We start from the raw sequence: 72,089 nt of genomic DNA, 5'->3' as shown, positions 1-72,089 counted from the left end.
ATTCAAATTCCAACACGATAATGGCTCGAAAACTGTACTTCTATTTATTATTATTATTATCATTTATTATTTATCCAAGATGTCCGATTTCGGCGGAAAGAAAGCCATTTGCGTTACATCCATAACAAAAATCTGTCACAAGTTCAAATTCGAATAATTGATCACACATACGAAATAGTCCACAGCCTGCAAACTTCGACACTTATCTTTATTCACTGCTACCCTATCAAATACGCATCAAATTATAAACTGCACTTGTACTATCATATTCACATCCTCTGATTTTGCCAATGAAAAAGGACTGAGGTCTTTATTTCAAGCAGGACCATCATCACTTGTTCTCCAACAGACTTAGTACACATCTTCGAGATGGCGACACCCAGTACACTCGCCACTAGGCCCAGACTCCAACTGACTTAGTTCAAATCGTCACCAGCAGAGGAGGCTACCCCTGGGTGCCACCAGTCAGTGGAAGCCCAGCACACGCCAAAGATCCAGCGGCTGCTCGGACCACGTGGGTCCAGTTGCGTAAACATGTTTTGCTAGTTTGAACCTGCCGATTCTGATGTCACAATGGTAGGTTGTCCGTTCACCACGTGTATTCATCCCTCCCACACGTTTCGCTCCAAAATTGCTCGCCCGAGAGTGGAATCTTCCCCAACTTCACAACGGTCAGTTAGCGATCCACCATGTGGTTTCATGGCAGGCAAAGAACACGCTTGGTGCCAAAGTTGTTTGCTGGAGAGTGGAATCTGCCCTGACATCACACAACCGCCGGTCCACTGCGTGGCATGCTTGACAAAGAACGCTCTCGCTAACTTAACTGACTGAAGATCGTCTGCTCTCTAAATGGTTCAAATGGCTCTGAGCACTATGGGACTTAACATCTATGGTCATCAGTCCCCTAGAACTTAGAACTACTTAAACCTAACTAACCTAAGGACATCACACAACACCCAGCCATCACGAGGCAGAGAAAAACCCTGACCCCGCCGGGAATCGAACCCGGGAACCCGGGCGTGGGAAGCGAGAACGCTACCGCACGACCACGAGATGCGGGCCCGTCTGCTCTCTCTCTCTCTCTCTCTCTCTCTCTCTCTCTCTCTCTCTCTCTCTCTCTCTCTCTTTTTTGTGCGTGTGTTATAACCGGACACGTGCCGCCACAAGTGTTAACTATTTCTGGGACACTTCCTGAGAGGTCGACTTGGCTCTTATTTTTTGCAAAGAGGTGTGACATAAGAATAATGTTGAGAACATTTTAGATGGCGAGTTATCACGCAGACGTTTCGCAGTGAGGCGAGAACTGTGCTGGGTAGTTAAGTTTGGTATCAACACGCCCTGCCTTCAACAGCAGAGACAAGCGGCACCTGAAGATGCTTTGAATATGAGACTGATGTGAGCCCTGCTTGGAATGCAACTTTCACCAGTTGCGTCCTGGAGGCTTAGGTTAGTGGTGATGAGAGTCGTTTGCAACAATTTTCTTAGGTTGGTGGCGGAAGCGCGAAAGACCTTTCCTTATTGGCGGAATTCAAACTTGGCTCTGGTTCCTAGGAGGAAGTGACGGTCAGGTGGCTGAGGTTAGTACAAGTGTCCTTTCTTTCCAACAATTTGCTTAGGTTGGAAGAGAAAGGGCAAGTGACCTTTCTTTACTGCCAGAATTCATACTAGGTGCTGGTTTCCTAGGAAAAGGTGGCGGTCTGGGCCTTGAAAGTAGTTTAAATTGGATAGTTGAACAGCTTTTCATACTTATTTGAAATTCTAAATTGAATTATTTAATATGATTAAAATTGAAATGCAATTAAGTACTTAGGCAACTGATAGCTTAGATGCATGATGTGGGTGTTAGCATATTTACAGATGACTACGTCCATCCCGTGTATGGACGTGTTAATCGAGGGTGTGTGACGTAAGTGGTCGGAAGCTTGCAGGGCAGCGGCACGTGTCCGGTTATAACACACGCATAAGAGAGAGAGAGAGAGAGAGAGAGCAGACGACCTTCAGTCAGTTAAGTTAGCGAGAGCGTTCTTTGTCAAGCATGCGACGTAGTGGACCGGCGGTTGTGTGATGTCAGGGCAGATTCCACTCTCCAGCAAACAACTTTGGCACTAAGCGTGTTCTTTGTCCGCCATGAAACCACATGGTGGATCGCTAACCGACCGTTGTGACGTAGGTGAAGATTCCACTCTCGGGTGAACAATTTTGGATTGTTCAAATGGTTCAAATGGCTCTGAGCACTATGGGACTTAACAGCTATGGTCATCAGTCCCCTAGAACTTAGAACTACTTAAACCTAACTAACCTAAGGACAGCACACAACACCCAGTCATCACGAGGCAGAGAAAATCCCTGACCCCGCCGGGAATCGAACCCGGGAACCCGCGCGAACAATTTTGGAGCGAAACGTGTTGGAGGGATGAATAAACGAGGTGAATGGACAGCCTACCGTTGTGACGTCAGAATCGGCAGGTTCAAACTAGCAAAACATGTTTACGACACTGCACCCGTGTGGTCCGAGCGGCCGCTGTATCATTGGCTGCCGCGGGCTTCCACTGACCGGTGGCACCAGGGGTACCCTCCTCTGCTGGCGACGATTTGCACTAAGTCACTTGGAGTCTGGACCTAGTGGTGAGTGCACTGGGTGTCACCATCTCGAAGATGTGTACTAAGTCTGTTGGAGAACAAGTGATGATGGTACTGCTTGAATAAAGACTTCAGTCCTTTTTCTTTGCAAAATCAGAGTATGTGAATTACGTTTGTACAAGTGCAGTTTATTATTTGACGCGATTTTGATAGGTTAGCAGTGAAAAAAAATAACTGACAGTCAAAGTTAGTAGGATGTGGACTATTTCATATGTGTGATCGATTATTGTGTTCGAATTTGAACTTGTGACAGATTTTTGTTATCGATGTAACGCAAATGGCTTTCTTCCCACCGAATCTGTACATCTTGAATAAATGATAAATAATAATAATAAATAGTACTTTTCGATGGATTATCATGTTTGAATTTGAATTTGGCACAATTTTTAGTGGAGGTAGGCCAATAATAATAAATAATAATAATAATAATAAATAATGATTGATAATGAATAATAATAAATGATAATCAATAATAATGAATAATAATAAAGAAAAGTATGGTTTTGCAGCCATTATCCTGTTGGAATTGGAATTTGGTGCCAATTTTTTCTGGAGGGTTAGCTTAGTGGACATAGTACAATTGATTTATTTTCCCTGTGCTCCATCCCCCACATGCACCTCAATGATCGAACACATGGCGATAGTTTGACAATGACAGCTCAGTAAAGACTGAATGTGCAGGAGCATTTAAGGTCATAGTGGTATTTGAGTGGATGTGGCCCATTTCGCTTTCTTCCCACCAAAATCCGCCATCTTGAATGATGTCACAGCGGCACTCCCTGGTGGCTGCGATAATGAACTGTGTACACACATGCATGATATAAATAATGATAATAAATGGTAATTAACGATAATAAATGATAATGAATAATAATAAAGATAAGTACGGTTTTGCATCCATTATCCTGTTGGAATATGAATTTCGCTCAATTTTTTCTGGTGGGTCAGGTTAGTGGAAATAGCCTAATTGACCAATTTCCCCGCCAATATTCGAATTTCCCCCCATTTTTATAGGGATTAGGTTAGTGGACATAGCCCAGTTGACCTATTTTCCCACCAAAATCCTCCATCGTGAATGACATCTTCCACTGTTGCCAAGTCTACACGCCATCATCTTGGATGGCGTTTTCGCCGACATCTTGAATAAATATGGCAACAATTCAGAATGAGCGAGTACACAGGTAGTACTGCTACTCACACAGTTAATACTTGATACAGGATCCACGACTAATTTAATGTCTGAAGAATTTTTCACTGAATTAAGAAGATAGAATAAATTTCCTGTTCTGCCACTACAAAATTGCAAAGTACAAACCGCTACTGGCAGCAAAACCAAGTTAGAAAAACACTAAGCTCTTGTCACCGTGCACATTGTACAATTTTCTGTACAGTGCAATTTTTTAATACGAGACAAACTTATAGTCAACTGCTTGATAGGTATGGAGACATTTAGAACCTACAAAACTCAAATACACACAGGTAATGGTAAGTGCCATCTCTTTGTGAAAGACCAAAAATTTTCTATCAGCCTGATTACCACACCGGAGAAGTATGACACAGTAAACCCAGAACCCCATGTCACTGTACAGTATTCATATCCCAGCGTGTATTTGTTGAACAAATGTGATAATGAACACGAGACCAACACAGAAGTTAACCACGATTTAGTAGAACAAAAACTGAATGAATCAAATATTCTAGATGCTACACAACGACAAGAACTTTCTGACTTACTTTTTAAATATGCAAATGTTTTTAATAAGAATCTAGGAGTAATCAAAGATTATGAACATAAACTTAATTTCTATCCTCACGAAACATTTTGTGATATGTCTTACCTTATACTGTGGGCAAAGTATTAAGCAGTTAAGCAGGAAATCAATAGAATGTGTGAATGAGGAATCATACAGCCATCATTTTCACCATATTGCAGCCCAATAATACCAGCTAGCAAACCTGATGGATCAGTACGACTAGTTTTAAACGCTAGGGGCATAAACATAATCCTAGTACCAGTAAGAACAAAACCAGATAATTTAGATGAACAGTTGCTAAAATTTCATAACACCAAATATTTCAGCACCCTCGACCTTCAAAAATCCTACTGGCAAATAAAGTTACATAAGCAGAGCAGATAATACACAGCATTTGTCTGCAATGGCAGGAGTTATGAAATTCAAGTTCTACCCTTTGGCTTAAACATTAGTGCAGGCGTATTTATATCAGCTTTGGACAGGGTCATATGACCAGAATTGCTCAGTAAAGTTACCATTTATGTTGACGATATGTTAATAGCCACATGAACTTGGGCAGAACACATCAGTATAATGGAAAAGGTATTTCAGAGATTTACAGAGTACAAAGTAACAGCAAATCTTAAAAAGTCTAACTCTGGCAAAGAGCAAGTAAACTTTTTAGGACATATCAAATCAGAACTGGGTATATTACCAAACCCAAAGAAACTAGATGCCATACGTAATTTCCCACTCCCAAGGAACAAAAAACCATTGAAAGCGTATCTAGGACTAACCTCCTTTTTTCGAAAATTTATGCCACAACAGCTTATCAATAGCGATGCCCTACTTAACCAGTTGAGAAAGAATAAACCTTGGCTATGGGATGAGAGATGCCAGGAGGACTTTACCAAAATTAAAAATGCATTAATATCGGCAAACATTTTGAGTCATCCTGACATGTCTAAGGACTTTTGTTTAAGCACGGACGCCTCGTCTCAGGGGCTGGGGCATGTTTGTTCCAGACACCAGAAGAAGAAAGACAAACAGTACCCAAAGTCATCAGCTTTGGTTCAAATGGCTCTGAGCACAATGGGACTTAACATCTGTGGTCATCAGTCCCCTAGAACGTAGAACTACTTAAACCTAACTAACCTAAGGACATCACACACCTCCATGCCCGAGGCAGGATTCGAACCTGCGACCGTAGCAGTCGCGCGGTTCCGGACTGAGCGCCTAGAACCGCTCGGCCACCACGGCCGGCCATCAGCTTTGACATCAGAACTTTATCAGAAGCAGAAAGATCATATTCTGTATCAGAACTGGAAAGTTTTGCAGTAAATTGGGCGTTTAAGAAATTCGAGTATTTTCCTTGGGGTAAAAACACTACGGTCTACTGTGATCACCAATCATTATCTTTTCTCTTAACATGTAAACTGTTATATCGAAGACTAGCGAGGTGGTGTTTGTACCAGCAGGAATTCAATTTTGAAACAATATACATAAAAGGCAGTAAGAATATTATCGCAGATGCACTATCCAGATTACCGCAGGGATTAGAGGAGTTTAGTGAACTGTCTGAACACGATTCAGAAATTCGAACATTATTGATGCAAAGTAATGCACAAAAATCAGACTACAAAAAATTTTGTGAACAGATGGGAATGATATAATACCAAGACAATAGGTGCAAAAAGGTAATATAAAATGTCAACTAGAATACAAACCATAAGGTAAGTAAATGGTATCAGTTATACAAAGGCGTTTTGTTTCACCGGAAGCACGGAAGCTCTAACCATTGGTGTGTATACCTTCCAGAGGAATACATCGACGAATTTATCAAACACACACACGAAGTATGGGGACATTACGAAGCAATAAAATGTGCAGACAAGATTTCCAAACTTTGTTACTTTCCTCATTTACGACGACGTATTTCGCAAATATTAAAAACGTGTGCTATTTGCCAAAGAACAAAACTATCCAATATGTCAAACTTTACAGAACTACACCCCATACTAACCAAAGCTCCACTGGAAATGGTTTTTCTGGATATCGCAGGACCATATCCCAGAGAAAAAGATAGTGTCAGATACATAATAGCTCTTTGTGATAGTTTCACAAAATACATCAAACTTTATGCTGTCAAAACCACTACAGCCAGCAGCATCATAAGGAGACTTGAAGAGAATTATTTACGAAGAGTAGGGAAACCCAAAGTAATATTAACAGAGAATGCAGCCTATTTCGTAGGAAGAAAATGGAAACAGTTCATGAATACACAGGGCATTAAATACTTGGTAAGTTTTTTCCACCCAGAAACAAGTCCCGTGGAGAGGGTGTTTAAAGAATTCAGTAGATTTATAAGGAAATGCGCTCATAATAAGCATTCACGATGGATTAAATAACTCACTCCATTTATGCAAATAACAAACAATCTCCCCCACTCTTCCACAGGTTTCATTCCTAATGAACTTACGTTTAACACAAAGCAAACTGACGAATGGGAATCACCCATACCAAAATTACTTACCGTACTAAAGAGTTAACGTTACAGGATATAATCAAACAAGCAGTAATTAAGCTGGAAAATAGAGCAAAATACAGAAATAGAATACAGGGTGTTACGAAAAGGTACGGCCAAACTTTCAGGAAACATTCCTCCCACACAAAGAAAGAAAATATGTTATGTGGACATGTGTCCGGAAACGCTTACTTTCCATGTTAGAGCTCATGTTATTACTTCTCTTCAAATCACATTAATCATGGAATGGAAACACACAGCAACAGAACGTAACAGAGTGACTTCAAACACTTTGTTACAGGAAATGTTCAAAATGTCCTCCGTTAGCGAGGATACATGCATCCACCTTCCGTCGCATGGAATCCCTGATGCGCTGATGCAGCCCTGGAGAATGGCGTATTGTATCACAGCCGTCCACAATACGAGCACGAAGGGTCTCTACATTTGGTACCGGGGTTGCATAGACAAGATCTTTCAAATGCCCCCATAAATGAAAGTCAACAGGGTTGAGGTCTGGATAGCGTGGAGGCCATGGAATTGGTCCGCCTCTACCAATCCATCGCTCACCGAATCTGTTGTTGAGAAGCGTACGAACGCTTCGACTGAAATGTGCAGGAGCTCCACCGTGCATGAACCACATGTTGTGTCGTACTTCTAAAGGCACATGTTGTAGCAGCACAGGTAGAGTATCCCGTATGAAATCATGGCGGTGAATCGAGGAAGTACAGTACATACTGACGAAACTAAAATGAGCTCTAACATGGAAATTAAGCGTTTCCGGACACATGTCCACATAACATTTTTTCTTTATTTGTGTGTGAGGAATATTTACTGAAAGTTTGGCCGTACCTTTTTGTAACATCCTGTATACAAAAAAAAATTAAAACGAGTTACACATTTTTTCGAAGGGCAACGAGTCCTCTTGAGAACACATCCCAGATCGACAAAGGTCGGTAAGTTGAATAAAAAATGGCAGTTACTATACTCAGGGCCCTATATTATTGCAAAAATACCTTATCCCGGAACTTATAGGTTGGTATATGAAAGAACGAGGAGAGACAAAGGTATTCACCCTCACAGAGACTTAAAGGCTTCTCACGAGTAGTAAATAAATAAATGTCGGGTGACTAGGGCCTCCCGGTGGGTAGACCGTGCGCCTGGTGCAAGCCTTTCGATTTGACGCCACTTCGGCGAATTGCGCGTCGATGGGGATGAAATGATGATGATTAGGACAACACAACACCCAGTCCCTGAACGGAAAAAATCTCCGACCCGGCCGGGAATCGAACCCGGGCCCGCAGGATTGACATTCTGTCACGCTGACCACTTTTTTTTTGTATAAGAAAGGTTACTGTTGATAGAATTTCTACGTGTCACGACTCTTGACGTTATTGTGGTTTAACCTAACGTCTACTTTTTTTTTATCGGGTCTCCTTCCTCCCCTTCAACCCGTCCTTTACGCTCGCCAAGTGTTGCCTTCTCGGCCTTGCTTCTCCGCCTTTAAAGAATGAATGTAACTTGATGATGTGGAAACACGCTTCTTCTGAACGACAAACGAAGTGTGCCCCTTCTGTTGCCTTTGTTTGCAACATGGCTTGAATAAAAATAAATGTAAATTCCATTGAGAAAGCAGTCACATAATTGTCATGGAAATGTAACTGCATCTGCAAATTTCGTTCTCCGTGCGTGGAAAAACGGAAAGAAGCAAACTCATTATTGCTGATAAGTAAAATTTCCTTTTTCAGAAGGTAATAAAGTAAACTAGGCTTCTTCTGCTTGATTTTACACATAATAAACATAAATGTATCTTCTTGTGAAAAGAAAAGGAAGAAAGACAGAAACTAAATAAAGGGTTTATACCAGTTTCATCACTGTGCTTCCCCGAAAACAGAGTAGTAGATACACATAAGCTTAACTGGTCTATACTGATGATCTTCTCTGATTACTTTCTGTTGGAAATCCTCCTCCTGCTACGTGAAGTACAAACTTTAACCAAAAATCATTCGTCTAATATACGAAATGCTTGGATGTGTAATGTAAATTACGCATTTCTATTGGTTACAGGATTGTTTTAGTTAAAAAATTTGCGTAATTTTCTTTGTATTTTTTAGTACACATCAACTTGTGGTGCTCAGTAGTAAGGTATACCCAGAAGTCCTCCCTATTGATTGATTCTTTTGTTAGGATGTAATGCATCGTTTGGCCTTTCAACCAGTTAATTGCATTTCGTTTTGTTTTAGGGTAAGGTATACCGTCAGGGTTCAAAAATTCAGCAGTCGTAACGGCATTGGGCGTAGTTCTGCTGACGCTAGCTATCTTTTGTCTTATGTAGAGCCACATTTCTTTTACCCTGTCACACAGCAATCTATGCTCTTCGGTATCTGGTATATTACATAATGAACACAGCGGTGACTCGGCCAATCGAATATAGTGAAGTTTAGAGTTCGTCGTAATTTTTCTGTTTACAGCAAAGTACCAGGTCGATTTGACATACGTTGGCAGGTTCCGGCAGTGAATATTTTCCCATATTGTTTCCCAGTTATAACAAGGATACTTTTGTTCTACGTCGTTTCTGGGTTTGTCTTTCATCAAGTTATTGTAAAGTTCTTTTACTTTCATGATGACTTTTTCAGGAATCCTTGCCTGTATGTAGCTGTATTCTAGGAAAAAGTATTTCAAGTGGTATAGTCCGTTGGGTATGTGTTGGACATTTATAGGTGCACTGACGTCAGCAGGAGCTATTTCGTTCAACAAATGTGCAGCAAGGGTACCACTTGGCTCTTTCCATTGTTTGTATGTGGTAGCAAGGTATAATGCTTGCGCTTTTTTGCTGATATCGGTGAGATTTAACCCACCACATTTCGTAGGGAGCATCAGAATGTCACATTTGACTTTGAAAATACGTCCGCGGCTCACAAAGTGTCCTAGTGCAGATGCGATGATTTTCAACAAAGTCGCAGGTGGTGGCAGAACTTGTGCTACATAATTAACTTTGGATGTGATGTATACATTTGCCACTGTTACTTTTTGAAGTTCATCGAGTTTCCTAATACTATGTGCTTGTACAGAGGCGCGTATGCTGTTAAGTGATTTTCGATAATTCGCAGCAATAGTGTGCTCGATATTGCTTTTAAAAACTATGCCGAGACATTTCATGGTTACAAGCTCGGGTAACAGATCCTGCGTTTGCGTCCCAATTCCACGGCCGATGTTGAAAATCCCCGACTTTGTTCTATTAAGTTTTGCACCAGATGCCTGTTCATATTTTGTTACTATTCGTAGTGCGCTCTGTGCTTCAGCGCCATTCACGACTAGGAAGCCAACATCATCAGCGTATGCCTTGCACACGATCTTTTCTCCATGTATTTGTAGTCCTTGTGGATGTTTCATAAGGGAGGCAAGCAGGGGCTCGATGGCGATGGCGAAGAGTGCCATTGACATTGGACACCCTTGCCTAATGGAGCTGGTGACGTCAATCGGGCGGCTAATGTGTCCATTGACGACAAATCCGGCTGAGTTGTTTGTTAATGTGTTTCTTACTACCGCAATGAATCTAGGTGGGAAGCCCATTGCGCCCATAGTGCGAAGGAGAAAACTATGATTAACTCTGTCGAAGGCTTTATCAAAGTCGAGTGAGATAAGTGCACATTTTATTTTGCAGACGTCGGCCGTTGAGATTAGGTCCCTGTAATCACAGAGGGTCTGGAGAATTCTTCTGTCTTTGCCCACACTTGTTTGATAAGGGCCAGTGACGCTGGTCATTGTGGTTTTCAGCCTGCGAGCGAGGATGCGGCCAAAGATTTTGTAATCGCTGTTTAAAAGCGTAATTGGCCTCAGAGCGCTTACAGATTTCGTATTGGTAGTTTTTGGCACTAACACTACGAGTCCCTCAGGAAATTCATTCGGGATGTCATTTTCAGGGTTTATCAGTTCGTTGCAGATGAGAGTAAACTTGCCTTTTACGAGGCCACTGAATCTGCGACAAAATTCTGCCGGAATTCCATCTGCCCCTGGAGCCTTATTTTTCGTGCTGCCATATATAGCTTCTTCGGCGTCTTCTTCAGTCACTTCCGAGATGAGAGTTTGTGCTTCCGCGTGGCATACTTTGCCCTGGAGGTTGATCATTAACTCGTCTTGAAGCTGTTCGTCAACCGGTTGACTAGACATTAAGGATTCAAAATGCTGTACGATTCCCTCTTTAATCTCTCTTTGCTTCGTCAGCTTCCTTCCGTCATCAGTTGTTATTTCAGATAATATCTTGCGAGACGCTCTTTTGCTTTCACGAATGACATGATAAATGGAAGTGACCTCGTGCTGTGCTACATTCTGGGCATGCGACCTTATTTGGAAGCCTTCCAGTTGTTTACGCCGTAGTGCTAAAATTTTTGCTTTAATTTTGTTAATTCTTTCGTAGTTGTCCACAACTGTTGCATCGGACTTGTACAAATCCCTTAGACATTGAAAGTAAAATTCTATAGTTGATTTGTACCAAAAGTTTTTGTCTTTGGATTAGTTTATGAAAAACCTCCGTATTTTAGGTTTGGCATGTTTCAGCCACCAGTCAGTGCCAGAGTTGTACGAGCTAAATTTGCTTTCACACTCTCTCCATACCTTGTAAAATGCCTCCTGACAAGCATGGTCTTCCAGATGTGACACGTTGAGCTTCCATGTGCCTCTACCTCGGAAGGTCCCTTGTTTTATCAGATTGATTGTGCATATGTATGCAGCATGGTCCGAAAAAACGGTAGGCCATACTTCGGACTGCAAAATGAGGTGTTTCAAATTGTGCGTTACATATATCCTGTCGAGATGGCTCGCCGAGTGACTTGTGGCGTGGGTGAAGCCAGAGGCTGCACCGTGCATATGTTCCCATGAGTCTATTAGTCTTAAGTCATTAACTATACGTTCCAGTTCAGTACACTTGTTGAAATTGGGAGTTTGATCTTTGGCATGCAAAACACAGTTAAGATCTCCTCCCAGGATAAGGTGTTCACATCGAGTTCCAAATAGTGGGACAATTTCTTCTTTAAAGAACTCCGTTCTGCGGTGCCTGTTACTGGATCCTGAAGGTGCATACACGTTAATGAGTCGTATTTTGTTTATTGTGGCCGCTATGCCTTTACTGTTTGGTAGTTTTACTACATCTTGGACTACTATGCCCTCCTTTGTGAGCAGAGCCGTGCCCATTTCCGTTCCATGGCCTGGGTTTGTAATGGCGTTGAAGCCAGGTACGTTACCGAGCTCAATGTCTGTCACTTCTTGTAAAAGTATAATGTCACTGTCAGAAGCATATATAAAATCTTTTAAGTTCCGTTGTTTAAAGGAACTATGAATCTTATTAAGGTTTACTGTCGCGATTTTGTATGCTTGTATGTCAGACATTCTTCGTTGTACTTGATCTAACTTTAAAAAACATTCTTCTGTTTTGTCTCGCAAGCGTCAGCCTTAAAACGCATTTCAATAATATTCACCGGTAGCAAATGTTCCAGGGGTGTGTCCTTGTTCTTTAGAATGTTTGTTCGCGGAGACGTCTTCGTTGAAGAAATCAGCCACCTGTGGGGCTAGCTTACAGTCTGTCTTAGTTTCTGAAACTTCTGTCATTTCTTCGTCGGCATTGTTATGGTCGCTTTCGTCTGCCCAGCTGGTTGAGGTTGTCGTCGTTGGTGGGACGAGTGAAGCTTCACGAGAGTGACTCGTTTCTTGGGGGTGGTTGGATGCTTTCTTTGTTGACTTTCCTTGGACGTCTCGTTTTTCCAGCGCAGAAGGGGAACGCTCTTCAGAAACTGGTGTCGCTTTCGTGTTGCTATAGATCTGTTGGCTTAAGGTACTACCTATTTCCTTCGCTTTTTGTCGGAGTGTGGGAGCTGTCTCCTCTGCACCTTCTTATTTTTCTTTGGAGAATCGCCTCTCGACGGACTTTCTTCAGTATCCAAGTTAGTGTCGCTTTCCTGCAAGGTGTGTCGGTCTTCAACTTCCGGCGGATCTGCTGCCTTTACAGTTGCAGGTGCCTGCTTCGATGGAACTTCAACTGTTTCCGTAGATTGGCGGGACTTTTGTAGGTCGTCAGCTATGACGGCACTGACGTCCATCGGAATTTCAGTGTCTGAAGAATTTGTATTTGCACACGATTCAGGGGCTGAGGAAGCAGTCGGCCGATCGCGTGCCGCGGCGGCGTTAAGTTCCCGGCAGTGTTGTCATCGCCGGTGGCCTGGCGGCCTCGCCGGCCGGCAGCTGTGCAACGCGCCGCTGTATGCATTCTGCGCCAACGTGCCCAGGCTTGTTACAGGCGGCAGAGGTTCGCGGTTGGTCGTCATAAATTACAGTCCCTCTATATCCGCAGACATTGATGAACGACGGGATGTGCTTTTGTAACTCTACTCGAAGTTGCCGTACGCCGTTTAGTACTGGGAATTTATGGGCGCTTGACCATTTCTCGGCAATGTTGCTGAGCACTTTCCCGAAGGGTGAAATTACGGCATTAATTTGGTCTGTTGTAATCTCCAAGGGCAACTCGAAGATTCTAATTGTGCGAATGCCAAAACCAGCATGTGCAACGGTGACTTCACCAACGTTTCCATCTGAGTGCTTAAATTTCATGACACCTCCGGAAGGCTCAACTATTTTCTCGCACAACTCGGAACTAGGCATTTTAATAAACACTACACAAGCTACAATCGACAGGTGGATCCCAATTACATAATTAAAGGAGAGCTTCACATCTTCTTCTAACCAATTTTCTACTTCAACCTACTTGGGTCTGGCATATCGAGGATCAAAGGTAAGTTTCAACGTATCTTTTCGACTCGGTTGAGCCATCACTGCATGCTACTCATTACTTCTCGAAGTGTTCTATAAACAGAGTTTTTAGCCGCAGCAGGCGCAAGACTTACCACGCGGAAGCACAGACGGCGCAGCGCACACCACACTACGTCCTACCTCCACGCCGTCCGCCGGCGAACTGACCACTCAGCTACTGGGGACGGACCTCACGAGTAGAGGAGACACAGTATCACAGCAGTTTTGTTTTGGTCATAAAATATAAGTAATGTCATAGTTTTTATTATTATTATAACGATTGTTCCCCTTTAGGAGAGCGACTCAACTGGAATTCATAATTTCATCTCTAGGCGTTTTTCTTCTTTGCTTCACAAAAGCGCTCCATCATCTCAGAATGTTTCTTCTTCCGTTCTTCTGTCCATTTATTTTACCAGGTGAGCGCGATGTTTTTTCCTCAAATTTCACATTTGCGATCTTATTACGGCACTCAGTGCAGTATTCGAGATTTTTATGTTGATCTGCTGCAGATCCCTCTGGACCTCTCTTAGCCATTCTATGCCGTATTTACTCTTTGTTATAATATTGAAAAGTTTCCTTGCTCGTTTTGGGGCCTTCCATCCTGTAGAGATTGTATAAAATAGTCTTACAAGTAGATGTTATAGTTTTATATGTAAAAATGTTTATTATGTGAATTTTTTAATGAAACGTGTATAAAATCAAGTAATTTTCTTGCTTTGTAAGCAAAGACAAACATTTCACTAGAAGGATGTGTAAAAACACAGCTTTACACGAAGCGAAATGCAAACTGGAGCAGCATACAACTCAGCTGTGCGCGCTCAACACTGCATTGTTCCGTTAGTACTAGGGAAGAGACATTGACCTTGCGCAAGCGCAACAGGCTAACTCACGGCACAACCAAACAGAAAGGCGAAGCTACACAAGTATCAAACTCAATTTCAAAATAAATAATAACACGTAACAACTATATTTACCATCAGGGAACGAAACAATATAATATTACAACAGCACGCGAAGTTGCATCAATACTAGGATATATACATTCTAAAGAAAGTTATAAGAACGTGTTAGCTAGCAAAAAGTTACCGTAGGAGATGACAAAGTAACTTTCTTTGCAGGGTAAATGAATAAAAGGAATTCAAATGCAAGTAAATAAGTATATATACAAATAAGAATGAAATATGAATAACGTTTGCGAACAAATGTGATGACCGAGTACATATATGCGTGGCCTATGAGCTACGAAACACAATTAGTTTTTAAGTTAGTTATAAGTTTCTTTATATTGCAGCGACCAGTGCATCGACACGGCGCAAAATAAGAGATTTTCGACGGGTGTTATAGGTACCAAAAGAAAAAAACCGGCCGTTCCTCAAATAAATGATTTAGTTATTAGTATGTCTGTGTGTATATTTTAGTTATCAGACAAATGAAGAATAAGCATGTACATCATCGCAGTGCACCTACAAAACATTTACCCATATCTACTGACTACAAAGTGCACACAAACATGGAGGCGTGTGACCTCAAATAAAACTAATCAATTCATATCGTGTCACATGCGAATATAAACGATGGCATTTGCACATAATCGTAAGGAGGTAAGCACGAGGTAATGGAAAACTTTTGCGTGACGAACACAACCTACACGTAAGCAATTATCAGCAACACAATGGTATACAGTACACGAGTCGTTAATACGTTTCGGTTCCATGAAAAATGAGTTCCCTGATAAGTGATTTAAGAAATGACGAATAGCATTTCCTTAGTAATCGATAAACCAGTAGAATAGTATTCCTTATTCCCTCCCCAAAGCAGGAGGCGGCGCCAAAGCGTAGTTAGGTCAGCAACGCGTAATGTGGATTCCTGATGTAAACGTTTTTCTCTGTTTCTCCCTAGGAAAATATTAAACTCTCATAAGTGATGTATGCATAACTGGAAAGTAAAATGTTCATGTATAAATGCATATATGGTAACATGATGTAATGGAATGTAAGTAAGCTATTTGGATTTATGTATAAAGGAATTTCTTTTTGAAGCTAACAAACAAACTATACTAACCAGCAATTGTTATTGAAAAAGGAACTTTGTAATGTTTTAGTACTTGAGAATTTTCTACGTATGATACAAATAATTGGTGCAATGTCAACCTTAAATGTAAGCCATTGTAATATGCATTGCTATTTCAAAATGTTTATGTGAACTTTAAGTATATATCGAGCCATATGTAAAAGATGAATTTGAAAAACTAACAAAAAAACCTCACGGACTAAAAACGATTCTGACGCCAAAGTGAATGACGAAATAGATGGTGGTATCCAAACGATCCAAACGCTCCAAACGCGTGTGCAATTGTGCAACGAATAAATTGTGGTAATGTCGTGCTATGCAACGTCTGATATCTTAATCAGTAAACTACAAGAATCACTTACCTTAACGTTGGGTGTTGATGTGCAGTTTTCACCCCACTGAAAATGTGGATACGACAGAGAAGATCCTTTACAGGCCGTATCAAAGGTGAATTATCTGCCGAAGAGTAAACGCACATGCACCGCACTCACAATGAACACCACGCCAGAGCAAAGTAGTCGATGGATAGTACGGCACTCAGTGTGAAAGTGACACTAAAGCGGGAGTGGAAGCGCGAACGACTGTACACAATTATGCGTGGAGTATTATCGGCTCTTGCACAGCCAACAAACATATTTCGTGCACATGCGCACAAACACGCAATGTTGCCAAAAGAACAAGTACGCGCTCTCGCAGTGCTCTCATGTAAATACTTAGTGAATTAACATTCCGTATGTAAGTTGTGTATTTCCTGTAAGATAATGTGTAAGCAAGACAAACTGACGTCTCCAACCCAAAATACAAAGAAAAATACGCCGACAAATAAAGGTCATTGTACCCCTTTCGGCAAAAATTTAGATTTAAGCTGTACGGTTGTTTACAAAACAATGTGCCCCTCCATTGCATTTCACCACACAGTCTGGGGGCAATTGTATAGGTAAATAAAGGTAAGGCCCCGAGATGCTACGATAAAAGTTATTACCAGTGACAATAAACACTAGCTCTGCCACTGTAAGCGTCGGCAAAGAGATATTTTGCTACGCCAGAAGGCGAAAGACAAATGATGGAAACTTTTTTTCAGTCTTTTTTTGGCAATTATTAGAGTGACTCTGTCTTTAGTTCTCGTGGCGAGAAGACGTATTTCGTGTGATACAGTATGTTCTCTGAATAATAATTTTATGAAAATATAAGAGTGCGTTTTTGTGCAAAACCACGAAAGTTTTCTTTTCTTCCGCGCATTATACCAATGTCATGTCACTGTAGCTGCCTGCATCAGAAGAGGAAGTCCGATTAAGAATCAATATTGTACACACGGTCAAGAATGAGAACTAATTATGGCGGAAGGAGAACCATGTAACTAACTTGTGTAAATCGCAACAGCAAAGCAAGTACAGGAATGGATGTAAGTTGAAAGTGAAAGACACTGCATTCGCTTAAAAATCTTTAAGGAATCAAAAAGAAAAAAGTGCGAAAAAATCAATTTGTTTAATTAATTCTATTATATTTTTCTTAATATAAATTTGCACACAGTGTAGTAAAATTAAGCCGTATAGGCCGAATACCGGATAGCTGCCGTGTATCCATCTCACCTCTAGTGTGTACACGGTACTGGCTGGCGCCTGTCGTTGGGTAGGTGCGTTCCTTTTCTTCCTTCACAATATTCATATTGACATTGTTTCAGCAGTTAAAGTCCAAATTAGCAGTGCGCCGGTAAAAAATGCTGCTACTCATTTAATTACGTTTTATGCAGCGCTCTACCTGGGAACTCCTTTTATTTGCAACAGCAGTATTCAACCAGAGCAAAAACTCCTCGTTTCTCTCTTGATAATTAACCAGAAAGGCATTACAGAGCGCAAATAATTTACGGTATAATTACAATTCCAGACCTGAAATAAGCAATAAGTTATTTCTTCTATCAGACATATTGCTGCTGTGATTAATAGCGTATTTCAATCATCACAATAAAGATAAAGCTATCATCAACTTGAAGGCTGGTTTGAAGCCATAGTGCTTTGGTAGGCGAGGTCCTATTGGACGCAGTCTGCTTTTGCCTTCCTTCGATCTTTATACTCGTATGCCCTGCCAGTTACAGGGGAAACCAGCAAAATTCCTATCAAGGGCCTACTAGGAAACGAATCCTCGAGCTTCGGATTCGTAGTCTGGCACTACTCCGCAGAGTCACCAAACCACAAGCAGCGTGTCAGTCTACTGAGTAATTTACAAACAACCAACGTCAGCCATGACGCTTTGTGATACGTACCCCAAACCATGTCGAAATATGTTAGTGCACGGCTATAGAACTACTCAGTCAGCAAGCAGTGAAAATTTGGGACTGGGAAATTACCGTAGGTCCATCTACACCGAAGTTTGTGAAAACTGCAACCACAAAAAGAATGGTCGAAACAATCAAAATTCAAATTCCGAACGGCGTCTCGCAGTAGTAAGAGACTGAACACCATTCGGAAAGAAGGTGATTTAAATCCCCCTCTGGCCATCCAGATTCAGTTTACGCAACGCTTCTCCAAATTCGATTACAACGAATGCCAGAATGCTTCATTTGAAAGGTACTCCACTGATGCACTTCCTCACCTCGGTCCAGTCTGAACTCATGCTCTGTCTTTAATGTCCTCGCATCAACAGCGCTTTAATCCCTTGTGTTCCCTTCTCCCTTCCTGTGGAGGATTTGAAGTGAGCCAACTATAATTAACTCACGTTTCAAAGGGACAGCCTCAGCAACATCCAATCCTTCGTGATTGGAAAGTTCGTACCGGGTAACTTCGCAGATATGTGATTGGTACGATGAATGTGTGACAAAGAGAAGCCAGTACTCTATGCCGGACGGCGAATGTTCCACAAAAATGAAAGTAACATCAGATGTGTCCCCAGCAAACATAATAGGATCCCTATGTTCTCAGTACAGATAATCGATTTTGCAGATAGGACCAGCAACATGCATGCATGTCCAAAGGAAGAGGCAATGCGGCGACTACAGCCGCTATCAAAGAAAAGAACTGTTTTCGCAGTTGTGAATATGACTCGCCTCCAGCTATATGACTAGATGAAGAGAATGTAATTATCATGTCTGATATATGAATATGTTCGTTTATTTGCATTACTAATAAACTGATCCGCTAAGGTGCAAAGCTTTGTTAGCACAGCCAGACTTCGGCGATGTCACGATAGTGTGCAACCTTACTGGATGGATCATCTTCAATACCTATTTCCTCACTAGCTCACGGTATTAAGTAAGAGTTTCTTTTCAGTTATGGAGAGCTGGAAATGTGGGCTACTAGAATCCAGTCTACAGGTATCTCTTTTACATGTATATTCAAATTACCTACTTCAGTAGTTCACAGATCTTTGTTGCATGATGGACAGTATTAGGACCAAAGCGAACAGAGGAACCGAAAAACGACAATGTAAACCTACATAATGCAACCGCCCGTACCACCATACACTCGTTAGTATTTCCTTTTATAACTATGGCGCCTTTGTATTTTTCGTTAATTCCGTTCGGAGTGTTTGGTGATTGTAGCGCCCGAACCGCCAATGACTTCTTACAATTGATGCTTCATATATTCTTCAAAGTTATATACAGCTCAGCAAGTTCATTTTATACTCTGGTCACTTTCTTCTCCAGTTTTTACAACCCAAAGTGAAGCCGATACCTAGAGAATTGCCTATTTATGTCTTATTTTGTACTTTCGTATTTTGAGATTTAATAATTTTCTCTTTCTCACATATTTTTTCTCTGAACTCTTTGGATCGCACTAGTACTTTCTCTGATTAAAAGAAGATTTCCTTTTTGCTAATTTTTTAATTGTTTTATAAGTTTTTGATTCTAATTGTAATGATCTTCACTTTAAGAATATATTGCTTGTACATATCCTTGCTAGATCTTGTTCAATTTCGGTGCTTATGTCTTTCATACAGGTATCGTTTGTCATAAAACACCTCAAAACATCCAGTGAGATCAGTTTTTTAAGGCATAAGTCTTTCAGTTTGTTTGATAATATTCTCTCTTTTCCTATCTTGTGGTAATCTTCCCACCTCTACGGAACTGTTACTTTCAACGTACTCTAAAATCAGTTTTGGGCATTCCAGCCATTCTCTGTCCCTACAGTTTTCCCCTCTACTATTCCATCCGGCGCCAAGTTTATCCTTGAACACCATTGCGGCTACCACTAATGCATTACTTCTCCTAGTTAGGGTATTGCATTTACTCCAGTGTTCATCTAAGCTTCATAGAACTAGTTCATTTGAAACTTTATCTGTCCGTTTAGTTTTTACCATCCTCTATTAGCATCACATTTCAAATGCTTCTATTACTTTTTCTTCAAATTTCCATCGATTCATGTTTCACTTCCACACTTTGCTCCACATGGACACTTTCATAAACTTCTTTATCGTTTCCAAATGAGTAACTGATATTAATAGAGCTCTTTTATTGGAGAAAGCACTTAACACGTGCATTGATTTATAAGAATGAGCTGTTTTCACGAGTATTTAAGTAAAGGCCCAGTCTATTGAGCTACGCTGTATTATTTGAATATTTATGCTGCTGTATTCAATTAAAAAGCGATCTGACCACAAACGATTAACGAACCACTGCCATAAACACTCATTTTTCATATAAGTGCGACGGTAATAAATAAACATAGCTATGTGTTATGACACCAAATAGTAGGTATTCACTCATCAAAAACCTGTCCAAAAGTTGTATAACATGCACACTTTCAGCTTATAGCCAAAAGTGGTACAGTGAGGCTGTTCTCTCACATCTGTAATCATTGATTAAAGAGAAAAGAATAGTTAATCAAATGCTTAATTAAAAGCAGTGAGAACATAACGTAAATTAAGAACAAAATCTCCACATACTACAGAAAATAGGGTGTCCCTTACTATCGTGTATTCCACAAGATATATCAGTACTATAAAAAGAAAATAATGCATCTCCTTTCAAAGTCATCATCACTCCGAAACAACGTCCAGTGACAGCGGGCAGAATGGCCTGCAGGTGGCAGCATAGTGCAGATGCATACATGCCGTCGCAGTATCAGTATAAAGATGGCCGCCCAACTTGTGACTTGCACCAGGGAAGAACAGCGTTTTGTTATTCGGTTTTTGCATAGTGAAGATGTGAAAGCTATTGAAATTCATCGACGAATGAAGATTCAGTACGGTGATGCATGTTTGTCACAGCAGCAAGTCTACGAATGGAGTAGGAAGTTTGCAAATGGTGTGACTTCAGTGGAAGATGCTCCTCGTCCAGGTCAGGCACAAGGAGTTGTGACTCCATTGAATATTGCAGCAGTTGAAGCCATAGTGAAGGAAAACCGCCGAGTGACAAAGAATGACATTGCAGCGTGTTTACAGATTAGTCATGGGTCAGCACACCACATTGCGCATGATGTGCTCCAGTTTCACAAAGTGTCTGCAGCATGGTTGCCACGGCAGCTGACTCCTGAAATGAGAGAACGACGTGTTGATGCTTGTGAAGAACTTCTTCGGCGCTTTGAACGAGAAGGTGTTGGCTTTGTTGCAAGAATCGTTACTGGAGACGAAACTTGGGTTCATTTCCACCAACTGAAAACGAAGGGAGTGAGCAAGGAATGGCACCATTTCTCATCACCAAAACCAAAGAAGTTTCGAACAGAACCATCAGCAGGGAAGGTTATGCTGGATCTCCTAAAATAGTCATCTGCGGCCTGCAATCAAATCAAAGCGACGTGGACTGCTGTCAGTAGGTGTCCTTTTACAACATGACAATGCAATGTCCCAAACTGCCCGTACAATAGTTGCAACAATCACAGACCTGCATTTTAAGTGTCTTCCTCATCCACCATGCTCACCAGACCTTGCCCCAAGTGATTTCCATATGTTTGGACCACTAAAAGACGCAATGGGAGGAAAGTAGATCCGTTCTGGTGAAGAGGTACGCCGCGCGGTGCATGAGTGGTTGCGCGGACTACCAAAAGAATTTTTTTCTAAAGAAATTTATGCACTTTGTAAACGCTGGAGGACTTGCATTGTGCGTAGGGGAAATTATGTTGGAAATTGATACAGCTTTGTACCACTTCTGCACAATAAATACTATTTAAGGAATTATTTAAGGTTTTCATTTGAGTCACCCTCGTAGTTGCCTTGTTACTCTGTAATCAAACAGCCTCACGTTTAACCAAACAGTGGAATTTCCATATACATTATTAGAATATAAGGTCTATAACACATTTGATTGTCATTCTCGTGAAGACACCAATTAAATGGGTAACGGAGACTGTTGATGCGTTTGTTAGTTGGCCACTTTTCCTTGATCAAAATGGTACAACAAATCTGAAAGCACACTTTCACCTTGAAGCCCGTTGTGGAGCACCAGTAATAGAGATAAGAAATGATGATATTGCATGGTTTCTTTGCTAGGGTCCTTCTGAAAAGGACGAGGCCATCCTATGACCAGAAAAAATGATACAAACTTATTTTTATTCACTCAGGACCAAAGAAACACAGCGCATATTAACCACCGCAACAAATACTTCAAGAATCTTCATCGTTGCAGGACCGAAACTGCAGCGAACTCAGAACTCGTCAAGCCGAGAGCAAAAAACAGGACGGAATGGCGAGTACTCGTTCAAATTACACATCCTGGTGATTAGAAACCCGCTGGCTGAGGACCCTAGCAGCCCAACAAAGATACAAACACGCTTCTGCGGGCACACAAAAAGAAAACCACTGAGTTTGGCTCGACTATTTGAAGCTGACAATAGCATGAACTTGCAACACATTGCAAAATAAACCATTGGTTTTAGAAATCAAAAACAATGTGGGCAAAAATGAAAGTGCAATTTAACAGGCAACTTTCCAGCTATTTTCGGGTGTGCCATTCTGCTTGTGATATCGTCTTCATTTCGACCGTCGTGTGTAATCTTGGTTTCTACACCAGTGGCGATTAAAACTGCAGCACCGTAACGATGGCAGGCAATAAACGTCAGATTGGTATGACGTTTACTAATTGTCTGGATATGCTAGTCATTAGTGATTTCAGTGTACTCACACAACTTAGATAGATGTAACATGATGTACGATGTATGTTCTTCATATAGAGATTACACACCGGCTTTGCCATCCAGAAATCGCTTTAAACTGTTGTGTCTACCTGCAGGTATCGGAATTCGACAGCGGTTAGTTGTTGTGGGCTATCCCTCCCCACGTTGGCCGGATTCCACAACTGTCACACGAATATGAAATCGATGGTTTCAGGACAATCACGCAGGATCTGAACGGCCCCATGTGACTACCGCCAGAGAGAACACATATATTGTTCTGTCGGCCTTGTAGGCTCGTGCAGTCATGTCACCTACCCTGTCAAGAAATGGGTTTGTTTGCAGCAGGATAAGCAAAAGCAAGGTCAGTGCGGCGACCTCTGGAACATTACAGATTGTCAGTACGGCAACCACTGTTGCGGCTTCCTTAAATGTGTCAGCTGAGAGAAGCACGTCGGCAATGATGAGCTCAATAACAACACTGACACGACGTCCTTTTTCCTGACGCGTCCTAGTTCAGCGTACGTCATCATGATTGACGTATCCACATGTTGAGGCCCCAAAGGAACGAATGTTATCATCTTTGTACGAGCTTAGCATTTGGCTTGGTGTGGTGCCTTTGTGTGCTCTACTCTGTCACATCTGGCTCTCGTAACAGGTAGTTTGGACAGCAGGCATTACACTTGTGACGCGTTAAGGCCAGTGGTTGTGTCGTGTTTGCGAGGTAGCAGAGAAGTTTCCATTCAAAAAGATAATGTACACTGAGATGACAAAAGTCATTGGCTATCTCCCATCGGGCCAGACCTCCTTTTGACCGGCGTACTGTAGCAACTCGACGTGGTATGGACTCAACAAGTGATTGGAAGTATCTTGGAGAAATGTTGAGCCATGCTGCCTCTATAGCCGCGTATAATTGCGAAAGTCTTGCCGGTAAAGGATCTCTCGCTTATTTCCCATGGACTGTCCTTTTATACCTTGTGTACGCGATACTACCGCCACTATATATGTGCATTTTTCTACTCAATCACTTTAGCAACCTGAGTGTAAGACTACATGTTTCCTGTACTGTCCGAAGCTACCTCGATGTACAGCGTCAGACTGTTGCCCTCGTTAGGGGATTCCCCACAGCTCACCCAACTGATAACATCTCCTTATGTATTGCTGAGAGAATGGCACGCCACCAATCGCCAGCCACAATAACTGATGAACTTTGACTCAGCGCTGAAGCAGCATGGAAAAAAATGTTTCAAATGGCTCTGAGCACTATGGGACTTAACATCTGCAGCCATCAGTGCTCTAGAACTACTTACACCTAACTAACCTACGGGCATCACACACATCCATGCCCGACGCAGGATTCGGTCCAGCGACCGTTGAGGTTCCGACTGAAGCGTCTAGAACCGCTCGGTCACAGCGGCCGACTAAGCAGCTATCCATGTAATTCGACCTCTTGTGAACATCAGAAGTGGTAGCTCGGTTATAAGCAGGCTGTTTAGGTTTTTATGTTGGTAACGTCACCTACCGCTCTGTATGAAGATCACTGGCTGTGCTGTGTGCAGTCTGTGGTTGCTTGCATTGTTGTACGCCATTGTAGTGTTGAGCAGTTCGATGTTAACAGCACGTAGCGTTGCACAGTTGGAGGTGAGCCGCCAGCAGTGGTGGATGTGGGGAGAGAGATGGCGGAATTTTGAGAGCGGACGATCTGGACGTGTGTCCATCAGAAAGAGTAAATTTGTAATATTGGAAATCATGGATTGATATATATATTATCACTTTTGAACACTATTAAGGTAAATACGTTATTTGTTCTCTATCAAAATCTTTCATTTGCTAACTACGCCTATCAGTAGTTAGTGCCTTCAGTAGTTAGAATCTTTTATTTAGCTGGCAGTGTTGGCGCTCGCTGTATTGCAGTAGTTCGAGTAACGAAGATTTTTGTGAGGTAACTGATTTGTGAAACGTATAGGTTAATGTTAGTCAGGGCCATTCTTCTGCAGGGATTTCTGAAAGTCAGATTGCGTTTTGCTAAAAATATTGTGTGTCAGTTTAGTGTTGATCAGAATAAGTAAAGAGAGTAATGTCTGAGTACGTTCAGTTTTGCTCAGCTGTTTGAAAATCAAATAATGTAAGAGGTTTATCAGCACAGTAATTCATTAATTTTTCTAAGGGGACGTTTCATATGTCGACCCTTAGCTGAGAATACCTCAGTGGAATATTCTGATTTTTTCTTGTAGTTTGTGTAATTAGTGTAGCTATTGTTTATTGCTAGCGCGTAATTATAGAGAGAACTTCCTTTGTAGTTGTAGTTTTTCATTGCTGTACAGTAAAATACTTGTGGCATCCATGTAGATTTGCACCAAGTATTTCGCAGCTGCGCTTGCAATTAACTAGACATTATTTTCAATGCTATATTAATGTGTTTTCTTATTTTACTCTTCAAATTGTGCTTTTCTGTGTTATCGTGTGATATATTGTGACAATAATGGCGTGTGAAAAACGTAATACTAGCCTCCAGAGTAAACTGAGAAATGACAGTGAAGACGAAAGCAGTGCGTCAGCGCCACCGTGTAATGAATTAACTAATGTTCAAACTAGTGATTTGGCAATCGTGCATAGGGAAATGGAGCGGGCTGCAAATAATGGTGCAGACAGTGAAACAATTAGTGAACAGGGAAACATTATCGATCGATCGGTCTGCAACAGCTGGGCTCAGGAATCCGAAATGACAGGACACAATCTCGCAAATACTGTAGATTCAAGTTTTGGGTCCTCACTGTTTTCTCAAATAAGCCAAGACACATTTTCTGCTTTTCAAAATGCGAATATTGCCGGTTCGAAATGCACTGCCGGATAGCACTGAGGAACATGTTTCAGACACCAGTGCATTGTTATTACAGTTAATGCAACAAATGAGACAAAGGCTACAAAAGTTAGACACAACTCTTGAACAAAATCAGAAACAAATGGGACAAAATCTTCAAAAGTTAGACACAATGGAACAAAATCAGAGACAAATACAGCAAAAGCTTCAAAAGTTAGACACAATGGAACAAAATCAGAGACAAACACAGCAAAAGCTACAAAAGTAAGACACAATGGAACAAAATCTTCGGAAGCTAGTCGCCACGCTTGAACAAACGTGAAGATTTAACTACTGAGTTACATAACATTGAACCGAAATGTCAAAAAGTCTGTAATGACGTAAGAACACAAATTTGTGATCATTTCCAACCTATTTTTTCGCGGCATGAAAATGCAATACAGAATCACAAAGCAGCCATAAAAGAACTGCAAACTATTCTTCATGAAAATCATGAGGCCTTGCAAGCTAAAATTGACTCAGTTACATCTACCGATTCGGTTACGCAACTTGCAAAAACTCAGGAAAACTTAAAGGATACAGTAGATACTCTGAAAATTGGTTCAGAAAGACACATGGAGGAAATTAGTTCATTATCAGAGAAAGTAGCTGAACTTTCGGATCAGCTAAATAATTTATCTACGAAGGTGGATGATAATCTGAATGACACGAAATCGGTAGTCTTTAATGACGCAGAAGAGTGCGAACAAATTAGGAAATTCAAACAAAATCAGAATAAAAATAATACGCAACACCAAAGAGAAATTCGGGAAGTAAGAGATCAGCTGACACAGGTGACACAAGAATTACGTATCTCAGAGGACACTCGCGCTCCAATACGGGCAGAGGGACATAGAAATATGGAACAGCCACAAAATAATAACACGGGGTACTTCGGAAATTACGAAAGAAATTGGCAAGGCACACCGAATTTTGAGATGGAATCGCCGAAACGAAGTAACAGTGACCGATATGCGACTCGCCGACATGATGATTTTGACTATAGGCTGTTTATTACTGCACGTAAATTCAAAACATCTAAGAATTCCGGCAACGACATTCATCCACAAGTGTGGCTCCATCAATTCTCTCATTGTTTTCCTCCCACCTGGTCATTAGAGCACAGATTAGAATTTATGTGCAGCTATTTAGAGAATGAACCAACTGTAAGAATGCGATCGGTCATTCACGATTGTCACAGTGAAGGAGAATTTTATCCTGCCTACCTCTCAGCATATTGGTCTCAAGCTACACAAGACCGAGTAAAACATAGTATCATAATAATGAAACATTTCGAACAATCTGAATTTTCCAGTCTTGTGAAATATTTTGAAGACATGTTGCACAAGAATCAGTACCTGTCAAACCCATACAGCCCCTCAGAACTCATCCGCATTTGCTTAATCAAATTACCTGAACATTTACGACATATTATTTTGGCAGGATGTTGCAAAGACGACATTGAAGCTTTTCAGGGACTGTTACAAGAATTGGAAATTGACACTGACAATCGCGGAACTCGAGAACAGGAGCACAACAATTACAGGTCACACCCGTCATGATTCCGCGATGACAGAAATAATAACTCGACACGACAAGGCTATTCTTACAACGTAAATCGTGACCAAAACAGACACCACCCGTATGACAACAACTGCCAGAGTAAAAATAGTTACAGAGAAAGATCGCATTTCCGTAGTAATGAATGTGACAGAGCCAACCTTAGAAACTGACAATATGGGAACCAAAACAATTATTATCAAGGGGGACAGAATAACTTCAGACACAACGGTCCTCCGTGCAGTTACGATTCAGGGAGAAATTCTCCACCACGTGACCGACAAGAAAGAAATTATGGAAACTACCGACATGACGACAGACGATATAATCGTAAAGACAGACCCGAATTTTATCAGAACTGGCGGGATTCAAACAGGGCTGGGCCCTCTTGGCAAGGTGAATTTGTAGAAGTTAGGTCTCCTAATCCCAATAACGACGAACGCCAACAAAGGGATAGCAGACAATGACTCGCACCGCAGGCAGCCATGTGCGCCAGTTGGCTCAGAGAAAAGTAACATAGATGCTAACCTTGAAATAAATTTGAACATTCTTTACCGATGTACCATATACCACATGATAATTCCGTTGAAGCTGGAGCTCTGCATAGTAGGAAGAGTAAAGGCTTGCAACACATTTCACATGTAAAACCGCTTATTGAAAGATAATCTGATTTTTAAATTAGTCTTTGTCATAAAATTTTTCACTTCACGCTACTAGTACGCGTTGTCACACTTAGAAACTGTTATCATGCAACAATGTTTTGAAGCTAACTATCCAGTCTAGAACCTAGGGAACATATTTAGAGAGTAAATATCACTGCATGGTGATATAAACTCTTGCTTGTTAGTTGCACGATTACGTATCGACTATACGGCTTACATACTTAGAACATATACTGCTAATGAGATTTTAATGCAACATTTTGGTTTACTTGAGAATACATTCTGGATTTAATGTACTTTCTGTGAGATTAAAGATGACTTAGCATTTGGTTTCTTTGACAGCTACACGATTATATCACGACGCTACTAATGTGTGACACAATTTATATTGTTGCTTTCGCGGTGTATCTGTTTTATATCTGCACAGTTTTTCTGAATCTTCTGGAACGTAAAACATGTTTCAGTAGAAACTTTTGTGGTATAGGTACAATGAGACAGCATTTTTCGTAGCACAACAATACATTACAGTGTAGTACATTCTTGATACGGTACCATACGTAATAACTACGATATCTATACGCATAGCAATTCACTTTGTTTATTAGGAGGTAAGTAAATTGACTTCTACAGAACTTTGCTTACGGACGACGATAATTACGATACTTGGCACATTTTTTACCCTTAAGTAATGACAGAGTTCATCTTACAACAAGACACACAGTTTAGCGCTGCAGTACACGTATTTAAATTATTGATTTTGTACTTACAACATTTATTTTTCAATATTTTTGAATTACAAAGAAAGTTTTCCGTGATACATTTCATTCCATTGCTGTAATCTGTAACACCTGAAGATATAATTACATTAATCCTCAGGGGGGTACATGCCTACTTTGTGTACCATGTGTTTGGCAAGCACAAGGAGCCCTAGTTAATATGGTATTTGCTTATACAACTTTACACATCGGTACCATACTTTTCTAACACAGAATTACACAGCTATCTGTTCAATTAACTGAGAGAGACAAACGTTTATTTTACTACATCAGTGACAGATGTTTACGTAATTACACAGTTGGGTAACTTCACACTTATGAAATTGTATTTTGTCTGTACTTTGTGAACTGTTCATATATTCTTTTTTTTGAACCATTGTGATACTATGAGAGCTATGAATGTCGCATTTGGTATGGGGTCACGAATTTTAAAGTACGTTTGAGGTAGATGACACTATTGAAGTGGCAGAGAACATTTTTTAGGTTTTGAAATTATTGCAGAAAGCTACGACGTTTTTGAGATTTGACTGAGGTGTTACGGTGTTATTTTTACGGCGACGATGTGTACTATGCTGTTGAGGTATGTTTATGATCAATAAGCTGTTGCTATATGAGGAATTTGATTATGCTACGTATTTATTATGATGAAATATTGAAGAAGTGTCGACAAATATTTATATGTGTAATAAGGTATGGAATAATGAGTAGTGGTTAGGGAGTCTGACTTGTGAAAAAGGGTGTTAGAAACCAAGAATCGTACTTTAAGAGTTATGAAATGTGTGTAAATGAGTGAATGTATCACAATGCCAGTGAAATTTTTTTGGACACTGTTATACACTCCTGGAAATGGAAAAAGGAACACATTGACACTGGTGTGTCAGACCCACCATACTTGCTCCGGACACTGCGAGAGGGCTGTACAAGCAATGATCACACGCACGGCACAGCGGACACACCAGGAACCGCGGTGTTGGCCGTCGAATGGCGCTAGCTGCGCAGCATTTGTACACCGCCGCCGTCAGTGTCAGCCAGTTTGCCGTGGCATAAGGAGCTCCATCGCAGTCTTTAACACTGGTAGCATGCCGCGACAGCGTGGACGTGAACCGTATGTGCAGTTGACGGACTTTGAGCGAGGGCGTATAGTGGGCATGCGGGAGGCCGGGTGGACGTACCGCCGAATTGCTCAACACGTGGGGCGTGAGGTCTCCACAGTACATCGATGTTGTCGCCAGTGGTCGGCGGAAGGTGCACGTGCCCGTCGACCTGGGACCGGACCGCAGCGACGCCGTAGGATCCTACGCAGTGCCGTAGGGGACCGCACCGCCACTTCCCAGCAAATTAGGGACACTGTTGCTCCTGGGGTATCGGTGAGGACCATTCGCAACCGTCTCCATGAAGCTGGGCTACGGTCCCGCACACCGTTAGGCCGTCTTCCGCTCACGCCCCAACATCGTGCAGCCCGCCTCCAGTGGTGTCGCGACAGGCGTGAATGGAGGGACGAATGGAGACGTGTCGTCTTCAGCGATGAGAGTCGCTTCTGCCTTGGTGCCAATGATGGTCGTATGCGTGTTTGGCGCCACAATCAGGACTGCATACGACCGAGGCACACAGGGCCAACACCCGGCATCATGGTGTGGGGAGTGATCTCCTACACTGGCCGTACACCACTGGTGATCGTCGAGGGGACACTGAATAGTGCACGGTACATCCAAACCGTCATCGAACCCATCGTTCTACCATTCCTAGACCGGCAAGGGAACTTGCTGTTCCAACAGGACAATGCACGTCCGCATGTATCCCGTGCCACCCAACGTGCTCTAGAAGGTGTAAGTCAACTACCCTGGCCAGCAAGATCTCCGGATCTGTCCCCCATTGAGCATGTTTGGGACTGGATGAAGCGTCGTCTCACGCGGTCTGCACGTCCAGCACGAACGCTGGTCCACCTGAGGCGCCAGGTGGAAATGGCATGGCAAGCCGTTCCACAGGACTACATCCAGCATCTCTACGATCGTCTCCATGGGAGAATAGCAGCCTGCATTGCTGCGAAAGGTGGATATACACTGTACTAGTGCCGACATTGTGCATGCTCTGTTGCCTGTGTCTATGTGCCTGTGGTTCTGTTAGTGTGATCATGTGATGTATCTGACCCCAGGAATGTGTCAATAAAGTTTCCCCTTCCTGGGACAATGAATTCACGGTGTTCTTATTTCAATTTCCAGGAGTGTATTTATAGGATTTTGTTTCTATAGATTTGTAACGAAAATATTTCGACCTGTGAAATATTTGTCTCAAACTGTCACTGTAGCGGAAACTGATGTCGTAAATATTTCGATAAGGAAGGTAGGTCACTATAAGCACCCAGCTGCGCGACAGTTGCCTGGAAAAAAGCCATTAGTGTGTGCCTATCAGAGGCACAGGTGGAGAAAAAAAGAGACCATTATCCTCGCTATTGACATTTCTTTGTAGAAAGCATCGCAAATACGACACGCCCAAACTTGAAAACATGTGATTACACTGTGGACTCTTAATTTATGATATTTACTAAATTGCCTCTTGAAATGATGAGAAACATCTATTGTCTTTCTAGTTGAGAGATTTTTTACTGCCTTTGGAGACGCCATTTACCTAGTGAATGACATTTCACACCTTGCCTTATGTATTTATTTGCTCATTTCGTTTAATATCTAGTTTCTAGCTGCACTGCAGCATTGGTTAAAATTAAATTTTATAGATGTACTAATATGGATATTTTATGCCTACAGATCCAGTAAATAATAATTATATGATTACTTCCAAAAAAACGAGGGAGCACAAATAGACATTTCCACTTCACAGGAATTGCATACATAATTTTTGCCAGTGACTTGGTAACTTGTCTGCTAGAGTAAGTTACAGTGATACATCACTCTAGTGTTAAGATGCAACATAGGTATTAGACATGGCCATCTTTAGTGTAATATTTTTTCTGCTTGAGGTTTGTCATGCTTAGATATAAGTTATTGCATTTGCTGCTGCTGTTTGCCAGGCATAGTGCTACTAAATTTCACTTTGTATTACTCTGTTAAGCCAGTTTTACTACTGATTTATTTTTCTTGTTGCTGCACATTGCCTTATATTAGTTGTAATATTGCATTTGCTTTGCTAATTTAGATATACTGCTGCTTGCTTTGCCAATTTGCATTTTTTGGCATTGCTGTTTGTGTTAATATGTTATGTGTTGCTGCATTGCCTCGTCCCTTAGTTTATGCATCTGAGCTCAGTAGATTTAAGTTAGCTTAAGAGAGGGTAGACTATAGAAGAGAATGAGTTGTGATGAATTGGAAGAAATGCATTGAGAAGTTATACGAAAAAAGTACAGAAAGCGGGTATAGATAGAACTTTTTGGGAATAATGATGAACGAAGGGAGATCTCCAAGGAAAAAAAGTTTTGTTTGCAAAATACTGCGGTACCAAATGTTACACTGAAAACGAACCCTGTCCTTTCCTTTTGTGTTATCCCCCTATGTGTTTGTGTACCCTTGTGTATTTACGTTTTTCCTGTCTTTATGTGTTTAGCTAATAAGAGTTATGTTGTAGAATTTTTCTAATAATATGTTCTTTACTTTGTAGAGATGTTTAGACATTATTTGTTCTGTTCTGTTTCAATGCTCATATGTGAAATTAATGTTTCGAAAACTATTCTCATTATTTTATATATTTACTTACGTCAGAATTCCTGTAACACTGATGTATATGTTTGTTTCTATTCTTTTGTATAGCCTGTATTACTACAAATGTTATCTGTATTATTATGTTTTTAATGATGTTTTCTGTATCTTTGTAATTGTATTCTCATGTTATAAAATTGTAAAGGACACCAGTTCAGCAAATTAAGTAACTTGTAAGCATTCATTTCAGTGCACACGTTTCTGTTGGTCATAGTATATGCACAATACGTGAGAAGTTGGGACTGTTAGTGTTTGCATGTGTGTTGATAATTCAGCAAGGGACTGGTTAACAGCATTGCTGGTTCTAAGGACAATTCTAAAAACTTTGTGAGTGCACAAGTGGTGGTTTATGGACTTGCTATATAGTACAAGACTCTTCGATGGTGATTGTACATCTGCACAGTCGCAACAGACGGCTGCTGGCCGTCTCTACAAAGACTACAGTGGGTCTGCATCTTTGATGGCCCACCAATACCATTATTTCTACAAGGACTGCAGTGGGTCTGCACCTCTGGTGGCCCACCAATACCGTAATCTCTAACAGGACTACAGTGGTCTGATCTGTGATGACCTACCTACCAATATTCTTCGAAACTTCGACTGACTCTGTGGTGGATTTGCTCTGCTGTGGCTCATTACCTGTCTGCATGTCAAGAGTCAGCACTGTCTTTCCGTTGGAAGGACAACACTACTTCTTCAAGACTGCATGGAAATCCATTACTTCCGTGTGCATTTTCTTTTACTGCTCAGACTTTGAGAAAAACACTGCAATTTTAATGTGATGAACGATCAGGACTGTCTTTATGGATTGTGAGAAAATTTCAGCTTTTGTCCAACAGTGTATCAATAAGTGTGTGCATTTGATATCTTTGTTATTGTAACTATGAAAAAATTTTTCAAATCTGTGTTGGCCACTGCCCAAAACAATTTGTAAAATTTTTTGTGTGGAACGTGGGGGCCACATATGAAACGTCCCCTTAGAAAAATTAATGAATTACTGTGCTGATAAACCTCTTACATTATTTGATTTTCAAACAGCTGAGCAAAACTGAACGTACCCAGACATCTCTCTCTTTACTTATTCTGATCAACACTAAACTGACATACAAAATTTTTAGCAAAACGCAATCTGACTTTCAAAAATCCCTACAAAAGAATGGCTCTAACATTAACCCATACGTTTCACAAATCACTTACCTCACAAAAATCTTCGTTACTCGAACTACCGCAATACAGCGAGCGCCACTACTGCCAGCTAAATAAAAGATTCTAACTACTGAAGTCACTAATTACTCATAGGCATAGTTAGCAAATGAAAGATTTTGATAGAGAACAAACAATGTATTTACCTTAATAGTGTTCAAAAGTGATAATATATATATATATATATATATATATATATATATATATATATATATATATATATATATATATATATATATATATATATATCAATCCATGATATCCAATATTACAAATTTACTCTTTCTGATGGACACACGTCCAGATCGTCCGCTCTCAAAATTCCGCCATCTCTCTCCCCACATCCACCACTGCTGGCGGCTCACCTCCAACTGCGTAAAGCTACGCGCTGTTAACATCGAACTGCCCAACACTACAATGGCGAACAACAATGCAAGCAACCACAGACTGCACACAGCACAGCCAGTGATTTTCATACAGAGCGCTAGGTGACGTTACTAACATAAAAACCTAAACAGCCTGCTTATACGGTGTACTTAAGTTTGTATCCTGTACACCACGAAATCGTCTACGAATTTTATCACGTATTCTTCCTATTATAGTGCCGTGCCACGAAACCTTCGCCAAACTTTTGGTATTTTTCAACTTTGTGCCTCTCTGGTTGAATCGCTGGCTGGGTGGAATCTCCTTGCGACACAGGCTTGAAGTGCGAATGTGGTCCGCGAGGCGGCATGTGATGGACAGCGACGAGAGTCTTGAGCTAGCAGGGGCGCGAGGAAGGTGGCGACCTTGGCCCTGTGCTGGGAGCAGCCCCTGTATGTGCCGCAAAACTACTTGGCCGCACCAGGAGTGATAGCGCGACCTCACTGTGGTTGAGAGCCGTTATTTAGGTGCTGTAGTTTCGAAAGGAGCTCACCTTTCGCTTGCAACAGCGCTTTGGTTGCACAATACTGGTGTTGTCCGAAGGAGATCGGCGATTAAAGCAACGTTTGGAGGTCTGTACAGCAGTCACTATATTGCAGCTCAATCCTGGTTACATTTACATACGACTACTGGATAGCTCCACGTAAAGGTGAGTAACTTTATTATTGAGTTCTCGCCCATCTGTGTGTTTTACTTGTTCTGTCCCTCTGGGGTACCATTAGTTCCGCTATTTCGTGACTAGTTGTTTGTTTGTTTTAACTGTCCATGTTACAAGGTTGTCATTGAGTTTGCTCTGGTTTGGGTCATTAGTTCTTATCCATGTGTGGGGTCAGTGGTAACTGATTTACGTTTCATGTCTTATCACGCTAATTTAAGTACGAGTGTATTGTATTGCCAGGAAGAGTGCACAAGACTGATGAGTGAAATAAAATTAGAATGCAACATTACGGATCTGTAAACCCACTCAGATAACAACGGATGAATTATAATGCTACACATTTGTTCTTCAGTTAAGTAATTACCTTTTGTAATTGAACATTTCATGCCTCTTAATTTGACGTTCATCTGAAGGAGTTTTGCAACTAAACATGTTTTGAAGTTGTTCGGTACTCCTGAACAATAAATGGGTAAATTTTAAATTGCGACACGAGAAAAACTGATGTGTACAAAATGTGCGACAAGGGGATCCGGCTGCAGTTGTTTCTGTATATTTCAAGTGGTTTGCTGAAGTGGATTATGTTAATATTGATTTTAGGTCTGAGTTGCTGGCAATTTGTTGTTGTAAATTTGTTTGAAGGTTACTACGTGCATTTTTAAGATGACATTGGGGATTTAAAATTTTTACCTCAAGTAGTTGTCGAGCTTGAGCTGGAATTTTTAATTGATGTTACCCTGAAGATCGAGATAAACTGGTACACCTGCCTAATATCATGTAGGGTCCCCGCGAGCACCCAGAAGTGCCGCAGCACGACGTGGCATGAACTCGATTAATGTCTGAAGTAGTGATGGAGGGAACTACAGAGCTGTCCATAAATCCGTAAGAATACGAGAGGGTGAACATCTCCTCCGAACAGCACGTTAAAAGGCATCCCTGATATGCACAATAATGTTCATGTCTGAAGATTTTTGTGACCAGCGAAAGTGTTTAAACTCAGAAGTGTGTTCTCGGAGCCACTCTGTAGCAAAACTGAACTTGTGGGGTGTCCCATTGTCCTGCTGGAATTCCCCAAGTTCGTCGGAAATGCACAATGGACATGAATGGATGGAAGTGATCAGGCGGGGTGCCTACGTACGTGTCACCTGCCAGAGTTGTATCTAGACGTATCAGTGTCCTATATGACTCCAACTGCACACGCCCCACACCATTACGGAGCCTCCACCAGCTTGAACAGTCCCCTGCTGACATGCAGCTTCCATAGACTCATGAGATTATCTCCACACCCGTACACGTACATCCGCTCGATACAATTTTAAACGAGACCCGTCCGACCAAGGAACAAGTTTCCAGTCATCAACAGTCCAATGTCGGACTTGACGGGCCCATTCGAAGCGTAAATCTTTGTGTAGTGCAGCATCAAGGATACACGAGTAGGCCTTCGGCTCCGAAAGACCATATCGATCATGTTTCGTTGAATGGTTCCGCACGCTGACACTTTTTGATGGCCCAGCATTGAAATCTGCAACAATTTGCGGAAGGGTTGCACTTCTGTCACGTTGAAATATTCTCTTTAGTCGTCGTTGGTCGCGTTCTTGCATAATCTTTTTCCGACCGCACTGATGTCGGAGATTTGATGTTTTACCGGATTCGTGATATTCACGGTAAACTCGTGAAGTGGTCTACGGGAAAATCCCACTTAATCGCTACCTCGGTGATACTGTTTCCAATCGCTTGTGTTCCAACTATAACACCACGTTCATATTCACTTAAATCTTAATAACCTGCCGTCGTAGCAGCAGTAACCGACTAACAACTGCGCCATACACCTGTTGTCTTATATAACCGTTGCCGACCGCAGTGCCGTTATCTGCCTGTTTACATATCTCTGTATCTGAATACGCATGCCTATACCAGTGTGTTTGGCGCTTCAAAAATGGTTCAAATGGCTCTGAGCATTATGCGACTTAACTTCTGAGGTCATCAGTCGCCTAAAACTTAGAATTAATTAAACCTAACTATCCTAAGGACATCACACACATCCATGCCCGAGGCAGGATTCGAACCTGCGACCGTAGCGGTCACTCGGCTCCAGACTGCAGCGCCTAGAACCGCACGGCCACTCCGGCCGGCTTTGGCGCTTCAGTGTATAATTGCTTTGGGCTCAAATTTGTCACTATTGTATCAAAGGTATTTTACCCTTGATATTGAAAAAGTGTAAATATCAATTAAGAGTAAGCCTTGTCACTGATACCTTTTAAAACAAGAAAAAGTAAAAGCAGTAGGACAATATGTTTTTAATAACTGTTGAGTAAGAACTGTTTGTTAATAATTTTCTTTTCAAGTATGTCTGAATTAAAGTCAGCCCGGCACCTTACCGGTCCTGCGTATCTCCTAGGATACAATCGGCAATTTTCTATCCTTCCTGATGACGCAATTTTAATGGCCTTCAGTGTAGACGCGGAGCCATAAGCAAACTACGAAAGATCTTACGACGTATAGTCATAGATCAGATAAATAAGACGCATTTACTACGTGTCGCGCGAACTGCAGGCGGAGGACGTAAACTCGTGGCTACGAGCGCCCTCCTCAGAAGATTCTCTGCTCTGGCGTTCTTTTGCTCTCCGCTCTCTTAGTGTCTGCCGAGGCGCTGCGAAATAAATATCGAGAAATGGCCGCCTCTACATTTACCCTCCGTAGCAGTAGGAGGAAGCAAAGCGGCCCCGAGACGACAGCGTGGTTCCGCGCAAACTAACGGGCCACAGACCCCAGCAAGCCAGCGAACACTTCCTTTTCTTTCCCTCTCCAATCCCCTCACCACCTCCACTTCCTTCCTTTGCTTGAGCACACGTTCTGCACCTTTTTCACTACTTGGCCCGCTTCGTCCTAATAAATGTAATAATTTTAGCTGGAAAACATGCAACACGTACAAGTGAAGGTGTGACAATACTGTTTCTTGTCTATTACTGTTATTGTAAATATTTATTTTTCTCTTAACTGACTCACGGGCTGCAGTCATGCTCCCCCCAAAAAAATATTGTACACAACGACACAATAGTTTATTAATAACTTTCTTGATCGCACTTAATCATATAAATCGCAACACCAATGGTTTCGGGTTTATGCCTTCATTAGATTTGTTAAGACAATGTAGAAAAATTTATCTAACAGTAACAGGGTCAAAAGTGGCTGAAGGCTAAGTCTCCAGAAAAAATCTAACAGTACATATTAAATATAACATGACGGCGGCCATAACATACCGCTAGGAGTATTCTGATATGAGGATCAACGTCAAATGCATTGTACACGCAGTTACATGAATAAAATCTAACAATGGCCTGAGGGCATTTGGTGCTTATGTCAACTGGAGTTAAAGCCATTAGAGGACGCTAGAACGGTGACATCAACACAGATTCATTATTTTAAAATACGATATTTACGATTATTATTTACACGTGCAATGTGTATTATTTCTTACGTTTTCTTGTTGGTTATTGTATTATATCGTACCGTATATTTTACTATTAGATACACATTTTATCCATGTGTTTTACCTTTCAGATTTCAGGATGACAGAAAGCCGAAACCGGCAATGTTACGAATTATACAGCGTGATTCAGCTGACCCTACCTATGGTTTTCATGCAATCCATAACGCCTTCAAAAATTACGCGCGAAATTTTTATATATTATCTCGCTTACTACGAGCGAACTTTTAATCCTGCTGTAAAACAAGAACAGGGCGTTTTTTTTAGGAAATTTAGTGTAATTAAATGTTGTACTGGAATACATTTTGGCTACAGGCCATATATTTCCTATTAGTCAAATAAAACGTACAAAAGTGCTCTTCAAACTCGTTTTTCTTGAATACCTCGAAAACCATGGCCTTCAGTGAAAACGTAACCCGGTGCAGAGACTTATTAATAAAGTGCTAAATATGATCGCGAACTCGTGTATATCGTCAATTCAGGACATAAGTACCCTGTTCTATCAAATTTTGCAACAAATCAGTAGTGTTCAAAATTAGCACAAATAAGTCATGTTAACCCGGATCAAATGCCGCAGTGGCATCTGCGGGAACGAACAGGCTGGTTAACTTCCTAAACAAGGCAAAACTTAGTCACCCGATACCATCCAAAGGTGCCGGACTCTAATTTTCTAGAACGTGTTAAAATGAGCGAATGATATGGTACGAACAGTGGAACTGAAGAACTAATAACGAATGGAAACATTACAGAGAAATGCCCGCTGTAGTCCCGACAACTCATTGGCACATCAACCAAAGAATACCAAGGGACTTTTATCCAACCATATCACTATGAAATTGAATCAACGACGGATTAATAAAGCTACACAAGCCAGGTATTTCTACATCTACATCTACATCCATACTCCGCAAGACACCTGACGGTGTGTGGCGGAGGGTACCCTGAGTACCTCTATCGGTTCTCCCTTCTATTCCAGTCTCGTATTGTTCGTGGAAAGAAGGATTTCTGTATGCTTCTGCGTGGGCTCTTATCTCTCTGATTTTATCCTCATGGTCTCTTCGCGAGATATACGTAGGAGGGAGCAATGTACTGCTGGACTCTTCGGTGAAGGTATGTTCTCAAAACTTTAACAAAAGCCCATACCGAGCTACTGAGCGTCTCTCCTGCAGAGTCTTCCACTGGAGTTTATCTATCATCTCCGTAACGCTTTCGCGATTACTAAATGATTCTGTAACGAAGCGCGCTGCTCTCCGTTGGATCTTCTCTATCTCTTCTATCAACCCTATCTGGTACGGATCCCACACCGCTGAGCAGTATTCAAGCAGTGGGCGAACAAGCGTACTGTAACCTACTTCCTTTGTTTTCGGATTGCATTTCCTTAGGATTCTTCCAATGAATCTCAGTCTGGCATCTGCTTTCCCACCGATCAACTTTATATGATCATTCCATTTTAAATCACTCCTAATGCGTACTCCCAGATAATTTATGGTATTAACTGCTTCCAGTTGCTGACCTGCTATTTTGTAGCTAAATGATAAGGAATCTATCTTTCGATGTATTCGCAGCACATTACACTTGTCTACATTGAGATTCAATTGCCATTCCCTGCACCATACGTCAATTCGCTGCAGATCCTCCTGCATGTCAGTACAATTTTCCATTGTTACAACCTCTCGATACACCACAGCATCATCTGCAAAAAGCCTCACTGAACTTCCGATGTCATCCACCAGGTCATTTATGTATATTGTGAACAGCAACAGTCCCATGACACTCCCCTGTGGCACACCTGAAATCACTCTTACTTCGGAAGACTTCTCTCCATTGAGAATAACAAGCTGCGTTCTGTTATCAAGGAACTCCTCAACCCAATCACGTAATTGGTCTGATAGTCCATATGCTCTTACTTTGTTCATTAAATGACTGTGGGGAACTGTATCGAACGCCTTGCGGAAGTCAAGATACACGGCATCTACCTGTGAACCCGTGTCTATGGCCCTCTGAGTCTCGTGGACGAATAGCGCGAGCTGGGTTTCACACGACCGTCTTTTTCGAAACCCATGCTGATTCCTACAGAGTAGATTTCTAGTCTCCAGTAAAGTCATTATACTCGAACATAATACGTGTTCCAAAATTCTACAACTGATCGACGTTAGAGATATAGGTCTATAGTTCTGCACATCTGTTCGACGTCCCTTCTTGAAAACGGGGATGACCTGTGTCCTTTTCCAATCCTTTGGAACGCTACGCTCTTCTAGAGACCTACGGTACACCGCTGCAAGAAGGGGGGCAAGTTCCTTCGCGTACTCTGTATAAAATAGAACTGGTATCCCATCAGGTCCAGCGGCCTTTCCTCTTTTGAGCGATTTTGTTTCTCTATCCCTCTGACGTCTATTTCGATATCTACCATTTTGTCATCTGTATGACAATCTAGAGAAGGAACTACAGTGCAGTCTTCCTCTGTGAAACAGTTTTGGAAAAAGACATTTAGTATCTCGGCCCTTAGTCCGTCATCGTCTGTTTCAGTTACCATTTTGGTCACAGAGTGTCTGGACATTTTGTTTTGATCCACCTACCGCTTTGAGATAAGACCAGAATTTCTTAGGATTTTCAGCCAAGTCAGTACATAGAACTTTACTTTCGAATTCATTGAACGCCTCTCGCATAGCCCTCCTCACACTACATTTCGCTTCGCGTAATTTTTGTTCGTCTGCAAGGCTTTGGCTTTGTTTATGTTTGCTGTGAAGTTCCCTTTGCTTCCGCAGCAGTTTTCTAACTCGGTTGTTGTACCACGGTGGCTCTTTTCCATCTCTTACGATCTTGCTTGGCACATACTCATCTAACGCATATTGTACGATGGTTTTGAACTTTGTCCACTGATCCTCAACATTATCTGTACTTGAGACAAAACTTTTGTGTTGAGCCGTCAGGTACTCTGCTATCTGCTTTTTGTCACTTTTGCTAAACAGAAAAATCTTCCTACCTTTTCTAATATTTCTATTTACGGCTGAAATCATCGATGCCGTAACCGCTTTAAGATCGCTGATTCCCTGTTCTGCGTTAACTGTTTCAAATAGCTCGGGTCTGTTTGTCACCAGAAGGTCCAATATGTTATCGCCACGAGTCGGTTCTCTGTTTAACTGCTCAAGGTAGTTTTCAGATAAAGCACTTAAAAAAGTTTCACTGGATTCTTTGTCCCTGCCACCCGTTATGAACGTTTGAGTCTCCCAGTCTATATCCGGCAAATTAAAATCTCCACTCAGAACTATAACATGGTGGGCAAATCTACTCGAAATATTTTCCAAATTATCCTTCAGGTGCTCAGCCACAACAGCTGCTGAGCCAGGGGGCCTATAAAGACATCCAATTACCATGTTTAGCCTGCTTTAACCGTGACCTTCACCCAAATCATTTCACATTTCGGATCTCCGTCAATTTCCTTCGTTGATTTACAACATACCATGCCAGTGTGGGATGTCATACACTGGCCAGACCACCAGAACTGTGGACATCAGGTGTAAAGAACACCAGAGACATACCAGGCTCAGGCAGGCAACTAAATCAGCCATAGCAGAGCATTGTCTGGAACTTGGTCATTCAATGGATTACAATGACACCAAGATTGTGACACAGACCTCAAGATTTTGGGACAGTGTCAGTAAAGAAGCCATTGAGATTAAGGTCACAGACAATCTAATCAACCGTTACTCGGGATACCAAATCAGCACTGCCTGGAATCCAGCGCTTGAGCCTGTGAAAACTCAACGCAGGACACTCCGGGATTCTGCAAGAAATAGAAGTAGAGGCCGAGAGAACAGCCGTGAGACAAGGTGTCGGACATTAGAGACCAGATCTGACACACCCCAGATCATGAACTCGACTTCAGAATACGGCCAGGCCGGGCGAGGACTGCGGAGGGAACACCGGCGACCAGAGAGGGACAATGCAGCCGCGTCTGGCCGGCGCGGACCTCAGACGGAACACACGACGCGGCGCGGACCTATTAGGGAGCGCCCAGCACGAAACAGAAGTAGAAATCATAGTAACAGTCATGAGATAGAGCACCCAACATCTCAGATCGGGTCTGACACACCTCAGATGACTACCACAACCGTTGAGGACGGCCAAAACGGGCGCCGACGGCAGTCGGAACATCCGCGACTGGAGGGGTCCGTTGAAGCGGAGTCTGGCGGGCGCGGACCACAGATGGAACACTCGGCGCAGACCGATTAGGGAACGCCCAGCTCCTCCCAGGCATAAATACTGGACAGCAGACAGAAGAGCCCCACAACTAAACTTCCTATACCCAAACGCAAATGGATTAAAAAACAAAAAGACAATACTCAACTACACACTTCACCAAAACAAAATTCACATAATGGGGGTAGCAGAGACCTGGACAAAGAAAAATGACCAAATAGAATTCCCAGGATATAACTGCCATATAAAACACAGGGCAGACGATAGCGGCAGAGGTGGAGTGACCATATATACAGACAAGAAATTACCAGTCACAGAACTAAGCTTGCCACAACACCAGGATCTAGAAGTAATAGTAATACAAATACCAATCGGGGGGAAGGGAAAAACTAACAGTGGCGTGCCTCTACACACATCCCAGGCACCCCCTCCCAACAGACTTCTTTCAATACCTACAGACTTTTCGAAAAGTAATCATAATGGCGGACGCCAACGCAAGACACAGAAATTTAGGAGATACCACCGAAAATAACAACGGACAACTCTTATTCGATCTACTGACAACCGAACCGTGGAGCAGACTTCCAATCAATCAGCCAACATATATAGGATACGCAGGCCACTCCACTCCAGACCAAATCATATACAGCCCATGCTTACAAGAAGCCATAATACACCAGGAAATAGGCCCAACAATAACAAGCGACCACCTGCCAATACTGTTCACAACCACCGCAGCCCCCCCACCACCTCCAAGACCCGAAACACGAACGGTCAGAAACTACAGAGCAGCAGACTGGGAGGGGTACCAGCAAAAAATACGTAATGAACTATCCGACCCAATAACGATTACAAACAACCAGGACCTAGAAACGGTCACTAACAAAATAGAATCGGCAATCCAAACCGCAATCTAAGAAAACATCCCCAAAAAAGTAATACAAAGATGGAAGCCCACAATCCCACAGACAGCACTAGTGCTCATAAGAGAAAAGAAAACGGTGTACAGGGAAATCCAAAGAACCAATAACCCCACACTGAAACCAATCTGGAACAGACTAAGCGCAAGGATAAAACGAACAATATCCGAATACAGGCAAGAAAAATGGACTGAGACATGCAAAGAACTAGACTACAGGGACGGTGGCAAATTTTGGCACAGGTTTAAAACACTCACAGGCCAGAAACAGCCCAACGCACCAGGCCTGTTAATCGACAACGAGCCAACCAATGATGCCAGGAAAATAGCGCAGGAGTTCAAAAACAATCTAGAAGTAATACACTCATATACACAATACCCGAGATTCGACGAAAACCACCGACTAGTGACGGAACAGACCATACACGGAATACTAAACCCACCACAGTAGACGGGGAGGAAGAAGAAAAGCTCACATCACAAATCACCGAAAACGAAGTAATAGAAGCAATAATGACAGGCAGGGTCTCGGCACCGGGAGAAGACGGAATTCGCAGATTACACCTCAGGAAAGCCCCCCTAGGGACAGTACAACCAATACTAACAAAGGTATTTAACTACTGTTTAACCAGGGAAACGACATCAGAGGCATGGAAGAAAGGGAAAATCATCATGATACCCAAACCGAACAAGCCAAAAACAAATGCCAACTCATACAGGCCTATCACACTGCTTAACGTAATAGGTAAAACGTATGAAAGAATAATAACGGGTCGAATCAGCAAATACGTGGAAAAGAAGAACATAATACCCACCATCCAAGCGGGATTCCGCAAAAACCACTCCACAAATGATCCGCTCATGAGGCTATCCATCGATGTCACACAGGGGTTTAACACCAGCCAATGCACCCTGGCCATATTTTTAGACATCGAACGAGCCTTCGATAAAATATGGCACAGCGGCCTGCTAACACAGCTAACCGATCTAGGAATCCCCACAAAAATGTTCAGGGTAATAAAAGGACAAATACCCGAAAGGCAATGTCGGGTACATGTAGGAAACGAAACGTCGGACTACTACACACCATAGGCTGGCGTACCGCAGGGAGCCATCATATCCCCATTGTTATATACCCTTTACACGGCGAACATTCCGACCACAGACGGCAATAAAGAAGCAGTAGCCTTATACGCTGATGATACGGCGTACTGGGTCACAGACCGACAAACACAATACAGAGAAAGGCAAATGCGTATTTAAAGAAACTAGAAAAATGGATGGCAAAAAACAGGATCAAACCCAACCCCAACAAGACTCAAATGGTACTTTTTGGGCACCGAAACCTAACCAAAAAGCGAAACCAAGACGAAAGAGACATAAGACTAACACTATGGGGTACGCCACTTCAGCTAGGAAACGCCGCCAAATATCTAGGCATCTATTACGATAAATACCTGAACTGGCATACCCATCAACAAGATGTACTCAATAGGATAAGGAAAAGGCAGGGACTCATCAGGCAGGTACAACGACGATTCGACGGTTGTAGCAGACACACAGCAATACACACTTATAAAACGTTTATAAGACCACTACTAGAGTATGCGGCCCCAGCACTAGGAGGAATGACAGCCACAACAGCCAACAAAATGTACACGACAGAAAGACGAGTCCTACGGAGCTTCCTCAAATTGCAAAACACCACACCAAGCACCGAAGTATACAGAACAGCCAAGATCACGCCGCTGCAAAACGCTTAGCCAAACTAAGAGCGAAATACGGCAAAAAAATACTACAGAATCGTCCCGACTTAGAACACATCATAACCACCAAAACCAACAAAACAAGAAAACCAAAATATAAATACATTCACCCAAACAGGAGAGTGGCACAAAATACTACCAAAACATTCCCTGAACTAGCGCCAAAAATGGCGCCCCTCATCGAAGGCGAAGAAACACCACCACACCTAGATGAGAGACAAGACCAAGAATAGAACAACTGAAGACGCAGCCAACAAGATCACAGCAAACAAGAAGCAGACGAAAACTCTACAAACAAAGCAACCATTGTAGTAACCAGTCACTGCACAGAGCAGTGGGATATGTAATTAAGCATAAGAGTAGAATAATTAAATATACATAACATAAACTATTTTTAGCAACCAACTTAGCATTATATTCAATTAAGTAAATAACCCCCAAAATTATAAGAAAATAAAGTTAATAAAATAAATATGTGTAATCCTAAGGCTGAACAGAGAAAAAAGAAGCTCTCTAGCAGCCCGCTGTATCCTCCTCAGGGAAGGGAATGAAAAGATTAAAAATAACAATAAAAAATAAAAAATAAAATAAATAAAAAAATAAAAAATAAAACAATAAAAAAATAAAAACCCAAGGACCAGTCTCAGGTAGCAGCTGAAGAAGACAGCGAGCGAGGCACGCTGTTGAAATATCGTGCGAGAACGACGCGAACATCCGGCTGGATTCCCGAATATCCAAGATGTCAGTCAACAGATCGCCGGGAAAGCATGAAGAATTACAATAAATATCTACATCGACTGCGACCGATTGATGCCTTTTTCTGCACATCGAGGAGACGAAGAAGGACCATACAAACTTAAGATATCCCACGGTACATTGAACGCTAAAACAATTGCATGCAATGGAGTACGAAGTCCTTGCCACGTTACCGCTCTCTCGGGAACAATGTAAAAAAAAATGGTTCAAATGGCTGTGACCACTATGGGACTTAGCTTCTGAGGTCATCAGTTCGCTATAACTTAGAACTAGTTAAACCTAACTAACCTAAGGACATCACACACATCCATGCCCGAGGCAGGATTCGAACCTGCGACCGTGGCGGTCGCGCGGTTCCAGACTGTAGCGCCTAGAACCGCTCGGCTACCCCGGCCGGAGGAACAACGTGTGTCAGAGTTTATAAACTTCTGTACACAATTCTTAACGAGTTGGGAGTGTCCATAATAGCAGGCACTGGGAAATTTATATCCTGTGAGTAAGTCAAGATAAGTTCTTCTGTTGTAGAACATGAATGACCAGCAGTAAGAAACCACATGTGAATACACCAGTTTGAAGGATGGAGAACAACCAGCACGAAGAAAGACATCGCTTGGAGGAGCAACCCTAACTATCCAAAATGACAGAAAACTAATGGAAGCACACAGTGTGATGCCTGCATACAGGACTTTTACTACAAATTTGTGAAAATTATGCAACTTAATTTTTCTTCTGTAATGGAAGTAATATTGTTATTACTGTATGTGTGTCCTTTTACATGGATAACAGTAAAAATTACCTACTATTAATACATGGGCACATGGTCACGAGACCAAACGTCAGTTATTTAACTACCAAGTGATCTAAAAATTTTAGGTAATATCACCGCGTTTGCGCATAATTTACATCAGCTCATAGAATAATCGCCGTTCTGTTTCTTGTCGCTTTTTCTATTTGATTATGATAACAGCTATCCAAATTTGACTTCACAGTTTGTAAAAACTAATTCAGTTTTATTAAAAGTTCCGTAATTAAATGAAAACAGGATTCCACTTTGCTGTCACTGTAGTTAGAAACTTTCAAAACAGCCACTGTCGATCGGCATTTAATGAAGTACAGGACTGTTGTAAATCAGGCCTCTGCTGGAGGGACTATTCTCGAGAAGCAATAAACACTGCTCAATTCAATAAAATTGATTTTATATGAAAATCACGTCACATAGGCGATTTAAATGGCTGTCTTTGTTCGACTGAATACAAAGATAATAATTTGAAGAAAAATTACAATGAATGCCCAGCAGCAAACGGTGCAGTGCTTCAGGGTGGCCAGCTATAATACGTTTTAACGAGGAAAAACTTTACACTCGCGGGTAACAGAACAAAACAGTAGCGATACTACACACTTTGCTTTGTAGGTTGGTCTGATTATTGTCTTTACTTTTGTGGAAAACTATACCTTTTTTTACGGGAGCATTGTATAACTCTTTCGACAGTGCGCAGAAGTAGAGTGAGAAAGTGACGTGTAATTCGCAGACGTGAACGGCCACTATTAAGTATGTAGCAGGGCTTAAGTCAGAATCGTTTTTTGCTGCTCGAGGTCGAAGATTGCGACGAACTTTAAAATAGCATTCGCGAAAACGCGGCGACAGCATTTTGCCACAGAAACAAACGATTTTTTTTTTAGTCCACCTTTGAGCCTTGCGAAATCTGGCATAGGAGCAGGGGGATCACAGTTAGGTTTTAAACACAAACAAGCCGTAACATTCTCTCGCAGAAACAAACGAAATGTCGCCTTCCCGTCCACAATTCGATAGCAATCTGCCACCGAACCAAACAAAAGAGGCTAAAAACATAACCTTTCAGGTTTTAACAGGCCCTGACACTATCTTCTCAAAGAAACGATATGCCGCTTACCCTCACAGCTAGCGGATCTCATGACTGCTCTGCGCTGCGTGTTTCACTTATTCTTGTCAAATGCGCACTGTGATTATGCTTTTAAGAAGTGACGGATACATTTGTTGTAAGGAAGAAAAGAGAACGAATTCCTAGTCCTAGCGAAATTAAAAATGGACATAACAAAGGTATAAGTGTCTACATCTACATCATACTCCTCAAGCCACCTAATGGTATGTGGCGGAGGGTACTTTGGGTACCACGTGCGAGCAGACATCCTATAGATGTTCTGGCTCACATGCGGTTCCTCTTCGTCAAAATTTCTTGGCTCAAACTCGTCTAGGGGTTGAACCGAACGTGTCGTATTACACGCCCTAAATTTTACACTTGTGACCCTATGGTTAAACTGTCTGGCTGATTGCAAGTTTGCGAAATACAAAGTTAACATCGCATATAATAACAGTAATAATAATATCGAGAACTAAATTAACGACCCGTAAATAATGTAGGCCACAAGGTTGCGATTTGGTTAGAATAATGTTTATTCAGAAAGCAAATTAATAGTGAAAGCGATCGTATTTAGAATTACTATTACACGCGAGTGCATATCCATTTGATACAGTTCGATCATTCACAATCTCATCGCGAAATACAAGTCTAATATTCCATCTCGTTATCTTGACGAAAAGTTAAGAGTTCGCACGAGGCGTGCGGCTGTTCACCGCTCAGGGACCAAGTCCCGCGACACCACCCAACGCGAAATTTTCTAAGTCGTTTCACTTCCTAGCTGCCTAAAGACCGATCGTCTGCTTTTGAGTCTGCACCCGAACTGTACCCTTTGGCGTCTCCAGCCGAACTGTACATTTTGGTGTCTAGGCCAGAACTGTCCATCTGCCCGTCTCCGGCGGCTTTTCCTCGCGCGCCGTACCTTCTCGCTCAACTGACTAGGGCAGTTCCCTTTTCTGAAGTCGTCCATCTGATTGGCTACAGCTTAAGCTACATTATTTTACATTTTGACATATTTAAATAAGCAAAGCTTGCCCACTTTCACTTTCTAAATAAAGTAACAATAATATCCATTACATATTAAACGTTAAATTCTTTTACGTAAAATCAATACAATTTCCTTCTTAACTTTGAATGTCACGACCAGTAGCCTTGCACCAATGTGCTTTCTGATAAATAAATACAGAACAAAAGTAACTATTATGCTCCAAACTTTACAACAATTATTCTATTACCTAATGATTCACTAATGTGTCATGCTGTCATCGTCCATTGTGTTTTGTGTGGAGGAAATGATGATCTGATCCTTAACTGGAAATACTGATAATTTAAATTTACTGTATTTTTTGAACAAATAAAGTTACAGAATTGATATTTACAACATTTGTCATTTTAATGATGTGCTCCTATATGAGTCGTCGATCGTTAAGATCGACCAAAGTGTTCAGAGCTTAGCATTCTGCTCTTCGTTACAAAACATGTTAATTTCACTTTAACAGTAAATCCTAAACTATTATAGATATGATCAATATTCAAGTTTTATTGGGATCACCATGAAATTTTATGGAGGGTGACAGGCTAAAATTACTGTGGCTTCATTCCCTGCAATATTACAGAATTAAATAGTTTTCATAAATGTTTCCCTTTATGGCCGATCTTAGGTCCGCCATATTTAACACTGCTCTGTCTCCGCCCGCATCTCGTGGTCGTGCGGTAGCGTTCTCGCTTCCCACGCCCGGGTTCCCGGGTTCGATTCCCGGCGGGGTCAGGGATTTTCTCTGCCTCGTGATGGCTGGGTGTTGTGTGATGTCCTTAGGTTAGTTAGGTTGAAGTAGTTCTAAGTTCTAGGGGACTGATGACCTAAGATGTTAAGTCCCATAGTGCTCAGAGCCATTTTTTGCTATGTCTCCTTGACAACAAAAGTCTTCAATTGGATTTCACTATGACGTAGGTTATCGTCTGTCTCACTTGCACACTACAGCACATAGGCCTCAATAGACAATAGACGCCTGTGAGTTTCCCCATCTATGGTGAATCTGTGCCCTTTGTGGCATCTGGTCCTGGACGACAGGGTTCGTTTCACAATTCCTGAAGGCTGACTCTTTCGGCCATATACTTAAAAGAGCGAAATGCTAGTTAACTTACACATCTCCACTTCATAACATGTTGTCGTGCCATATGTGTTATGAAGTAGCACCCAAATTTATAAGATACAAAATCATAATACAATAACATAAATATCCTAAGCTCCAGATCAATAGTGTAATTATTTGTAAGTGTGTTGTTGATGCAGCATGCTTTAAATTTAAAGAAACTTGTATCTAACATAAATTATGAATTGCTGCATATTAATTAAGGCCAAATAAAACTCTACATTTATCAAATGCCGCAGAAATATCAGCACCACTGCGTTCACTTTCACAGAACCTTTTCGCCACTACGAAGTCTCCAGCGGCACTCCACAGATTCGGAGCCGAGTACCATGCAGAAATTTGTTATAGCTTTGCATTCCATCGCCAACGTTTTTCGGGAACAAACCTGTTGAAATCATAATCGGGTGTAGATACCAGAAAACAAACATTTTCCGAAACCACCCAGGATCTGCATTGAACGCTTCCCCCAGTGAAATCGATACAAACACATATAAACTACACAGTAAACAATTGATTTACAGCAAGATGCTCGTAAATTCTTCACTGATTCTGACACGCTATTCAAGTCCCACTAGACATGCATCTCGTGACAGATTCCCAATCGACTTCATCGGCAAATCTATTTTTTATTTTATTTTAATTTAAATATGAACAAATCTCACTCCTCATTTAATTCTGTGCAGTGAAGCTGCGTACACAAATCGTTACTCCATAAAACAATAAATTATTCCTCTAAAATATTCTCAGATACGTAGATAAACATACATCTGTCTTCCTAGGTAAGCATTTTTAATTTTCATTTTTCAAATTTCTCCGACCTCCATGCACCCAAAATGGCGCGACCATAACTTATAATTTGTAATTTACAACTAACATAAAACCACCCAAAAACATATGCCTAACACATACATACACATAAATAAATCCCTTACATGCCCCCAAAAACCTAATTTATATGCATACTGTGCACTGATTTTGACTTGATACCATTCACCAAATAATCGAGTTCTCTGACGTTCTCATACCTAAATGTGCGTCTAAACTATCTCTTTATAATTGCACAGACCTTGTGTCAATAAATCCGTACAGAACAAAACAACAAACAAGCTACAATAAATAGTGAAAAAAATAGTGCAAATTACCCCACGAAGCTTATAACACATATTGTTCTCTTCATCCCAACCATGTGTAATTATGATGTGCGCAATCTGGTTGTTCCCCGTCATAAGATTCTTAAATTTTACTTTCCTTTTTTCACCCTCAATTTCAAAATCCAAGCACCTTCCCACGCAGTGAAGCGAAGTTTCATATTTCCATAAGAAATCTGTTCCCAGCACCACATCTTTTACAAGACCATTCTCTAAAATATTGTTCTCTTCATCCCAACCATGTGTAATTATGATGTGCGCAATCTGGTTGTTCCCCGTCATAAGATTCTTAAATTTTACTTTCCTTTTTTCACCCTCAATTTCAAAATCCAAGCACCTTCCCACGCAGTGAAGCGAAGTTTCATATTTCCATAAGAAATCTGTTCCCAGCACCACATCTTTTACAAGACCATTCTCTAAAATCGCTGCTGTTAAAATTAGAGTTCCTGCAATCATGTGCAGCTTCTTGCATTTCGCTATCCTACGAGGTATCCGGCAAGAGACTAAAAGGGCCTTATAAGTGCCATTCATCGTTTTACCAGTCTTGTTCTGGGTAGACAATGGAACATTATTTTCTTGACAAATGTTTTTTCGTTTCCCCGTTAATTGGGTATTTTTGGTTTCAATATGCCTCTTTAACTTGTTAGGCTTCAAGCTATCAGCATCTAAAACGGTTGAACGAATCACTCACTGCGTGCGTTCTTCATCACTGCTTGTAGTTTTCGTGAAGCCTAGCAATAAATAGTTCCCACCCTACCTTTTCCCTCCTCATCTTTGTAGTATTGCCCTTCCCACCGCCAGCTGATGGACCATTGATGTCTTCATGTCTGTCATTAACCAGGAACGGCTTCATACTGCAGTCAAGACTTCCTCGCAAAGTCCGAAACACTGCAAGGAGGCGTCCAGATACATGAGCCAAAGCTTGCACTGCGCGCAATAGATAACGCATAGTCACAGTGCAGCCGACAAATGGCGATTCTGCGAATCCGTCGACGGCCGACGTCGTCCAACTCGCCGTATCATTTCAGACAATACTAAAAATATGACCGTGGTTTCATTGCCGTAGGCAGCGTCCAGCGTAACACAGACGTCGGGTGAAATTCAATCCGGATCAAAGGCATCTTCTTTGGTCGAAGGAAAAGATAAAGTAGTTGTTAGTTACTAAGAATTATATGTAGCTTGACCCACTTGCACTCCATTCGCGCACCCCGTGTGGGTCGCGCCCCATTGTTTGAGAACTACCACTACCACTTTATAGCAGAAATTTCTCGCGGTTTTGATTGTTGTCGAGGCTGTTTCTATGTTGTGAGCCTGTGTTGTGTATTAGGAAGACTGAGTTAAGTCTGCTAATCTTCTCTCGACCACTGAGCCTTCGCAACTGCCGCGTATGGTCTGCGGGTTACTAGATTCTCTGTTTCAATGTATGGAATGTGGAGATCGGCAGAAATTTTCTTTATTTGTTTCTGCTTCTACTCTGGACACCTCTTATCCAATGATTCCCTTCTCATTGAACACAAATGGGATTTGGTTTTGAGCCCTTCTCCGCTGACTGATTGTCACCAATAGTTTCACAACGTTTCTGAGAACGACATACACTACTAATGGTTGTATCTTAGACGACTGAAGCATTGTCTAACTGTTGCTACACATGGTAGGACGTGACAACTCATTCCGTATATGCTTACGCATTCCGGCAAGTTTTGGGAATCATAGGTCAAAACATAGGTTTTGTACGGGAAGGATGATCTTTTTGTGGCTTGTATTAATTCGTCATCATTAATGTTCAGCTGAACATTACGGGTTACACCACGACGGGCTAATCTCTACTTACTATGAAACAGCGACGATTCTACCAAGTTGTTTGTAGCTTCTTCGAAAGTTAGATCTATTCTAATTTTGTTTCTCCACAGAGGTCTGATGTTTGTTACGTTTCTTCGGCAGTCTAGCTCTGCTTGGAAAACGGTTTTTCCCAATGCCGTCGGGTGCATGTTGGCATCATTGCCGCATTTCGTACGCACGAATTCTGTGTCTGTAACTCTGACTGTATCAGCACTATTGACCACACAACGTGTTAAGGTCGTTTTTACATCGGTTCTGAAGGACTTTTCATTACGCAAATCAGTATATCTTCTATTTGGCCCCATAGAGTGTTCCAAGTTGTTGTAATACAATACCTTTAGAGTCAGCTCGTCAGTTGTATTCAATAAGTTCTTTGCTGTTGCCTGCCGCTTATATTTCTTTGCAGATGTCTCATCAGATAAACGTTTGCTTTTCAACTTACAGTATGTGGCGTCGACATACATATTCGAGGGCTCGATGAATTCCTTCTGGTTAGTTGGAGGCACAGCTTCACTTACATATGCGTACCGTGGCTCATGTGTGGCCAGTTTGTCCGTTTTCGGCTGTGAAATGACATGGCCAGCTTCACCGTATTGTCAACTATCCATAATTTCAGTAGTCATTACCAGTTGTGGAACGCGAACAAAACATTACTAGGCGCTGCAACTGGCGTTAAATATTGAAAACTTCGTACATAAAACGAGAATATAGCAGCTTTTTCTTTACGTTGCTAGGTCAAAGAGGCAACTGATCTCTGTTTAGCGTGCATAGAACGTAAAACTTAGCCTTGCCAGGCCCTGGTGCTACCTGACAGCAATCATCTTTGGTCCAAACGCTATTGACTGTCGTCGCCAAATATCGTGCTATTTATGTTTGTGTACACAGACGGTTTGAGACGGGTAGGAGAGACGGCGCATCCTGCACCAGTGGTTTGTAGCTGTTGTCGGAGTGCCAAATTCCTGTGGTTCACATACGCGGATCCGCCATTTCACTAAATTCGATTACTTTGTAATAATGTATTTAGACTTAGCTAAACGTTTTTGACGCGAATGCTCTGTCACTCAACACGTGACACAAGAACCATTGTTTATACCCACGATATACGACCTTACAGAACGCCTGAGCTTCCCTCTCCCAACTGTCTTTCATCAGCGCAGGTTCTTCAACTTTCAGTCAATATGCACTGCTTCATTTTAATAATCTAACTTTTCTGAGCCATCATTTTCTTCATCTTATTCTTTAAATGGAAAAAGTCAATGGTTTTTTTCTTATTTTAGTAGCATAAATGATAATTTTTATAATAATTTTCAAAACATATAAATGTTTCATATTTTTAATTAAATGTTTCCATTTCATGCATGTTAAACCCGTTGGGTAAAGTGCGTCGCTGACACGCTACCCTTGCGAAGGGGACTGAACAACAATAGAGAGAAAAAGTCTGTTTTACGTAAGGCACATGTAGTCTTTTTGATGATACCGATGGCGTTTCGCACATTATTTGTAAAACAACTGAAGTGTTGGCAGAAGAGCCAACACTGTGTTGCTAGAGGAGGCCGAAATGCACGCGTTTAATTACACGCTGACTGGCGCGAGGTCTGGAACAGTTAAGGGAATTAATAGTAGCAAATAAAGTACGTAGTGATATAATACTTAACTTTAATCCACAATTGGTGTACATCGCTCTTGACGGTACATGTTATAATCTCAATATCAAATGCTATGGCGCCTTGCTAGGTCGTAGCACATGACGTAGCTGAAGGCTATGCTAACTATCGTCTCGGCAAATGAGAGCGTAGTTGTCAGTGATCCATCTCTGGCTAAGTCGGCTGTACAACTGGGGCGAGTGCCAGGACGTCTCTCTAGACCTGCCTGGTGGTGGCGCTCGGTCTGCAATCACTGACAGTGGCGACACGCGGGTCCGACGTATACTAACGGACCGCGGCCGATTTAAAGGCTACCACCTAGCAAGTGTGGTGTCTGGCGGTGACATCACAACAACAAAATGACATGCGCAAGTTTTTACTTTTGTTAACCTCTGTGGACATTTTTAAATAATTCTTTTTAACTCTTTCGTGGCTGTAGGAAAAACTTTAGCCTCACTGAAAATGGAACTGTAAAACATTCTTCGATATTCTGAAGGTAACAGGGCTAAAACGCAGTAAGTGAAACGCTATTTAAAACTTGAAACCTCATATGAGTGCAGTATTCGTTGTTACAACTTAGAGATGACGATGTAGTAGACACGGGAAAGGTAGGTTGGCTGTGTTCCGCAGAAAAGGCACTGGATCCACCGTCACACAAAGCAAGAGCCCCGTAGTTACTGTTTTCACAGAAATACTTCTCTTAGCTTAGAATCAGGATGCAGGCACCCTGTTGTGAAGGCAGTTAAAATAACAGAAGAGCCCCACAAAACTCTTAAGAATCCACAGAAAAGTAGGGTTAGCTTATTTCATCGGGATGTTGGAGAATTGAGCAATAAGGTAGAAGACGCCTCTTTGAAAAATTTAGAATTCTGAAAAGGCGTATATCGTAGCCTATCTGAACACCACACAACTACAGGGCTAGGGAAGTTAAATATAAAATGCTGTACCGTCTTACTCATGTAGAACCAATATGGGAAGAGCACAAGTTGTTGCATGTATTAAAAGAGCACGCACGTTCAGAAACACTGAAACAACTAGATTTTGTAGCGATCAGCACATAGAAGCGTGTGTTTCTGAAATAATACTGAAAACATAGTTCACTTTGAATTGTAAATGTATTCAGATTCCCATTGGAAAATTTTGAACTGTTTATGAGGCATACGGGTTCATTACTATGCTATCTATCAGACAGCAGCAAGCAGTTAATAGTCTGTGGTGATTTCTATATAGATTTTCTAAAGGATTCTGATAGGAAAAATCATTGAGAAAACTTAATTTAGCGTCTACAATTTGATCTCAGTAATTAATTTTGCAACACATGTGGATAAAGACAGTAGGACTGATAATGTTTTCTTTAATGATGCTCAAAGCGAGAAAATAGCTATGTACCCAGTAGCAAATTCTCTCTCTGATTACGATGCATAGTTAGTGAGTATAAATTAAGACAATTCCATACAGTATACATTCTTCTCACTGGAAGTCCTTTGGAATAATTAATGACACCAGGACAAACGTATTTAAGAACAGTTTATAAATGATGACGTGGGATTAAGTTTATAGGAAACCAAATGCTACCGTAAAAATTAATTTATTCCATGATAAATTCATATCATTATTTGAAAATACTTTTCCATATAGAGTAAGCAGAAAGGCCTCATGGGTTACTGGAGGGATCAACATATCTTCTGAAAGGAGAAAGGAAATGTGACTGTTGGCAAGAAATATAAAAAAATCCAACGGTAGTTGCACACTACAGAAACCATGAAAAATTACTAAGGGTACTTATTTAGAATCAAGAAACCTGCACATAATGTCGGAAATCACTAACTCAAACAATGGGCTTAAATCTATACGGAATGTATTGAAACGAGAGAGAGGAAAACATGCCGCAGGACAGAAAAATGTCACTATTGGTTTAAATGGAAGGACTATAAGTAATCATTCACAGGTATCATCTATGTTTAATAATTATTAATTAAATGTAGTAAAACATATAAGGATAAACATTTCAAGAGAAATATCAAAGCAGTATGTTGTAATACCAACACATACAAAATTCGAACATGTGCGTGCCTGAACCACTTTTCTTTCTGGAACCAGGAAAATTGTGTATTATCTCAAACAAAAAGGTTCGTCTGGATTTAATAATGTTTCCAACAGAGTTCTACAAACTTGGTCCCATATAATAAGCTCTTTTTTTTCTGAACTACAGTAATTCATCACTAAATCAGGACATTCGTTCTAGAGAAATCGAAATACGCCGTCTTTAAACCCCTTTATCTTTAAACCCCTCTATAAGAAAGGTGATGGAAAACCTGTCAGTAACTACTGACCTGCTTCTCTACTGACATGATTTTCCAAAACTTTCGAGAAAGTGACGCATTCTAGAATACTACCCCACCTGAGCATCAATAATATCCTCAGTAAACTACATTTTGTATTTCAGGAAAGTTGCTCAGCTGGGAATGCCATTTACACGTTCAAACACCAAATTTTACAAACGTTGAATAACTAAACAACACTGGTTAGTATTTCCTGTGAACTATCTAAGGTATTTGACAGAGTGAATCACAAAGATCTCCTATATAAACTGAAGTTTTGTGGAAATGACAGTTCAGCCAGTCAGTGGGCAATGCCACAACAAACCAAAAGAATACAGAAAGTTATGTATGAATGCATGGTTTCGCGGCGATATGAATTAAACAAATTTTCACGGGCTTCTAGCCGCGTCAGGTGGTTAAAATCCCACAGCTTTCGACCGAGTTCTCCTCAGTCATCGTCAAGTAGTAAGAATGACTGTTGTGTCGCCGTGCCAGCGTCGTTATATAGCCGCACTGCTGGCTGTGGCGTCACTAGAGCTCTCTTCCTCGCCATTTATGGTAATGTTCTCTTCGCGCGTCCGTCGCACCCGTTTTAACCTCGCGGTGCCCGGGTCCCAGGCTGTGCTGAGCTCCAAACCGCCGTCCTTGTTATGAGGACGTTATGAGGACGTTATGAGGTCGAAGGGATTTTGGGACAGCGTCATAAAAGAAGCTATTGAAATAAAAACCTCTGAAAACACCATACATAAGGACGCCGGTTTGCAGCTCAGCACAGCCTGGGACCCGGCCATCGCGAGGTTGAAACGGGTACGACGGACGCGGGATGAAAACATGACCCTATATGGCGAGGAAGAGAGCACTAGTGACGTCAGAGCCAGCAGTGCGGCTATATAACGACGCGGCCATGGCGACACAGCAGTCATTCTTACCACCTGACGATGACCGAGGAGACCTCTGTCGAAAGCTCATGGGATTTTAACCACCTGACGCGGCTAGAAGCAAGAGAAAATTTTATTAATTCATATCGCCACGAAACCATTCATTCATACACGACGTACCTCTACGGGGAGGAAACGTGGCGCAGCATTAAACGCCTAGGGAAACTAGGTGTTAAGAAGGCTAACCTGTTGAGCTCTCTAGCCTTCCTGCTACGCTGTCGAGACGAGAACACGATTCCACGATTTGCAATGGTGAGCCATCACATCAACACCTCGGCAGCCAGAAGAATCTATCGTCGTGCCAGCTCTGCCCCGTTTGGGGAAAGGATACACTTCACTAGGAGGCTGCTGGATTTAAACGGTCTCGAGCTGCTGGCTATCCATCTGCAGCTGACAGAGGTACTCTCGCAAGTAGATTGGGAGTGGATCGACGCGGTCACCACAGCACAACAGGTGTCATAGCAAAAGAAGACCACAGAGAAACAGAAAGGAAGGTTCATGCAGCTATCTCAACAACAACACGTGCAGAACGAAAATCAACAGAACGAACTGTCATCAACATGACGGAGAAAGAGATCGGCGCGGGTGCCATTTCGGCGCTTAAGTAAGGTCTTCGAACCAGCGCCTCAGAGTGTCCCTATCTGTGATATTATAAGTGGGGTTGAACAAGCAATCCTCAAGATGCCTAGTGATAGTGCAGACGAAATTCGCCGCGAAACGTGTCGTATCATTTCAAAATCTAAACCAGCCGGGTCTAACTTGACTAGGACTGAACGCAATGGTCTTCACGCACTACGCAACGACCCCCTTATCGTGGTTCTGACAGCTGACAAGGGCAATGCATCCGTCATTCTGAATACAGCTGACTAAGACGCCAAAATTCAGTTGATTCTTGAAGAGGATACATACCGGAAACTGCCACGGGACCCAACGTCAAGAATAATGAGGAAGACATCAGAGCTTCTAAAACAGTCAACGTTGGAAGAGGGCGTTATTAAAAATCTCCCCCCTCAGGCGCCGAGACCTCCTCTGCTTTATGGACTACCAAAAATCCACAAACCGGATTCTCCTTTTCGTCCCACTGTGAACACCATTGGGTCATCCACTTACAGATTGGCAAAACACCTGGCCAGCCTCCTTGCACCGCATGTGGGTCGTTGTGTGCGTCACATCAAGAACACCGTCGACTTTATCAACAGAATTAAACAACTGCGTCTTATTCAAGGAGATATAATGGTTAGTTTTGATGTGGTCTCCCTGTTCCGGTCAAAGACCGTATAGATCTCCTCTCCCAGTTATTTGATAGCACAATTGTGGGACTGTTTAAGCACACGTTACATCGTTGTACTTCCTTCATGGCGGCCAGTATTTCGAGCAGTTGGACGGTGTGGCTATGGGAAGCCCACTAGCTCATTCCATAGCCAACCTTTTTACGGAAAAAATTTGAAGACATCGCCTTGGACACAGCTCCAGCTAAGCCAAGTTGCTTTTATCGTCTGGCCCCATGGTCGTGAAAAACTGGGAGAATTCTTAGAACACCTAAACAGCATTCACGGCCACAGCAAGTTTACAATGGAAGTCGAGACAGATGGTGCATTGCCCTTCCTTGACGTCCTCGTTCGACGGAAAACCAATCGGCATCTCAGCCACAGTGTCTACAGGAAACCGACACACTCAGATCGGTATCTGCACGCTCTCAGCCACCAACATCCGGCTCAAAAACGTGGCGTTCTGAATACCCTCGTCCATCGTGCTAAAGTCGTCTCAGACGCAGAGAGTCTGCCACTAGAACTGAGCCACCTCCGGAAAGTCTTCCGGGAAAACGGGTACAGCCATGGACAGGTGCCACAGGCTATATCTGGTGTGACACTCAAGAAACACACCAACAGAGGAGAGAACACCACCGCCAAAAAAAAGCAAGAAACTTGTGTTTTTGCCCTTCTGTGGTACAGTGTCGGGAAAGATTAGCCACCTCCTGAAGAGATATAACATGTCATCGGTGTTCAGGCCCCCAGCAAAAATTCGACAGCTGATGAGGCCTGTGAAAGGCGATCGAAGGCTTACAACGCCTGGAGTGTACTAGATAACCATGTCAGTGTGGATGTTACTACTGGAGCAACGCCGAACGGAACACGGGAGAGGCTCACGCCTACGCTATCCAGAAAAATCAGCCGTGGCAGAACTAGCGTTAGAAAATGGACACCGAACTCTATTCGACGAAACATATGTCGTTATGAAGACGAAGGGATTTTGGGATAGCGTCATAGAAGTAGCTATTGAAATGAAAACCTCTGAAAACACCATAAACAAGGACGGCAGTTTGCAGCTCAGCACAGCCTGGGACCCGGCCATCGCGTAGTTAAAACGGGTGCGACGGACGCGGGAAGAAAACATTACCATATATGGCGAGGAAAATAGCACTAGTGACGTCACAGCCAGTAGTGCGGCTGTATAACGACGCGGCCACGGTGACACAGCAGTCATTCTTACCACTTGACAATGACTGAGGAGAGCTCGGTCGAAAGCTCGTGGGATTTTAACCACTGATGCGGCTAGAAGCCCGAGAAAATTTCATTCATACAGAAAGTTATACTTAAGCAAAGCAGGCAAGACTCCATCTTAAGTCCACTGTTGTTTCTCATATATGTATGTGATATTCAGTCTAATATATAACACGTAGAATTAGTTCTTTTTTTTTTTTTTGGATACACTCGTAATATAAGGAATCCATACATACATATAGCAACGGAAGGAATGGTAAATAACGGTAACTGGAGTATTGTTGAATGGTTTTCTGAGAATAGGCTCACTCTCAGTGGCACATAGAAGTGGTAAGTGTAACACATAGTGAGGAAACAATAGCTAGGAAGGAAACTTAAATTTTTAGGTGTCCATGATGATGAGAATTTAAGCTGGAAAGAAAAACAAAATTTGGCATTTCTAAAGTGACTTGCTTTAGCCACATTTCCGTGGCATATTTTGCTTATTTTCCGTCAGCAACGCCATTTGGAATAATGTCCTGGGGTCATTCATCTTTAAGAAAAAAATTGTTAATTGCTCAGAAACGTACTGTAACAGTAATATGTGATGCTGACCTACGATCATTTTGTAGACATATATTTAAGCAGTTAGGCATTTTGGCTACTGCTTTACATTATGTTTATTTCCTCATGAACTTTGTTGTAAATAATCCACCACAGTCTAAATGGAACCACGACACACATAATTATAATACCAAATGAAAAATTACGTTTCTTACTTAACATTAAGGTTGTCAGCTCAAAAAGGGGTGCACAGTACTGTCACCGAAATTTTTGATCATTTACTCAACGATTTAAAATATCTGACAGACAGGAAATTAAATTTGGAAAGAAACTGAAAAGTTTCGCCTTCACAACTCTTTCTATTCGACAGAACAATTTCTATTTTTGTAATGTGTGCAAGATGGTGAGAAGGAATCAATAACTGAAATCTGTATTTTATAAAATTAAACATTGTAAATGGTCAGGATGTAGCCATATTTACACATAAATGTGTAATGCGAATGTAAAATGACTCGTTCCATGTACAAATGATTCCTGGAAACTAACTGACCAGACTGCAATTAGAAGAATCGAAGGGCATGGAAGGGATACAGCAATTGAGAAGGGAATAATTATCAATATGTACATTCAGCAAGCAGTAAAGGATAGCGAGAAGAAATTTGGGAAAGGAATTAGTTTAGGGAGAAGGAATAAGAAATTTGAGGCTTGCCTATAACATTATAATTATGTCAGAGTCGGAAAGGATTTTTAAGAGTTGTTAAACAGAATCAATAGCGTATGTTACTGCAGAAGTTGGAGCATTGTGGAACAAGGGGTGTAGCTCACAACTGGTTCAGCTTTTACTTTAAGAACAGACAGCAGTAGGACATTCTCTGCATTACTGAGAATGGCTGTGAGTTGGGATAGAGATGTAGAGATAAGTGTGTGTGGGGGGTGGGGGTGGGGGGGGTGGGGGGGTGGCGAGGCGTAAGTGTTGGGGCCGCTATTCTTTCTTAGTTCTATAAATGATATGCCTTCTAGTATTACAGGTGATCGTAAAATATTTCGGTTTCCTGAAAATACAGGCTTGATAGCGGAGAACGTTGTGCGCTATCTGACACAGTATCAAATAATGTTGTTCAAGCCCTAAGCTCATGGCTTGTGGAAAATAAATGATGTTAAATCACAGAGAGACTCAGTTTTTACAGTTTCTGAGACACAATTCAACAAGAACTGACTTTTTGATCAGACATTACGGGCAGAACAGTTTAGATTCGTAGACGTTCAGATAGGTAGTAAGTTGTCATGAAAAGCTCATGTTCAGAATCTTGTTCAAAAACTAAATTATGTTTTATTTACTGTTGTTGTTGTTGTTGTTGTGGTCTTCAGTCCAGAGGCTGGTTTGATGCAGCTCTCCATGCTACTCTACCCTGTGCAAGATTCTTCATCTCCCAGTACGTACTGCACCCTACATCCTTCTGAATCTGCTTAGTGTATTCATCTCTATGATTTTTACCCTCCGCGCTGCCCTCCAATACTAAATTGGTGATCCCTTGATGTCTCAGAACATGTCCTACCAACCGATCCCTTCCTCTAGTTAAGATGTGCCACAAATTTCTCGTCTCCCCAGTTCTGTTCAATAGCTCCTCATTAGTTATGTGATCTATCCATCTCTTCTTCGGCATTCTTCTGTAGCACCACATTTCGAAAGCTTCTATTCTCTTCTTGTCTAAACTATTTATCGTTCATGTTTCACTTCCATACATGGCTACACTCCATACAAATACTTTCAGGATCGACTTCCTGTCAATTAAACCTACACTCGATGTTAACAAATTTCTCTTCTTCAGAAACGCTTTCCTTGCCATTGTCAGTCTACATTTTATATCCTCTCTACTTCGACCATTATCAGTTATTTTGCTCCCCAAATAGCAGAACTCATTTACTACTTTAAGTGTCTCATTGTCTTATCTAATTCCCTCAGCATCACCCGACTTCATTCCATTATCCTCGTTTTGCTTTTGTTGATGTTTACCTTATATCCACCTTTCAAGACATTGTCCATTCAGTTCAACTGCTATTCCAGGTCCTTTGCTGTCTCTGACAGAATTACAATGTCGTCGGGGAACCTCAAAGTTTTTATTCCTTCTCCATGGATTTTAATTCCTACTCCAAATTTTTGTTTTGTTTCCTTTGCTGCTTGCTCAATATACAGATTGAATAACATCGGGGAAAGGCTACAACCCTGTCTCACTCCCTTCCCAACCACTGCTTCCCTTTCATGTCCCTCAACTCTTGTAACTGCCATCTGGCTTCTGTACAAATTGTAAATAGCCTTTTCCTCCCTGTATTTTACCTCTGCCACATTAAGAATTTGAAAGAGAGTATTCCAATCAACAGAATACTGCATACTTATCTGCACAAAAGTCAAGGAGGCGCGTTCCAAATGCAGAGTGGATTTCTGCCTTGTATTAACCGCTAACTCTTGGGAATAACAATAATGTTATCAACAAACGGCACTAAAGAAAATATGTATTTAGAAGCCAGTGTCGGAATTCCCAGTCTACCGGAGTCAACAAGAGGTTCGCAAACATGCACCACATATTGCTCGAAATGCCCGTTTCTGAGTCAAAACTACCCTTTTTGAATGAAGAAACAACCCCAAAAACAATATCATACATCATAAGCCTCCTTGACTTTTGTGCAGATAGGTATGCAGTATTCTGTTGGATCCACTTTCAATAACCGGCGACAAGAATTCAAAAATCTTACTAACAATCCATGCACTATCAAGAGTGGAAAAATTAAAAAATTAAGTTAATACCTGTGTTACATTGTTGATTATGTTTATTTACACTTATGGCTTGTCATCTCATTTTATGTGTTATTTTCGTTCTGAAGTAATTTCATGTAGTGATTCGTTCCTTGACCATGGAGACTTGCTCCTCAATTTGGTTCTAAGGAAAATGACATATCAAACAAATCAAAAATCTGAAAAAATGGTTGTAAGATGAATATCAACGAAAGTAGCCGATTTAAATTAGACGATTCAGAAGGAATTATATTTGGATAAAAGACAGTGAAAGATGTAAATTAATTTTGCTATTTGGGAAGCGAAATGAGTGATAATAGTCTATACAGAGAGAATATAAAGTGAAGACTGGATGTGGCAAGAAAAACATTTGTGAACAAAATAAACACGTTAACATCGAATATAAATTAAGAGGTGCAGAGGTAAGTCTGTCGTGTAAGCTCTACGAAAGTGAAACATGGATGACAAACAGTTCAAACAAAAGAGAAAAGAAGCTTTTAAATATTGGTGCCACTGAAGAATGCTGAGGATTAGATGGGTACATCGAATATTATAACCAATGAGGAGGCACTCAGTCGAATTGGAGAAGAAAAGATCTTTATAACACAATATGGCTGAAATAATAGCGTCAGTCGATGGGACACATTCTGAAGCAACAAGGAATCGTCGATTTGGTAATCGATGGATGTGTGGAAGGTGATAATTGTGGTGGGAGAGCAAGTCATGATTACTGTTAAAACGCTCGAATGGAAGTAAACTATAGCTGTTAAGCAGAGGTGAAGAGACTATCGTAGAGAACTGCTTCAAAGCAGTCTTCAGGTTGAAGAACAAAACAGTACCAACAACTGCAACCACAATGTTTCGAAACCACTATGCAGAATAAACACATTTGGCAGCTGCACAGCGAAATTTTTTTCCCTTATGCAACTTGGTAAATTGTGAAGATTTTTCCGGGCAGGATTTTGGGGAGTTAATGGGGTGCAGCAGTGCAGCTGCCTAGAGCACTCGAGCGGATGAGATTGTGCAGAGACGGGTGGAGGGAAGGGGAGGGGATGGGGGGCAGAGGGACGTGGGGTCGTGGGAAGCAGCGATCAAAGGCAGCCGCCAGCCGGAAGGAAGGCAAGAAGGCAGCTGGGCAGACGCCACCTGTCCGCAAACAGCAGCGAGGCTGCAGCCTGCGTCCCAAAGTAAACAGCGGGCAGGCGCCAGTGCGGATGACGAGGCTAAAGAGGATCCACAAAGGTTCAACACCGCGCCGTCACGTCTACAAGTCCTCTTAACAGATGCACGTTATTAGCTGTAACCAATTTTATCCACCCCGCTGTTGGACTTTTCGGAGGACTATTGTTGCCTTGTCTATGAACAACAATTGTAGCTTCCCTCCAGATCAGTTGAGTGCTTAGTGTAGTAACAGCGTACGTTATTTCTGTGTAACTTCGTGTTTGTGTTAAAATGGACATTTCACCTAATAAGCGGACAAAAGTAGTTGCTCTTCACGAACACACACCTACAACTATAAGAGAAATTCTCTGTTGTTGATGTGGGAAAATTTAATGGTTGATAACGCCTCGTTGTTTCCAAAGAGAACAGGCAGACGTGGACGAACACGAAAAACCACCCCCATAACTGACGACATTGTACTTAGAAACAGTAAAAGTCATCTTCACAAGACAGTTAACGACCTTCAAAGACATTTATTGACTATTGGGATTGAAAAGAGGTCTTCAACGGTATGGCACAGGCTTGTTCACAGTGAGCGGAAGGCAAGAAAGCCAATAAGGAAGCAATTCTTTAGACCTGCCATGAAGAAAAACCTATTGGCTTGGGCCAAAACATATAAATCTTGGACCTCCAATAACTGGAAACGTATAATTTTTCAGTGATGAGTCGCATTTCAAAATGGTTCAAATGGCTCTGAGCGCTATGGGACTCAACATCTGAGGTCATAAGTCCCCTAGAACTTAGAACTACTTAAACCTAACCAACCTAAGGACATCACACACACCCATGCCCGAGGCAGGATTCGAACCTGCGACCGTAGCAGTCCCGCGGTTCCGGACTGCAGCGCCAGAGCCGCTAGACCACCGCGGCCGGCGGAAAGGATTGTAAAATATCCTTTACTGCAAGTGACCGTCGAGCACTAGTTCCAGCTGATGGCATGATGAATTCAATCAAGTACGTGAAAATCTTTAGGCACAGGATTGTGCCATTCATACAGGCCTCTTCAGATGGTGCGGGAACATTTCAACATTATGTGGTCCTATATTACAATTCTAAAGTAGACAAGACGTTCATGGAAGAAAATAACATTAATCTTCTTCAGTGGCATGGTTTTCACCAGACTTAAATCCCATAGAGAATTTGTGGAGCTGTAAACGGCGTCTTGGTAAAATGGACTATTTAACAAAAGAATGCATCAGTAAGTGTGGTAAAAGTATAGTTTCATGACGAACTATGAAACATTTGCTCTAACCCGCTCGACTATGCCACAATGTGTTCGGAATATCATTAAAGCAAAAAGAGGGCGTATTATTTATTAATTTTCAATAAGCCACTAACTGTATCACACATACAGTAATAAATGTGCACAGTTAAAGTTTAGTTGTCTTGTCCCCATCAATTTACACACTGCTGTATATCCAGAACCAGTAAACATATCGAAGCGCTATTTTCTGCACATTACGACCGACGTTCAATAATTGAAAACACAAACTGGTGTAGAAATGAAACTGTTTATAGGAGTAGTTTTCTACTTTCATGACTCTAGGGTGCCATCACGGATGAGCTGATTACAGCTGACGGGTAACAATTGTTCTGTGCATGATGTCAATATTGTACCTAACAATGGTGCGTCCGTTTGAAGTTCCCACATTCGTCGTTTAACGTCCAGTGATACGTTTCCTTTTTTTTTCTATTCTGATGGTGAAAAACCGGCCAAAATCTTTACTCGAATGATTTTATAGCAGGTTGAAAGTTGTATGAACCGCGAAAATTTTTATAAGATGATAGACCGGAAACGATGGAACGTCAGGGACTGACGAGCGACATCCTGGCCAGCCAGTCTGAAGTGTCAGCTCCTTCGCTTGAAACCCGCATTGACAACATCATTCGCAAAGACCGACATATTAAAACTGAACATATAGCAAACTAGTTTCAGTAAGTGTTGACACAGTTCATAACGTTATCACTAACATGCTCAAGTACTGAAAAACAGATGCAAAGTGGGCCCTGAAAAAGTTAACGTAACAACTCAAGAAAAAGGTCTTAGTTTGCAAACTTCCAAGAACGCTATATTCTAAACAATATTTTAACATATGATGCAACTGTTCCACGCGAGGAAACATTACTTCGGAAAAAGTTCGGAGACAACGAGGAACTTAAAGAGTTTTTGGCAAAGTGGCTCAAACAATATGATGAAGACTTCTTTGTATCAGGTGTAACAAAACTAACTCATCATAGAGAAAAATGTATTCATACTGGTGGGAGTTATCTTGACAAGTAGTAAACATGTTTAAAATCTTGAATTAGTAAAGGCCTCATTTGTAAAAACATATTTTTTTCTCCATCAATTTGTTTTTTTAGATATTGAGTGTCCCTCGTAGAATGAACACTGTAGCGAATTTTCTGACACAAGCAAGTGATGCTTTACGTTTTTAGCTAGCGTATTATGACACCAACTGTTTTTAACTATGTACTTTTGCTGTGGTATTAGATAGATCATTTGAAAAGGACTTCAACGATACAACATTTGTGGAACTCGATCATATGTGAAAATACAACATCGTTGCCGACTACTGCCGCTCTGTTGGAAGGAAAGGTCACACAAATGTTTAAATCATGTGTAAGCAAGCACGTCGCCCAAGCAATAGTCCCCCATCAGATCAGTGGGTGGGGACTACTCAGGAGGACGTCGTTATCAGGAAAAACAAAACTGGCGTTCTACGAATCGGACCGTAGAATATCAGATCCCTGAATCCGGTAGGTTAGTTAGAAAATTGAAAAAATGAAATGAATAGACTGAAGTTAGATATAGTGGGAATTAATGAAGTTCGGTGGCAGGAGGAACAGGACTTCTCGTCAGGTGAATACAGGGCTATAAATACAAAACCAGATAAGAGTAATGCAGGAGTAAGTTTAATAATGAATAAAAAAATAGGAATGCCGATAAGCTACTGCGAACAGCCTAGTGAATGCCTTATTGCAGCGAAGATAGACACGAAGCCCATGCCTGCCACACTAATACAAGTTTATATGCCACCCAGCTCCACAAGTGATGAATAAATAAAAGAAATGTATGATGAGATAAAAGAAATTATTCAAATAGTTAAGGGAGACAAAAATTTAGTAGCCATGCGAGACTGGAATTCGACAGTAGGAAAACGAAGAGAAAGAAAACTAATAGGTGTAAGTGGACTGGGGGTAGGGAATGAAAGATGAAGCCACCAGGTAGAATTTTGCATATAGCATAACTTAATATTTGCTAACACGTGGTTTAAGAATCATGAAAGAGGATTGTGTATGTGGAAGAGACCTGGAGACACTGGAAGGTTCCACATTGATTACATAATGGTAAAACAGAGATTTAGGAAAAACGTTTTAAATTGTAAGACATTTCCGCATCAGATGGGGACTCTGACCACAATTTATTACTTACGAAACTGTAAATTAAAACTGAAGAAACTGCAGAAAGGTAGGAATTTATCGAGATGGGACACAGATAAACTGAAAGAACTAGAGGTTGTAGAGAGTTTCTGTGAGAGCATTAGGGAACAATTGACAAGAACAGAGGAAAATAATACAGTAGAAGAAGAATGGATAGCTTTGAGAGATGAAATAGTGAAGGCAGCAGAGGATCAAGTAAGTATAAATACAGGGTCTAGTAAATAGTAGGGCAACCTGCTCATAACCCCACTATGCATTGATGCGAAATTTATTCAAGATGGTGGATCCAAGATGGCGACGATAGATGTGGCAATGTTGCAATGACGTCATGGCGCGAAGTTCAAATTTTGGTGAGCACATAGGTCAACTGGGCTATATCCACTAGCCTAACCCCCTCCCCTCCCCCAGAAAATAGCGGGAAGTGGGCTTCCGCAACGAACTTGAGAAAATGGAAAGAAAAAAGGTCACTCTGGCTACCTCCAATAACCAAAGTCATCCGACCGCCACCTCTTCCCTGGGATGGACGTAAGTCTTCATTTTGCAGGCAGTCTTTATTTAAACAATTTGAGGCAGTAGCTCCATCTAGTGTGTGCACCATGAGGTCTGGAGTCAAACTGACCTACTACACAGTAGTGCCACCAGAGGACGCTATCGTTCCATGGAGGTCAGGAGGGGGACAGTGACGGGAAAAGGACTCAGCCTGTTCTGGGCTGCTGGGGAGAGGAAGGAGTGTACTTCATATATTTTGGAACAATTTATTCAGGGATGGATTTCATGTAGTTCATTTATTACACTGTAATCTCCCCACCGTAATTTTTAAAAGGAAAAATAAATGACAATACTTAATAGAAATGGGAGCCGAGTGTAACCTCCCCACAAAAATTTGAAAGAAAGAAATATGACAATATTTAATTATGAATCCTAATGGACATTGCGCTAAGCGTAACCTGCCCACAATGAAATGTACTGACAATGGCAACAAAAATGTGAAATTCGCAATCTGACTCAAATATAAATTCTTCACCAAAAAATTAAAGTCCATTCAGTGATAAGAAAATTCAATTAAACCGAAATATCGGTCTTTGGCCCTGTGCAAAAATCAGAATTAGATTCTTACCTCAGTATAACTGGTAGACAAATTTCTGCTCTTATTTCTGCGCACGGCTTGGAGGAACTGCATTGCAAATAATAATATTCCTTTTTTTTGTGATTTTACTGAAATTTTTCTTTAAAAGAAGTGGAGTGAAATGGGAAGTCCAACGAAATCTTTAGTTCAATAAAAATTAAATTTTTGAAAAAATGCTTTTGAAATAAAAATTATTAATGGGGCACTTGTTGGAGAATAATTACAATAAATAAATTTTTTACATTATCTAATGATTATATTAATTAACAGTATACCTCATTCAGCATCTTGACCAGTGTTGCCGACCGCCTACATCACATAACCGCACTGGGCTGCTACTACTGACCGACCGCTCTGCATGACGACTATTAGCGTACTGCACTACATGACGACTACTGACAGAGTACTGCTCTCAACTAGACAGAGCTACAGACTCGCAACGACAGACCGACTGACTGAGAACCGCTCGCAACACTCGCGCGGTCAAGCGCAAACTCTCTGGTCACAGATGCTACAATGCCTCGCCATCGCTGCTATGTTACATACGTGTTTCATAACCCTCCACTGGGGGGGCAAAAATTTGGCAGCGATGGTGAGTCATTTGGACTTGCCAATCGCGGCAAAATTTTTAATTAACTAATAAACTTCTACAATTTACAGAATAATTAGATGTAGTACATAAAGTAAATGTTGTGCACACGCACTAAGTACAAGATATATCAGACAAAGACAAAATGTGAGTACAAAATATAGTAGCAAATCAGAAAAATGTATATACAAATTATTTGACAGAAAACAAAGTGCAGAGGCACTGAAAAAAAAAATTCTTTAGCATATTCAGAACAAATAAACAGACTGGCAAAATATTATGTTGACAAGTGACATGAGTGCACATGCACTGCAGTTGAGAACATATCAGTAATTGATGAAATGTATGTACAATTAGTAACAAATGGCATAAGTGCATACGCATTAAAGTATTGAATATACAGAATAGTAGAAATCATATTGAAAAATGAGAAAAGTGTACAGGCACTGAAGTTCAGTAGAAAACATATTAACACCTAACAGAAGTGCACATGCACTGTAGTTCAGAAAATAAAAAATGTATATACAATATAAAAGACAAAAGTGCACATATACTGTACTTCAGAACAAATCAAAAAAATGTCTTTAGCATTTTGGCAATAAATAAACATAATAGCAAAAAAAAAAATCATGTCGACCAGTGACATAAGTGTACTCGCACTGGAGTTTAGCGAATCGAAAAAAAATGTATAACCCATGAACATAAATAGCAAAAATGATTTTCACTATGTGACAAGAATTAGGATAGGAAAGGGAAGGATTGCATCATGGTTGTAGCACTTTAGATTGCACACAGCTGTTTTGAAAGTCCATATCTTTCCACAGAAGTACAACACCAAGTGACACAACTTGAAGTTCTTTTCCCCTCAGAATTTATCAGTGTAGCCAAGACACTGAACTGTCGTATTAATGTTTCATGTTTTCATTTTGGCAGTACATTAGGTACACCAAACAGTGGGACCATAATAACGTCTTCATCGCTCACAGTGGTGGACAGCATGTCGTGTCAACACCACGCTCTTACACGGCACACCAACGTAGAATTAGTGCAAAACCAAATATAGTGCTCCATGATCACTAGGATAAACAGGACAAATGGACATTGCAGTAATTCAGGGTAGTTAGCTCATAAGGTGAAGGACATTAAGTCACATAATATTGTCAATTACAGTAGTAGTTTGCGGCATTCATAGCCCAGTTATTGAACATTTCTGTACCAAGTATGTAGTATTACAGAAAAATGTTCATTAATTGTTTTACATAGAATCAGTAGCCTTCTTTTCCTGGTTACAAAGCATTATGAAATAATCGCATTCTTTTCAGTTACAGAGTATAATTAAGAATCATTAACCTTCTCCTAATTACAGTTAATTAATCATTTGTCATTCCAATAATAATCATTAGCCTTTTCCTAATTACAGTTAATTAATCATTTGTCGTTAATTAATCATTTGTCTAATTACAGTTAATTAATCATTTGTCGTTAATTAATCATTTGTCATTCCAATAGTAAGAATCATTAGTCTTCTCCTAATTACAAAGCATTATTAAACAGTACCATAGTTAATTAATTATGTGTCATTCGAATCTATTAAGAATCACTAGCTGGCATCATGGGTAATCGTATTACAATAAACAGTGGCGGTCCTTGGCCAGTTACAAAGTATATTTAGTATGACAGAATAATGTTCATCAGAAGTCTTAGTTGAAAAGGAGAGTCAATTATTGGCCTAGCATTAACATAATACATTGAGTGATACAAATTATTGGCACTCATTGGCCATTAACCAAAACATGAAAACTCAACATGGAAAAAAAGGGCTAATTAATGGCATAATTAATAACAATTCTTCAAGTGACATTAATTATTGGCACTCAGTGGCCAGCAAGTATTGAATAGAATCATCATTCAGTATTATTCAGATTATTACGAAGTCATTATTAAAAATCAGTTAATTACAGTCATAACATTAATAATCATGGGCATTATAAGTAGTCTCATTACAATAAACAGTGTTCCTCATTCAGTAGTATTCAGATCATTACAAAGTCATTATTAAAATGAGTTAATTACAGTCATAGCATTAATAATCATGGTCATTATAAGTAGTCTCATTACAATAAACAGTGGCAGTTATTAGCTAGTGACAAAGCATTATTTTATA

The sequence above is a fragment of the Schistocerca americana genome, chromosome 5 (assembly GCF_021461395.2).
Source record: "Schistocerca americana isolate TAMUIC-IGC-003095 chromosome 5, iqSchAmer2.1, whole genome shotgun sequence".
Classification (NCBI taxonomy): domain Eukaryota; kingdom Metazoa; phylum Arthropoda; class Insecta; order Orthoptera; family Acrididae; genus Schistocerca; species Schistocerca americana.
This window is presented reverse-complemented; position numbering follows the sequence as displayed.